This window comes from Ylistrum balloti, unplaced genomic scaffold (assembly GCF_031769215.1).
Source record: "Ylistrum balloti isolate Yb309-2 unplaced genomic scaffold, AGI_CSIRO_Ybal_v1 Utg371934, whole genome shotgun sequence".
In the NCBI taxonomy this organism is placed as follows: domain Eukaryota; kingdom Metazoa; phylum Mollusca; class Bivalvia; order Pectinida; family Pectinidae; genus Ylistrum; species Ylistrum balloti.
The window spans coordinates 37,564-109,652 of record NW_026782949.1 but is presented as its reverse complement, the minus strand read 5'-3'; the positions used below and the strand labels follow the sequence as shown (position 1 = coordinate 109,652).

At 37.5% G+C, this 72,089-nt stretch overlaps 5 protein-coding genes and 1 pseudogene across 5 annotated transcripts; 1 reads left to right on the top strand and 5 right to left on the bottom strand.

The window, feature by feature from the left end:
• Positions 1-5,761: 5,761 nt before the first annotated feature.
• On the bottom strand, positions 5,762-6,307 carry LOC132563951 (uncharacterized). The gene has a single exon (XM_060228707.1). It carries the CDS (start codon positions 6,305-6,307, stop codon positions 5,762-5,764), a length of 546 nt encoding a protein of 181 aa, XP_060084690.1.
• Positions 6,308-41,145: 34,838 nt separating this feature from the next.
• Positions 41,146-43,440, top strand: LOC132563953 (uncharacterized; annotated as a pseudogene).
• Positions 43,441-45,358: 1,918 nt separating this feature from the next.
• Positions 45,359-51,971, bottom strand: LOC132563950 (putative nuclease HARBI1). Its single transcript, XM_060228706.1, has 3 exons — positions 51,826-51,971; positions 50,433-51,415; positions 45,359-45,423 (listed from the first exon to the last, which is right to left on the bottom strand). Exons 1-3 carry the CDS (start codon positions 51,969-51,971, stop codon positions 45,359-45,361), a joined length of 1,194 nt encoding a protein of 397 aa, XP_060084689.1.
• LOC132563947 (zinc finger protein 862-like) lies at positions 45,614-47,138 on the bottom strand. Its single transcript, XM_060228704.1, has 5 exons — positions 46,982-47,138; positions 46,632-46,761; positions 46,373-46,507; positions 46,072-46,249; positions 45,614-45,883 (listed from the first exon to the last, which is right to left on the bottom strand). The coding sequence occupies exons 1-5, from the start codon at positions 47,136-47,138 to the stop codon at positions 45,614-45,616; spliced, it is 870 nt and encodes a 289-aa protein (XP_060084687.1).
• On the bottom strand, positions 47,442-48,938 carry LOC132563944 (zinc finger protein 862-like). The gene is made up of 4 exons (XM_060228701.1): positions 48,826-48,938; positions 48,518-48,607; positions 48,031-48,196; positions 47,442-47,696 (listed from the first exon to the last, which is right to left on the bottom strand). The coding sequence occupies exons 1-4, from the start codon at positions 48,936-48,938 to the stop codon at positions 47,442-47,444; spliced, it is 624 nt and encodes a 207-aa protein (XP_060084684.1).
• A 10,335-nt stretch (positions 51,972-62,306) lies between the features above and the next one.
• LOC132563948 (E3 SUMO-protein ligase ZBED1-like) lies at positions 62,307-66,938 on the bottom strand. The gene is made up of 4 exons (XM_060228705.1): positions 66,704-66,938; positions 64,358-64,488; positions 63,808-63,969; positions 62,307-63,725 (listed from the first exon to the last, which is right to left on the bottom strand). The coding sequence occupies exons 1-4, from the start codon at positions 66,936-66,938 to the stop codon at positions 62,307-62,309; spliced, it is 1,947 nt and encodes a 648-aa protein (XP_060084688.1).
• Positions 66,939-72,089: the final 5,151 nt, after the last annotated feature.

Genomic DNA, 72,089 nt, shown 5'->3' with positions numbered 1-72,089 from the left:
TAATTAATTGAGTCGACAATTTATTATGTTAATACATTTCACAAGCGAAATTAATTCATCATTAGCTACATTATTAAATAGAGTATTAAATTTAAATGTACTTGGTCTTTCGAAATAATATCTTGACAAAAAATTCTTTCTATTAATTAATATTTGTTGGTCACTACAATTAAATAGGTAATGGAACTCGTCTCCAATTTCGTTTAGATTACATAGGTTGCAAATTCTGTTTTCTCTGGGTATATTATTCCTGCCACATTCGACTGGTAATTTTACATTACACGTTCTAAATTTACAATAAATTTTAGCTAGTCGTGGAGGGAGATTGAGCAAATATTGTTCTAAAATCAGATCATGCTTATAGATTCTATAATTGGTCCCTTTCGGGGAATTAAAAACGTTTCTCCAATTAGATATAAACTTATTTTTGAGTGTGTTAAAGATACAACTTTTCAACCATTTTGTATTAATGAATTCTTGATTTTCAAAGATATGTACTAAATTACATTCCTCAAAGGTATTTTTTATACAATTAGACCATTTTGTATTATAGTTATTAGATATCTGAAACAGTTTGCAACTCAATTTATTATGTGATGATTCTATCATCATACATACTTTAATGTTAATATTTAACGGAAATCTTCCTCCTACTCCGTAGACCATGAAGTTGGGAGTCGATGTTTTCAACTTAATATGTTTACAAAAGTTTAAATGTAGACGTTCCAAAAGTTTGTCACAGAACCCTCATACCTCGCAAGCGTATAATATGATGAGTTTAATAGCTTTATCAAAAATGTCTAATTTACAGTCAATAGATAGGTTATGATTTCTACATTTAGCAATAGCACTATACATCGCCTTTAGACCCTTACTATATAATTGTTTGATATTGAACTGAGTAAAACCATTACGAGTGAAATAGACTCCCAAGATATTTGAATTGCTTCACTATTTCTATATTACAACCATTATAAGTGAATTGTGTATCCCGAGACACTGTCCCTCTGCCAAAAACCATTACTTTAGTCTTATCAATATTAATTTTTAGGCGCCATAGCTTTGAATAAGTATAAAAAACATTAAGTTGCTTTTGTATTTCGTCAGCAGAGTCTGCCAATAAAATGGTATCATCGGCATAAAGTAAAACATACAACTTGAGGTAAACTTGTAACTCTCTCGCCAAATTTCCTGCCAAATTAGACAAGCCTTTACAATCTCGGGATTTCAGAAACTCTTCCAAATCGCTTAAGAAGATGGAGAATAAAAATGGGGACAGATTTTCCCCTTGTCTGACTCCAGAATTACAGTTTAAAATATTAGAAATAGAGCTACCTTTAATTACTCTAGCTTTAATTCCATTATACATATTAATAAGTACGTTAAAACATTTTCCACCTATACCGTTTGTTATTAACTTGTCCTATTCTCCAAACACTATCGAACGCTTTTTCGAAGTCTCTAAAAGCACAGTACATATTATTTTTAAATTGTTTTGATAGTTCAATTAGGAAATATATGATCGACAGTAGAGTGTTGCCTTCGGAATCCCTCTTGATTTTCAAGTATAAGTTCAATATTTTCTGAATAATAATTTAAGCGTTCATTAATTATAGCAGTAAATAATTTACCTAGGCAACTAATGAGTGTGATCAGTCTATAATTTTTAGCATCATACCTATCTCCTTTGTTTTTGTATATAGGTATAAAGTTGCCTACAAGCCAAGAATCTGGTATAGTACCAGTATCAAATATATAATTTAAAACGTATACATATATAGGGATCATAATATTAACAGTAGATTTTATATATTCGCTACAAACTAAATCTTCGCCCACAGCCTTATTATATTTCAATTTGTTAACACATTTCAATATTTCGGACGATGATATCGGTGCATTCAAAAAGTTATTAGTATTCAGGTTCGATAACTCTTGAAGTTTGTTAATGGTTAATATCACCTTCAACGTCATTATTGAAATATGTGCTAAAAAAAATTGAATAGATCGTCGATGTTTGCCATACACAATTTATTATTACAACTTCCTTGATATAATATTTTCCAATATTCTTTGGGATTCTTAGATCTTAAATTATTCAATTTAGTTTTTATCTGCTTTAACTGTGTGTACACAGCAGATCTAAGTGTTTTACGGTAATTACGTTCCTTCTTGTATAAGTCTTCTTTAAAGACTATATCACCATATCTTTTCTATAATCTTTTGGCTCTTCTATGATTCTGTCTGGCAGACTTACATTCTTTAGTGAACCAGGGTTTTTGAAATTTTTGATGTTTTTTTCTGGGGAGGGTTGTACCAAAAGCATGTTTGGCAGCATCGAAGAAGATTTTGCACATTTTGCTCACAGTTTCATTAATAAAATGTGGATTTACAGTTATCACACATAGTATATTTTCTATAATTGGTAATCTTTCAGTTATGTATTCAACAAACGTTCCTTTATCATCATCATTCCATCTTCTGGGTTTCCACAAAAAGTAATTATCACCAAAAACCTCATTAGTACTAAAATCATTACATTTTTTAGATAAACATAGATGTATTGGGCAGTGCACATCTGACAATAAAGATGAGAAATCATTAATTGAAAACTCATTTACTAACTTAAACAATTCTGAATTACCTATACAATAATCCACTACACTGGTATTTCTACAAGTTAATTTACCGAGGTTTTATCTTCACCCATTCGGCCATTTAGGATAAAACTATTACAATGATTACACATATCTAGTAAATGTTAACCATAGTTATTACAAACTTTATCCTGTGAACCTCTTATCTTAGGTACCCCGATTTTTTCAAGTTTGTAGACATCTGAATTTTCAAAATTATCATCGTCTACCTCTATGAAGTCAGGTGAATCTGCTGTTCTACCATTAAAATATCCAAGTAGGCAAATATATTTAACATCACCACTGAGGGTCAGTAATTCATTCTCAACATCCTCAAAACAATCTGTCGAAGAGTAAATAGAATTAGCAGGGGGTATGTAAATTATACCAAACAATACGTTGCCTTCACAGTTCAGGAGAGGGCTGTTCATTTTAATCCATAATACATGTCTAGCATTTGTTTTTAAATGAGATATATATTTTGCATGTTCATTTTTAACATAGACAATTATACCACCAGACTTAGTCACAGACAATGTTTTTCTGTGTTTATTAAATACAGTGTAGCCCTCAATGTCAATTGAGTCTGCGCTATCAGTCTTAGACTCGATGATACAAATCATAACGTATTGTTCTACATATTCAATAAATTCTGGACATTTCAGTTTATTTACGAGACCGTTTACATTAATATTATTTTAAAAGTAATATCTTCAGAACATCTGTGCGATTCTCCCTCCGCATATCCCTAGACAGTTTTAACATATGTTTCTTCAAGGGATCGGGGTGTAGAGGTATTAATACCACGTCGAGGGTTATGTGACGTACTGAATCTAGAGTTCCCGGAAGTAAACCTCCTGCGTTTAGCTGGGGGAGTTACTCTCGATGTGTTAGAACCGGGTGTGGTTGATCGTGTTATCATATGGTTAGATGCCGTAATGTCACTAAACGTCAGACGCAAGGTCGTATTGCGTGATATGCCACTCGCATTCGGAACACTATCACTCTCGTCTGTTGTAGTATTGTCCGTATACAGATGTCCATCTACAATCAGCCTATCCCGGACTAGCTTAGCTCGATGACCTTTACGCCGCAGTTCTTTAAGTTTGGGGTATAGCGTCCTCCGCTTCTCTTCAATTTCGGGAGGGAATTGTTCGTTAATATAGTAAGATGTTCCTTTAAGTTTCCTGGCATTGCTCAAAACATCGGACCTCTCTTGGTTATACAGGAATCTCTCAACTATGTGTCTATGCTTCCCTCTCACGAACTTTCCAAACCTGTGAACGTTACCAAGTTCCGCTTGGGAAATTCCCAACTCCATATTCAGGAAGTCTCGTAGTACAGACTCCGTATCTTTATCATCATCTTCTCGCAGACCACTGAACACTAAATTGTTCTTCATAGAGCGCCATTTCAATTCTGTATCACTATTTTTAAGATCTTCCTTTTCGGCCTGTAATTTACTAAAAGATTCCTGTAATTCATTCACTTTAACATCCGCCTTGGACGGAATAGATAAGGTATGATGCATACATTGTAATTCCTTTGAGTGTTTATCTGTAGTAACTTTCATTTGATCAAACATATTGCTAATTGCTTGACAGCTCATTTCCATTTCAGCGTTCTTCCCTTTCAGGTCAGAAATCATTTAACTTTCAAACTAAGTGAGCTAAGCGAGTTCTGGACAGTCTCTCTCTCCAACCGTTGGAGTCGTGTATCGATATGCTGTATAAGTTCAATAATCTTATTCAATTGTGTCGTCGAATCATTACCAAACATAGTCTCTCTCGTCTCCTGGAGTACCGATGATATTGGAGTACTAGCCATGACTCGTGTGTACACGCTCACCGCGTGAAAGGAAACAAACAGGATTGATAGAGCGTGACGAAGTTACCGCGATAGGGTCAGTACAGACAATGGGCCTAGGTCATAGAGTTCGACTCCTCAGTGTATATAGCAATACAACACTCACGTTATAAAAAGCTTCAGGACACCTTACGAATTGCACCAAATTGAAAACCACAACGGTATTGTTTCTGCACTTACGTTATCAAACAGTCTGTTCATTCTTGGTACGGTACATGTCCTGGAAACAGAATATCTAAGAAAAATATCTGAGCGAACTCCGACGGTGCGCTTCAGATCGCCGCCATCTTGATATATACTGTTTCATATAAGCTGTCTTTTTCACCTGTATATTTACCTGAGATTTACCTGTGTTTTACACAGTATAGACATTGGCTGGATTTGGGTATAATTTATAAAAAATGGTTACATTTAAACAAAAATCACGAGATTATGAAAAATGGTTACATTAAAACAAAAACCATGAGATTATGAAAAATGGTTACATTTAAGCAAAAATCATGAAATAACTTATTTTTAACATACAAGCAAAACTGATAACTATACATTGTACAGCAAAAATATGAAAATGTTTAAAATTAGACAAAATTCATGAAGTAACTTTAAGCTTACTATTTTTAACATGCATGCAACACTAAAAAAGACATTCGTTAGAAATAGTAACTACATTGTACAGCATAGGAAGACATTCTCTGAAAAATAAGCAGTAACTAGATCAATATTAGACTAGACATATGTACAGAAGTCTGAAAGAAAAAATTAAAAATTAAAAAAAACACAATTCAAAGAAAATAACCATGAACAGCACTAATTCATCGAATGTCTGTAGTTGAAGCCCTAATAAATAATATTATCACCCTAGATTAATAAGGTCCGAAGCAGCATCTGCATACTCCATTATGTCGATGTTTCCAGCCAGGCGGGAGTCAATTCTTCTGTACTTCCTGGAACGAGGTCGTTGGCTTCCTCCTGCTCCTCTCTGGACATTGTTGATTTCATTTGCTGCATCAATTTCCTTGAAGGTCTGGATAAGTGTGTAGATGTTAGGATGCCCATGCTGGATCTTCTTCAGTTTGGCATGCCAAGACTCTTAAATGGTTAGTTGTGCGGGGTCCCTCTGTGGCATAGTGATTCCATGTGGTCTGGTCTCTCTCAAACCACTGGTTGACAACGTAGTCGGTAAACGGGGTTGCGTCGATAGGCAGGTCAGCATCCTCCAAATCATTCAGCGCGTTAAACCAGACATCCTCTACCTGCTGCTATGGAATGAGGGGAAGAATGGCTGCCCGACGGATCAGCTTCCGAATGTCTCCATTCTCCCTGTAGGCTGACTGCAGTCCTGTCATCTGTGCCTTGCGCCAAATACACTGGGTGTAATGGAAGAAGCATCCCTTCATGACAATTCCCGGAAAAACATGTCGCATGGCGTTGTGGAAGGCAACTTCATAGTCGGCAAACGCAGTAGTTGGAGTCATTGGTAGGTCGCAGTCATTCATTGCTGTCTTCAGTAGGCTCAGGAAACGGATGTAGATCTCTTGGCTCTTTCCGGGGAGTAGGGCGTAAACCAAAGGAGTCATGGTTCCATCAACCTCTGCGTGGATGGTGTAGATTTGATGAAACAACGTCGGGCAGGTGTAGAAAGTTCCATCACAGTATATCTTGTCCGAAGCAGCAAGGTCTGTCATATTCCCCGAGGTGGCGAAGGCAAGAATCCGGGCTTCATCTCCATCGTCAATCAGCAGAAAGTGCTCTCCGGTCAGGGTCTCAGTCCATCGTCCATCAAGATTGATGTCATTAGTGGTCATGGGGAGCTTGGTGTCATCTTACGTCTGGCTCTGTAGAGAGCTGATCTGGCTGAATTGAAAGTAGGGATCCGTCCCACAACGACCCTTGTCTCATCGTCCCATCGTCCCATTCCTCATCTCGCAGCTTGGTTATCTCCTCCTGGTATATAGATGGTATTGGTCTGACTTCTCGTTGGCTTCGGTTCCTAACATAGGACATGATCTCCTTGGCGACGATGTTGGCATGGTTGGCAGGGTGGTTGTGGGGATGGTGTCCAAATCCTACCAGTATCCTGTTCCGGGTGTTTAGGGTGGCTGGGCAAGTAGAGATGGTACACCGCCAGTAGGTCCTGTAACAGAAAAAATAAACATGATAAATATATAAAATAAATATATGAATGTAGTTTATTTCTAAAGTTGAATATGAATAATACTTTTAAAATATAACTTATTTACCTTTCACCACGATTGTTTTTAACCCTATAAAGGTGACCATCATGTGCTAAGTTCTGACCACCCAGTCTGTTTTCAACAAACGTCAGGTTAATCTGAGCATTAGCCATTCTGCAAGTGAAGATGTGTTGGGGAAAAATCAGATGCAATCAATAAAGAAAGTGAAATCTGAGTGAAAAATTATTTGAAACGGCCTGGCTTTATACTACCATGTACCAGCTTGGATACTCGCCTGAAAGTTTCATGTAGCAGTTGTATCACTCCTCTATTGATGGTGAATACATACTCAAGGAGACAGCTTCCATACATGAAAGTGATCACGGTTCATAACGGGATAGTGAATATGTGATCAGAGTAGGTAATTAAAACAATACTTAATCACTATTAAGATTACTTTCAACTGCTCAAAATAAATAAGTTTGGATCATGGTTACTCACATATAATATTCAAATAGAAACATAAATCTTTATACATCTCTGATCTGATGTAGACTTTATTATCATGCACATAAAATTAAACATTTTGTGTATTAAAGACAGATACAAAAGTACAAAAATAAAATAAAAGTGTAAATTTATCAAAGTATTGGACATTTTGTGTATTACTACATAAAATAAATGCATGTAATAAAAAGAAAAAAATATAGATAGATATAAAATTAAAGGTGGGTAAAGGCTATCAACTATACAATATATATCAGACTATCAACTGATCATTTTACAGGTAAATTTACCTGTTGGCACAGAGAACCCATTTAAGAAAAAGACTAGAATCACTATCAAAACAAAACTGCCCTGAGGGACTTTCAAAATGTGGGCATTCAGAGATACACCCGATCAAATGATAAACTAATGATAATTATTATTATTGTTGAACTAATTATCAACTACAATAGTAATTATTAATTTAAAAGAATCCTTAATATTCCATAGTTTTACTTATTACATTTTGACTTGCAAATCAAATTAAAAATATCATGTAAGAAATAAGTAATCATAAGATCCAAACATATTAGAAAGTTCTACCTCGATGAGGCCACATTACGATGTGACGAGCCTTTCTATGTTAATTTGGATTTAACATTTTTTCCTCTTCCCTAAAGGCTAATTTGTAACATTTATTTCAAAATTTTTCACATTTAAGAAAATAAGACCCAAACATAATAGAAAGTTCTACCTCTAATAGGCCACATGACGATGTGACGAGTCTTTCTATGTTTGGATTTATCCTAATTAACCTAACTTAAAAAAATAACATTTACATAATACTTCAGATAAAATATGGAATAGCCCAAGGAGTGTAAGTAAAACCCAAGGGCACGCAATAGCAGTCCCCACTGTAACAACAGTGCACTCTTGCGATCTAGACCATCTAAAATTGTACATTAAGGGCATGGTTTTTAATGCTTATCATTGTTTTTTCTCTATTTTCAGCTCAACTGAATTTGGCACGTTTGTAAGCGAAAGTTGTTGTTTTCGCATGCCTCATTATTTTGACTTGGCCAGGTTTTTTTGCAAGTCTTGAAGTTGATGGGAGGATTAAATGTCCATCTGTGGATTCTACAGTTTCTTTGCATTTGAGTTTTATAAATTTGTTGAAGCATTTTCTTCTTTGATCATCATTTAAATCAACCCATACATGATGGGGAACAGATAAATATTTGGCCCTTGTTGCCAGTTCCATATTTCCTCTACCATGCAAAGCTGAACGTATTTCCAATAGTTGGGTTTCGTGTATATCCCTTGATCTGTCAATAAGGTCTGGCACCTTTGAGGATTTCCAGTCACATGGTATGTTCTTATTTTCTTGACTGGGCAATGTTGGCAATAACTTTTCTTTCAAATACTTACCAAACAGATCTTCAAATTTTTCGATGATTTCCTGTTCTCTTTCGATGAATGAAATTCTAGACATGGAATAAAGTATGCCTGAATGACCAAAGATGCTTTCAACAATTTCATTTCTGATTTTCTCAGGTATATTTTGACTGGTCAAATTGCGTTGTGCATTTTCCTTTAAATGTCTAGAACACAAAATATGGGAAGATGAAGGGAAAGTGGTCTTGATTGCATTAATCAATGCAACTTCCTCATCAGTACCAAAGACAATTTGATCAACTGGAATATGGAAACCAAGTGCAGAGCGAATTTTGGACAGAAAATCACAGTATGTAACATAAGAACCATCCCAGTGCAAAAAACTTGGCCTAACAGGATTGGGGCTGTAGAAGTTCTTTTTCGTGTCAGGTTTGGATTTTGATACACAAGTAAAGTCGGAAAACAGGGTCCTAAATTAAATGTCCTATCAATGCCAATGATACTGCCGTTTAACATGCAGTTTTTCATATCTTCCAGCTGTTCATCTGTGTAACGAATTACATTAGGTGGACGATTATCATTGTTTGCCATAACAGATCTTATGAAAGAATTTTGCTGTAATGAATTCAGAATAGACTGAAAATCATCAGCCATATTATTTTTCGAGGTGTTACCTCTTTCACGCTTGTTGTCATTATATTTAGCGTTTTGGATCACTTTGAGGTCAAGCATATTTTCGGGATCAACTTTTTCCAGTTCTTTTGAAATTTGGACTGGTTTTTTCCCATGCTTTACACCTTGATTGATTGTTTCTTTTTGTTCTGAAGTCACTCTGACTAGGTATTTTAGCATTGCCGTGCAAGCTCTCACCTGGATAATCTCCGATATACTCGTATATCTCTATAGAAATTTTTGCCGATCCTTCAGGAATGTGATCGAACCAACTTACTCGTCTCTGGTAGTTGGGATCTTTGCGCAATTTTGAGTAATAATGCTGGAGAATTATCACTGCATTAGGATCAGGTTGGGGGTCCATAGGAATAATTTTCCTTTTCACTTCTCTACAGTACGTGCCCTTTTGGTTGAATAAAGTAACCAAATTCCCAGACTCTAATTTGTAATAATGTTAACGTGGGACGAGCGACGGTTGGTGATCCGGGAAAAGAAAGCTGGAAGAACCGATCACAGTATAACATTGATGTTTATTTACAATGAAACAAATAAACTATATATTTAAAGATGTCACACTCGCTAACTCACACACTCATAAACCAAATAATGATAAGTGTCCCTGTAGCTTCTAGCTCACGAAACAGAACAGTGTTCCTGTCAAACCCAATAGAGTTCCATACTCTGAATCACCGTGACTCAATCCAGAGTCACCGTCCTCAAGCAGTTCCACGCTTGTATCACCATAATAGGCAACGCACTTATGTCAATGACATGACAGCTGATTAAGTGCTGAATTCAAGTCGCCGACCCTGGCAGTGTAACTTCTAAGTATGCTCCCTCGCTGACCTTGACCCTGAATGAAAGTCGTTACTTCTGGTCGGTCCTGACGCTTGGGTCGCAATGTAAAGGAGAGGCCTGCCTGGTCCTGACTCAATAAATGTTCCAACCCGTCATGTGAAGCTATAATGATTAACACAAATAGTTATAATTTCCACTCACACTTCCATACTATACTAACAAAACACATGGTACAAAATACTTATCATTTACCATAATTATTCAACTTTAGAATGAACCATAATTAGAAAATACTGAAATACGTTCATACTAGCGTCGAAATAATGTGCGGCTCCAAATTACGAACAAAATAAAACAAAATTACGAAATACACCAACTGACACCTCAAGGCTTCCATACTTTTCCCACTCGTTCGCGTACGCACTACGCTCGGCACTAATAAATTGATCAGGGCTTCCATAGATTTTAAAATCGACCCGAAACATGACATAGACTATGCAGTTTCATGTACAACACTCCAATATGTTTATATCATGTGCATATTTAGGAAAACAAACATAATATATTCAATTATAGTACGAAAACAACAAAAATGAAAGTTATCAACATACAAACAATAAACAATGGTCACGGCTGACTGGAGCGCACAGATACTTAGATTGTTTGACCCGATATATGGACTGGTACAAAACAACAATACCAACTAATGTAGAAAAGAAAAAGAGATAAAGATTACTTACCACAGTGAGTCCCCTGTGCCTGTCTCACATGACGCTAAATGCCGATAAATCCATATCGGGTGCACGGTAACAATGACACAATACCTGTCATGAGAATCTCACCCCGTGCACACCTACCCGTGACGCAATTCCGCCTAGCGGTACCCTACCATTAAGGTGACTTACCCCAAGTGTATACAAAATATACATGCTTACGTGACAAATAATATGGTGTTTTTAAGGAATTTTTGTACCAAACACCACAATCATCTATGAAAGAACGCTTGGTGTTGTTATCATGGTGTTTCTTTTCAATAAGAAAATAAACATTTTCTTTTTGACCTTTAGGGACATCGCTTCTGACTTCCATTTGATTTTCACCCTCTATCAATTCAATAGATTGTGACGGACTCGTACATTTTCCTGGGAGTCCATTGATGTCAGGATTTCGATAAGGTTCTATGAAAACTGGCTCTTCATTAACATCACTGTCTGCTAATGATAAGTCAGTCTCTTTTTCACCTTGGTTTGTCATTGTTGATTTGTTTGGTGATACAGTATCTGGTGTTGGGGACAAGTTATGTTCAAAATCCAATGGATAAGTCATTGATTTATTAGTACTAGGTAGACTTGGAAATTCAGTCTCATCTGTCAAATCAATAACATTTTGAGTTGCAGATGGTAATACCAAAACAAAATGATTTGGAATCCATATACCACTGTCTGAATATGGTGACATGCTAGACCATAAAATCTTAATCTGATCTTTAACAACTTTTGTTGTCCTGGGTGTGAATGAGGTATTCCAATGACAAGTCCTCGTTACCTTGCAAAGCCAGAGATAAGGCATTAAAAAGACAACTGCCATTACCTGTGGTCTCCACAGCAACTTGATCAGTTTGCGATCCTAAAAATGTAGATGCAATTTTGTCCTTGTAAAATGTTGAATGGGCAGAATGTGATATTGCATATGCAGGTTTTTTTAGAATTGAATCTGCTTACGATTGATTCCAATCGAGCTGCTTCTGGGGAATTTTTTGCCAATTATAATCTTTGCAGTCCCCTTTCAAAATCATATTTGTCATTGTTCATACAACATTTTGAGCAAATGTATGAAAGAGTAGTTGTTTGCAGGAAATTGAAATCCGAATTGGTAATTTTCTCACATTTCTGGTGAAACCAAGTGTCACATTTATCACATGCAATACTTTTGTGTCCATCACATTCCAAAAAACAAAATCCACATGGATAATCTACAGCCATGGTGAAATAACAAATTTGTGGATAATTGTAAAATAAACAACAATTTTAAAATAGCTACTATTGTACAAAGTAAACACTGAAAATTTAGACAATTAGTATACAGGTATAAAATATAAGGTTAGCAACTACAGTCAAACTTCGATGAATCGATCTTCGATGATTCGATATTCTCGCTGTGTCGATATTTTTACTTGGTCCCGACTATTTTCCTTATATATTTCTACTTAACTCACTACTCATGAATCGATCATTTATGTTTCGATATTCTCGGTGTTTCGATAATTTTCTACAGTACAAGTCATATTAAATTCGTTCAAAATCACCATGAATAAATCGATCAAAATTTACCTGTGGTCACTGTGCTCGAAGGTCAGTCGACCGAAACAAATTCACACCTGTAGCGAGACCCTCCAGCGTTAATCTTTTGTTTACCGTTACGGTCGATCAGGACAATGGCATTTTACCACCTCTTGTATACAATTAGTCAATGACCAATAATTAGTTTGAACAGTAATATATGCTATGTTAGAAAGATTGATACATACACACGCCGAATTGAGGCAAGTGTTATTATTGTCAAATCACATGACGCCATTTTGAGATGTTATGGTTGTACTAATTACCGTACTGTAAAAACATGCGGAACGCACCTTACTCTCTAGAGAGATGGCTTGGTTGCATTGCTCATACTCAATGTTTGAGTTGATTTCCGTATAAATTATCATGTGTAACCGGTAAAACATTAATCATGGAATCTCCTACTGATCACAAAGTGTCTAGTGAAGGACCCGGTAACCAATCCGGGGGGATAGCTAGCCATTTTAACTCAGCTGAGCAATCTGGTGAAGGACCCGTTTTTAACGGGGGGATAACTAGATCGGCTGGATCAGGCAGGGGCCAAAAAAGAAAAATAATTGTTATCTTTTGTCTAAAACATAATGAAAAAAACTTTTGAATACGGACCCCTATTACGTGGACCAGCTATTTGACTGAACTATTTTTGTATCGAAGTCCCGATGTATCGATATTTTTATGACGGTCCCTTGAATATCGAATTATCGAAGTTTGACTGTATTACACTTATTTAATTTGTGACTATTGATAAAAAACTTGTTGCAAGTCTCTGCATACTACATTTATATTTTAGCGACTATTGCATATCAATGTGTATACTGTTAATTGCACATGTGCAGTGCTTAAACTGTTATAATCGGGGTTTCATTACATGTGATCATGAGTAGTATTGACACCTAATTATGATGTGTTGGGCATTCTGTTCTGGTTCAGTGACGCACGGCCACAGGTAAATGTCTGTGTGTTGTTTATACAGTACAGTGACGGAGTGTCACATTGTGAGTATGAATGTTGTGTTTCAAACTTAAATATATTCATAATTGACAGAAATAGTGCGAAGTGTATGCACTGAAGGACCGTAGTAAACATTGTTGACCTCTGACCTACAGCGTTGTTTATACGTGTAACACATGTGTCAATATGACCAACATGCGGTGGTTGAATATTTGGGATTTGGCTACACACATGTGATCAAATTTTACTGTAACTTAATTGAAAAGGTTTGTTCCCTTGTAACATCACATATCTTAAGCATGATATTACTAAACACTGCCCTAGGCATCCCTGGGCTTCTCTAGGCTTCAATTTTGACTCTAGGCTTAGATTAGTATGACCACCTCGCTATGGCCCTCACCCTCAGAATACTCAGAATCGACGGACTTCTCCAGTTCTGCCGACTCAACCCGTTGTCGGTACGGTTTCATCCTGTCGACGTGAATGACCTGAGGTTTTCCGCCATACCCGGACCTTGCGCGGTAATTAACATCACTCAGCCGTTTCACTACTGGGAATGGACCTTTCCAGAAGGACTGTAGTTTACTTGCTAGTCCAACCTTCCGCTGCGGCACATATACCCAGACGAGGTCTCCAAGCGAGAATTGTTCCCAGTGCGTTCTGCGGTCATAGTACTGTTTTTGACTTAACCTGTTGCCTTCAATATGGTCACGGGCGAAACGGTGTGCCCCTTCCATAGTATTTCTAAGGTCACACTCCCACTCGTTCTCTGTGAACATTTCTGGAGGTCTACCATACTGAATGTCTAAGGGAACAGTTGTTTCGTGACCTATCATTAACATATTCGGAGTGAAGCTAGTTGTTTCTTGCAAGGCCATTGTTAAATAAGGGAGGTGGTCATCCCAATCTGCTTGATTTTCATCGATAAAGGTGGAGAGCATCGTCGCTAAAGTTTTCTTCGACCGTTCAATCATGCCGTCACTTTGCGGGTGATAAGCAATAGTATGTGTTTTCTCGATACCCAATCAATGGCACATCTCCTTGAATAACTCTGACCCTAACTGCGAACTCTTGTCAGAGTGGAGTTGACATGGAACACCGAAACGGCACACAATCTCCTCTACTAGAATAGTGGCCATGGTCCTAGCCTTCTGATTAGGCATAGCAAACGCCTCTGTCCATTTGGTGAAATAATCGCTGATGACCAATATATATATATATCAATTTCCAAGATTAGTGCGCGGTAATGGTCCCAAAATATCCCAACGTGACTCTTTCCATCGGACTTCCAGATTTACATATCTGCATGGGCGCCCTGCATTTTCGCCCAAGGGACTTTTTCTTAGCACAAGCCTCGCAAGTACTACACAATGTCCGCACATCGCGTTGTAACCCGACCCAATAATATCCTTGTCAAATCTTGTCTGGCATACCACACTGAGCCATCGAGCCATTTGGCCCTCTACATTTTTATGCTAAGAGCATTTTCAATGCTCTTCAGCATGTTGCTGTCGCCCCTGAGTATCAGTACTTCGTTTTCATTGGTTCATAAATCGAACGTTGACTCCTACTCCATCTGCCGGACATTACTGTAATCATTGGATTATCGCCCCTACAAGTTGCTGATGCTAGTTATTAAATGAAACAACCTTATTGACATTTTCTTCGTTACTTGTACATCAAGAAAACGTTTTGTGTTGTGTATTAATGATAAGCAGACATCGAAATTTGTAAATACAATGCCAAAGACTCGCGTATATGGTGGTAAATTTTGCGAGGCGATGCCAATATGGCGGCTAAACTTTCTTTTCCACGCGATGCATTGTGGGTGTCGCATACATTTTTCTATCTCTCTTTTTCGAAAATTTACTTCCCGTTTAATACTATGGAAAACTATTAAAATACTGGAATATGTAGATGAAACTAAAATAAGAATGATTTAGAGTAACATAAAATTTTGACGGAAACGGCTGGGGTGCTCTGTGCTGCTGGACCCTGAAAGAAGATGGCGGGTAATTTATGTAGGTAAGTATCACTATATATATGTCAGCTGAATTTAAAGTTAATACTTATACTGAACTAGCAATTACATTTTTTGCAACAATTCGTTTGAAATGAGCCATCGCATGTATTGAATTTGGGCACTGCCGCCATGGCACTTTTTTTTCAAATATTTTCATGACTTTTCCTTTGAAGCTCATTTGAAAAATGTTATGTAAGCGGCGACGCACAAGCTGGGCACTGCCGCCATGGCACTTTTTTTTCAAATATTTTCATGACTTTTCCTTTGAAGCAGTATGCATTTGAAAAAATGTTATGTAAGCATCTAGCACATTTTTGTTGCATCCGTAAAGTATTTCAGTATTTTGAAATGGATTTATTTTTGAATGATCGTTTCATAATGGTCTCATCGCAGTCACTTCTGTCAGTGGCCGAACAGATCGGAAATTAAACAGAAAAAAACGTATCTGTAATACTGTACTGTACTACTTACACAGATAGATTCCTAGATCTATTCACGGTAGCGTAATATATCAATTTTACTTTAAAATATCGGTCACTGTCCGTGCTATTGTAGATCTAGTTCATTTTACAGAGGTATGACAGAGCGCTGAGGTCAGTTCTAATGATAAACTTCTTACCATAGAGATATGGCCGAAAATGTTTTACAAAATGTACGACAGCCAACAGCTCCTTAGAATCGTTGGACTTCTCCGGTTCTGCCAACTCAACCCGTTGTTGGTACGGTTTCATCCTGTCGACGTGAATGACCTGAGGTTTTCCGCGATACCCGGACCTTGCGCGGTAATTAACAGGAGACCACTCATTGCGCGGCAGTCCTTTGTCCTTAAAAAGTACAATAATTACTATAGCAACACAACATTCATGGAGACGCGGACGCGGAAAGTCGGTCGTGATGCAGCTTTGCCGATGAAGTGAAACCGAACGCGTTACATGTTAATGCTAAACATGCAATTTTCAAACCTGGAGTTTGTGAGCATTCCCGAAGTTGATTACACATTTGAAGAGAGAATACATACAAAGAGATTTCAGTATATTGCACCAAAGTGATCTGCCCCTCCTTAACCTCTGGATGGGTTTCAATGAAAATTGCTAGCTAGCAACAATCCTTGGCTTGTAGATCTATATGGGTAATCTATTTTCTCGGCCAGTCCAAAACGTTGGATTTTGACCACCTGTTGGACGAAATGCAGTGGCATGAGTTAGCCCATAGACAACAGTTCTGGGTTCATGTGGAATTACAGTAAAAAACATTTTATTCCTAGCTGGCCTTTGTGAAACTGCCAAAATGAAATGCATTGTGGTAAGTATGTTAAAGCAAATAATTTATTTTTGAATTTTGGGGCTACTTCTTGCTGCCATGCACTATAATGAAAACAGCAGGTGTTCCAGGGCAACAAACAAGAGCCGGCAAGGGATTTTCAACATAACCTTCCCAAAGCAAAAGAAAGGGGAGTACACTGTGAGGTAGGTTGAGGAAGCAGCGACATATGGTATGTAAAATATTTATAAAATTCTGCTTTCATGTGAAATAAAATGGCAACTACATGTAAGCTATTTAAATGACATTATTTGCCCAGAAGATTATTTTACACTTGATTTCCATTGCAAAAAAATAACAATCGGCTTGTGTATAAAATATAAACTAATAAGCTTTAATGACTATGTAGACTGCACATTCTCATTACACACAAACTTGTAATCAGCTGTCAATTGTACATGAAATAAAGTGATTGAGTAACATGCCCCATGAAACTCCATATTAAACTCATAACAAGTGTTGACTATAGCAATTTATAAAAACGTTTGGTCTATTTTTCAGGTTATTTACAGAGTTTGACAAGACAGTGTGATGAGCACGGTGGAGGAAACTTCCTTGAACGTGTCCAAACAAGACATTTTAACAGTAATACCTCCAGCGTTGTGCAATTCGTTTATTAGACCAATCAAAGAGGATGCAGTGCAGCTGTTGGTTTCCCGTTTCAATCTGAATGGAAGTTGAATCTCTTGTATTTTCCATTTGGTGATGGGAAGGTTTCCCTGATCTTGGAAACGGCACATTATGGCCGTTGGTGGTCACACCAGCTAGTCGGCTTAGTTGGATTCCCAGTTGGGGCACTCAATCGGAATATTCACTTTTCTGTTTCACATATATAGTGATACTTCAGCATCCTTCATGATGACATGATTTAATAATACCATACCCATGGATGGTAGGTATTTCTGTTGTTCAGCAATCACAACACATGGATTACAGGGTCAGCAGATTAACCACAAATCTAGAATGTTAAGAAATTTATCCAGCAAAGCAAGAGTGCTTCCTTAATCTGGAACCTGTGTACGTATGCCCCTATCAAACTACCTACATTTAGTACAAGTATAATGCTTTTAGTCAAATCAGTTGACGTCTTGTTAGTTCTCTTAAGTTTATTGTTTGCAGTATTGTTGAATTAAGTAAACGTTGGATAAAGATTGACCTGACCAAGAAAACTTTTCATCTCAGTATATTGATAAAGAGCCTTCACGACATTGTCCAACTTTCTTACCCCGCAAAATTATGAAACAATCAACTCCACGAATTTATGAGAACAAAAAACATGCATAGACCAGCATGTTTCTTACATGTACGTTGGTAAAAAGTTGTAATTGTATCGTATATAGCTGAACACGACGTGTTCATCGTGAAATGGAAACCAAAAACACCAGGCATGGCATTTACAGGATAGGAATCGTGAAATAAGTGCACAATATTTTGATGTACATGTGCAGAAGCAAATAATTCACTATATTAGATGACATCTATGAAACTCGTCAAACAAGCATATATCGACACAACGGCATAAAAAAATGATAACTCATGGTTATATATTAATTATTACCATTCCACCGAATGTAGTCTGTCGGCGTCCCTGTCGTCCATTTCATGATGATGACGGTCGTTCTCGTCCTGGTCAATCTCGGAGGCAGGTTCTGAATCCGTGTAAAATTCAGGTTCAAACTGATAAGGCTTGATTCCGTTGACTTCGTCCGGTTCGTAGTTCGATGTCTCAAACTGCATATCCAAATCGCAGTCGTCATCTTCGTTTGGAGAATATCCTTCCGAGCTGGTGTCTGTGCAATCGAAATACGCGGCAGCCGTTTTCTGTATTGTTTCACACTTATGACGTCAAGCTAATCCAGGCGAAATCTGGATGTTGATGCTAATGAGCTTGTGTGTGACAGGTGCAAACCGGGATATCGGGGCAACGCCGTAACGGATTTTGTTAGGGTTTTTAACATTTATTTAGCTTAACACGATTTAACATCTATATGTAAAAAAGTTGCCATTAAATGTACACTTGAAGTACAAGTGATATTGTGATGAAAGGAGTCCGTGTAATTTCAAATATTTCTGTAGGGTACATAAGTTGCCCTACAAGTCAGTGAACTGTTCAAGATGTTCACCAGAAAAACTAGCCAATGATAAATCCATGTCTTCTAAGTCACCACACTGACTTTTTCCGTTTGGAAAAAAAGTACTGTGTACCTTTTTGGATGATACCTTCCACGGTCTGGTCTTCGTCTGCTTTGTATTCTATCAGTCTTGTACCACCACCTTTTTTCTCAGTTACTACCCTATATTTTTCACTGGAAAAGTGCTGCCATCCTAGGTAGAGCTTGTACACACTGTTTTCCCCTCCACCACTACTACACTGGCGAATTTCGTCTTTCTGAAAAGAGGCAAAAGCAATTAATGTTTTCTTTATTGTTATTTTTTACCCAAAAATGTTGATTCTTCTTCAAATGGACATCACCAAACCTATCACTAATGACCCAAAGTTTGGGCAACACACAGTCAATAGTTTAAAAAAAAGTGCAGGATACATGATACTGATAACAGATGTTATAGATAAGTCAACAATTTTCCATAAGTTTCCATCCAAAGTTTGCTCTATTTCAATAACTTGTTAATCTAGAATTAAATCTTCAGCAAACTAGCATGGAGAGGTGTCACAAAATCATTCATCATACATACTTGTATTACTAGTTATTTGTTATTACTTATTAGTTATTTTATTATCATTGTGTTATTTTCGTTATTACTGATAGGTTAATTATTGCAAGGAAACCTCAATCTCAATGTACTTAGTGAATTAAGTGGTAAACCACCGTTCAGATTAGCCATAGGGCTACCAACTGTCATTCTATGGTCCGCCAATTGTTAATATAATATGATTGGATGGGGTGTGCTGCTGAGGGCTTTACAATCCTCTCTTGCAAGAGGTGGGGGTTTAACAATATCATACAATAGCCTCCAAATTACAAGCAACACAAACACTCACAATGCATGTATCGGGAGGCTTTTCCTACGCCACTATGGGAGAGGAATTAACATAAAACAGCGAACTACACAATCACAACGCATGACGTAGGTGTTTAATAATCAAAGGATCTGGAGTGCCGTCCGGAACGCTCGCAACATTACAGTACTAATAAACGGGTCTGGAATGCCATCCAGAACACTTGTACACATTATAATACTGGCGCTAAATGATTTTAGCTGTGGATAGGATGTCGAGCATTTTTTATAACATTTTTACATGTAACATTTGTACAAATAACAAATAGCTACATATATGTTAAAATCGAGTCTAAAGTAATCATTATCTTTTACTAATTAATATAAAAGAGTTCCTGCGGTCGGTAAAACACAATTCGAACAAATACATTATTATATAAGTATTTTGATAAGAAATTAAAAATGTGAAAAGTTTGATGGACGATGCATGACGATGATGATATACAATAGGGAATAGCAAAAGGTCACCTTCTAACGTTGTCACAATCGCAATTTGTTTATAGGTTATTTTCCTAAAGTAACTGAATCATGGCCTAAAGCCATTGATATTTTTTCTGCACCAATCAGAGGCAACGAAAAGGTCACCATGTTATTCGATTTCAAAATAGCCACACCACAGGTATACATATATACCAAATCTGAGCAAAATCGGACAACATCTTAATTTCTACCAAGCGGAGGCTGGTACCATGCAGCCATTTTAAAATGTTTGTGTCAATGATGTAATTAACACTTATACTAACAAAGTGTTGAAATTTCGCCCAGAATTTAGAATGTTCATGTTAGCTGTTTTGCTGTATTTAGGAAGTTTTAGTCAGTTACTACGTAAAAAACACTTTTCCTGAATCAGTGTTTAGAAAATGATAAGAAATGGAATTTAAATAAAGTCATTTTTAACAGGGCATTTAATCAAGAAATCAAAATGCATGCATGGTGCATGACAGCCTTTCGAACACTTGGTATGGGGCTTTTAGACTTTAAATTAATTTGCATAACATAAATGCAGTAAATTCATTCATCAGTTTATTGATTGTTTAACGTAAAATATCTGGTTTTCACTTGATATCAACGTATACATATTCTTGAAGTCAGCCCCCAACAGCTTTTCTGTACATTTAGGTACAATGCACATCTATGCACCAAGGGGGACCTTCCGCCCTACAAATGAAATTTGAGGAAGATCCATCCAGTAGTTCTTCAGAAATAGTAGTAACAAACTATAATTCTCAATATCCAAGATTGCCGCATGGCAGCCATGCTTTTTAATCGACCAGAAATAAGTGTAATGCATAACTACACATCGAGGTGAATCTACATCTGGTCGTTCTCGAGAAACAACAGTAACAAGAATTGTTTACGGACGGACAGAAGAACGGACGACCGGTGATTTGAATATCCCACCATCTCATGATGGTTGGCTAAAACCTCGGGCTTTATTGATTGATATTATATATAATCTAATATATAGGTGTATGTGTATATATATAACCTTCCAAAGCAATGTTGTCCAGCGATTTTCCTGCATATTTGTGAGCCTTTCCTGCATCAGAAGCTATTAGCAGTTTGCTAATTTTAGCAAGCTCCAGCGTTTGGTCTTGCAAACGATAGTACGGACGATGTACAGAGAGTGTATGTCCCATATGGTTTGCAAGCCATTCAAGTTCTGTATTTGAGTTCAGGTCTACAACCTGAAAGGAGAATTGCACAATTATTATTCATCCAATACTTCAGTAGAAACCAGAAGTTGATGATAAATGCAAATGATACTAGGGTCATCATAGTGAAGTCAGTAGAAAATTTGCCAGTCTGTAACAAAAGCAGGTTTCGAAGGATGATGCTCATGAGCTGTAATGGCATCACATCAGTTCATGGAGATATCCCATATAATAATATAGTTCCTTCAGAAACCATCACATTTCGTCTGGAAAGTTCTTGGAATGTAACAATCCAAATAATGAAAATTCATCTGGAAAGTTCCACCACATTTCCCGTCTTAAAATGTTCATAAGAATCACGAAATGTTCATAAGAATCCCATCTTCTGTTCTTCAACAGTTAGTATAACAGATACACAAGTATACATGTGTTGTAGTCAGTCTTGTTAAATTCGCGTGACTTTATCCGTAATTATCCTTATTGTCACGAAGGACATGCCAAAGGGACTAGTTCCCGTCCAGTTCCTTTCTTATATCAGGATAAAGATCCTGTATCACCGTCTTCCTGGTGGATACCAGAGGGTTATTTTTTACTGTTTTTACCTCCTCTGCTACTCCACCTGGTGATGAGGGGTTTGCACCGCCCTCAACGTTGTCGTCGTTGTCAGGTTCACCTGATATCACCTGTAAGTCTTCCCGGTTCCCATTTAAGTTGAGTTGAGGTGGGAAGATTGTCAATTCTTTTAAACACCATTCAGCAAGTCGTCTGTCGAAAGTCGAATCCGGTCTAGGGAAGTCTACTTCAGAAGTGCTGTAGCGATGTAAGCGTGGTACCATTGTAACCTTAGATTGCATTGGTAAATCTTGTGGTACATCAGGCTCTCGACGAGGCAAATAAGGCATTGGTAAAGAACTCAACTCCAAATCTCCCTTAACAACTGACCTTTTACTATACCTACTATTCCTATAATTTTGACATTTATCTTTTATTTTATGCCGAAAGCAATATCCTATCACTAAGAAAGCAATGACTACACTTCCAATTATGAGGTATGTTTGGATAGAATTATCTGATTCCATAGGAACCAATTTGTGCATATTATCTAGTTCCGAAATCAAATGATTAATAGGAATTTCTTTTATAGACTTCAACTTTGGAGGGATTTTGATTGAAGTTATATTTGGAAATTTCTGAGAAAATGGCTTCCATAGTTTAATTGATCCCATAAAGTAATTATGTATTAAGGCGTTAAAGTCATTAGACAAGTTAAAAGTACTTCCATAACGATGAAGGGATGGTAAGGTCATGAACTCATTTGAAGCAGAGCAGCCCTCATTTAAGCTTATAATATCAATGGGACTTTTCGTGCTAAGGCTGTCTAAAGAGGAAGTAACAGGACATTTTAGATGAAAGGTCAATGATTTTTCTGAAACAACTACCCAGTGTCCATCAGACAAATGTTGGGCTTGAGGAGTTGAAGTTCTAGCTTGCACCACTGTGGTACAGTACTTATCCATATCTTTAATCCATCCCATAAAAAGATATATTATACACATTTCGTTTGACACTAAAGTATATATTGGATTACGAAATCTGCAGTATTTCTTGACGCTACCTCCACATTCCTTAACTTCATCAAGAGATAAGATAACAAATTGTGTCTTGGCTTCATTCACCGCCAAGGCTTCTGCTTCTAATCTATAAGAGGCCAAGATTTGTTTGGTTTGTTTCCAAATAAGGTAATAAAAGACTGTGTGCTCTATACACAGTGGATTTATCTGATATATCAATCAAAGGAATGACAATGACTACCATTAAGTCGTCCTGTCCAATCAGGGTTGTACAAGTCACAGTCTTATAAAATGTCCAAAGGTCTACGTCAGGGTCAAAAGGAATTTGCATATTCATACTTAGCTTACTTTTAACATCAATTAGTAATTTCCTTAGGTCAGGGGGTGCAATAACAGTTGGCGAGAGATGTCCATGAGACATATTAATTTGAAGCTTCAAGTGGTTTAAGTAATCTCTAGCTAAACCAACTATTTCCTTAGCTTCACTTAAGGCTCTATCTATCTTTGTATACGTATGTAAGTATTTGTCAATATCTTGAACTGAATGACTAAGATTCATCTCTAACTTCGCTAGATCAGTTAAAGTATCTATTACTTCATTTATATTCTTTCTGTTATTTGCTATTTGGCCTTGGGCAGTATGAAGGATAGTTAAACTTTCCTTAACAACATGTTGAAGGTGTACCTGATTATTTCTTAAGGTCCTAACATTAGTTTTGATTGTATCAATATCATCTTCATCTAATATACCAAAAAGGAAGAACAGTGCCTTACCTACAATTGGAATCAACGCTCTTTTAGTTAGTCTGATGTAGTGTTTTTATATGTCTAAGTTCTTCTTGTAAAAATTCCTGAGTTTGTCTTAAATTTTTAACTTCATGATTAAGTACTAGTAAGTTTTTGGCCAGATTAAGGTCAATTTTCGGGTGTAACTGCCACACTTGAGATTTAACCTAAATCTCATTACTTATTTCAGAAAGACTGTTGTTTAATTTGGCTAAGATATTTTGGTACGGATTTAAGTCTAAGACAAATACGACTAACCATTTAGATCTAGTAGTTGTGACATCATTTATTTTCTCAAAGACTACGTTTTATCTGATAAGAGTTGCTTTAACACTACCTATTATTAATAAGACGAAAAGGGGTGAATTGTTCATTTTAGTAAGTCAGGCCTGGTTAATTCTATGGTATTTTAAGATAAATTCAGTGACATCTGGTACCCTAACGTGTAATTTTTGTATCTTTAGGCATAAGTTATCTAAGACCAATGCTTCTTGATCTACGTTGATCTTGATCTACAGAAGGATTTGTATCTACAATTCGCCATTTTGATGCTGAGTCTTCTTCCTTTCTTGACATAACTTCCTGCAAGAAAGATTAAGGACATTTTACTAGGAGGTTTTTAATACCTTATATCTCTAAGCATGTCTGAAGTAGTTTTATCGTCTTAGCTAATCTAACTTCTTTTGGGGCATTCTTTTCCTTATGGGACTTTCTTTCTACATTCTATTTTTGGGGTTCCTATTTTCTTAATGACATTAACTTCCATTTCCTCATTAGTACTACTGTCCTCAGATTCAGTTACGCCATCCTCTGTCAGGTCCTTGTCATCTGACTGATAGTCTGGGAGTTTATACTGTCTTTTGCATTGTCTTAACTGTGTCAATGGCATGTCTTCTCATCAGAGTCAATAACTTGAGTTCTGTTAGAGGAATATCATCCTCGTCATCAGAATTTGATCTTTCTTTTCGTGTTCTTTTAATGACCCGTTGAAGTGGCGGGTCCTCCTTCCTCAAAGGCCGACCTATATTATCCTTAGGCAACCTCCATTCATCAACATTTGCCAGACGCAAATGTCTTGCATGTGTCTTAGTGACTTCTCCTACCTTAAAACTCAAGGGTCCTGTTTGTTCAACAATCCTGAAGTATGATGTCCATTTGTTATCAAGTTTTGATGTTCTTTAATGATTTCTTACATATACAGGATCACCTGCTTTTAAGTCCTCATCCTTGCTATTTCTGTCAGCAAGTTTCCTTTGCTTTTTCTTAGCCTGTTTCAAGTATCGGTGCACTAATACAAAGGACTTGTGCTGCTGTTCTAGTGCGATTTTGTGTAAGTCTTCCCCAACATATCTTCGTCTCGGCTTGAGAATTGTGTCCAAAAGAAGGACAACGTCACGGTTATATAACAGGAAGAAAGGCGATGCCTTTGTCACTTCACTGGTGTGAAATCGCACAGCGGCAAGAGTTTGGTTCAAGAAGAGATCCCATGTATTTGTGCTTTCTTTGATCTTTTGAGCCATTATATCTACCATGGTTCGGTGAAATCTCTCCACTTTTCCGTTCGCTTGGGGGCAGTAATAAGACGTAGTGATGTGATGTATGTTTAGGGCTTCTAGTGTTTCTTTAACTGATTTTGCAATATTCTCAGAACCATTGTCTGATACGATGCTTAAGACACAGCCATATCTTGGGAAAATTTCTTCTAAAATGAGATGCACTATATTTGCTGCTGATTTATCAGGTACAGGAAAAGCCTCTGGCCATCCTGAGTACACATCTACAGTGGATATTATGTACTTATTCCCCGAAAGTGTTTCTGGATAGGGACCTGACAAATCCATGGCTATTTTTGCAAAAGGGTAAGGAGGAATGTCAGTGTCTTGTAGAGGGGGCTTGGGATTAGCACTACTTCTCGTCTGACATGTATCACACTTCTGTATGTACTGGTGTACTTTCTTGTACATCATTGGAAAATAGTACTTCCTACTATAAAACTGAAAACATCAACAGCTATATGGGAATTAGATCAGTTGTGCAACAAACAAATATACAACTACCTTAAACACTTAAACTCCCAAAAACCAATCTCCTACATCTATTGGGCTTCCCAATTTCCTGATGAAGAAGACTTAGACAAAAAAATGGCAAATGCCCTGAAATTCACTTCACTCACATTTATGATAATAAGCTGAGAATATATCGATGGAAATTGATTCATAAAATCTTAATAAACAATCAGTTATTATATAAATATAAAATAAGGATTAATCCACTATGCAACTTATGCAGTGTAGTTGAAGATTTTGATCACTTTTTTACAAAATGTGACTTTATAGTTCCTATAAACAATCAACTGAATACAATTTTTGAGTTGATAGGCTATAGAAAAGACATAACATTAAAAAACTTAGTGCTAGGTCATAAACTCCACAGTGACAACCATGTGAATATAAATATTTTACTAATACTCATTGGATTTACAATCTATAAGGGTTACTGTATGAGTGATAACAAACAAAAACAAGTTAACTTAATATACGTTCTAAAACAAGAATTAGAAATGTTTCTTGAAATTCAAAAACACGAAAATAAAAGTATTCCTAAAATTATAAGTAATTTCTTCAACCATTTAGAATAATCTAAGTATTAATTTTAATCTATAACTCTTGTGCGTCTTATCTTGGTCAATGCAACCGGATGGCCGCGAACAGCATGTAAAGATAACAACACGTGACCATTTCCAATGTAAAAATAGCTTCCTCAAACCGTTAAGCCTGCCTGAAACAAAGTCATTTCATATTAAATATTACTTTACCTAATACTAATAAATACACTGTAATTACTATAAATTACATAAGACAGTCATAACTTATTATCCAATTTGCAAGAAAGCGGGCTTCAACCAAACTTAGGCCTGCTACACTGTTTCTGTTAATGTATATAGATCTACCTGTAATTGAGCTTCAGAAATATCATGCCACGATAAACAAAAAACGAATTCAATAGACTAAAAATACCCTAACAAATAAACTGAGGTTTTGGAAACAAAATAAATGTCTAGACTTACCATGTCAAGCAGTAAATGTTCAGCGTCATGCAGCCATGTGCTCCGGTTAAAGTACTGTTGGCGCCTATACTAGTGCATGGAATAATCGTGGGCGCGTTCGACTCAAGCGACGCGCATACAACAAATAGTTATGAATACTTAATACGTCTTTTTATTGTCTTAATATTTTAATATGTTTATAAACAAATCGAAATTCTTTGTTGGTAAACAAATAGCTATAGGTCAGGCTACAGCTAGGATTGTATTTAGGATGAATGGTTATGTGAAAGGTGAGTGAAGAATGTGAGCCCTCCTGCGAGAGGATATTTCTGTATCTATTTGTTTATCACTGAATAAAAAGAATGTAAAAAAAAAAAAAAAAAAAAAAAGTACTTCTTACGCATGGTGTCATAAGTTTTATCTAGAGCCATATGACCTAAAGACTCATGATGCTGCTTAATCACAAGTTCCTCAAATTCCTTAGGTATGTAGAGCCTTAAGTTTGGGTCATCTGAGTCTGCGTTTGACAGATAGTATAAGACGTTGTCTACTACCAAGTATCGCTCCTCCTCATTCTTTGTTACATTACCATTACTAAGTCTTGTTCGCAAATTCTTTATGTCTGTGTCATTTTCTTGGGCATCTTTAATGTTAATGTCTTCTGGTAAATCCATATGAGGCTTAATGATGTCATCTGGCGGATCTACTTCACAACTGGCGTAGTCTTTAGGACGGAAGTAATTGGAGTTCAGGGCACCTACTTTTAAGGTTCTATCATCAACGTCTAAGATATCTTGTGCTTCTTCTGGAGCACCTTGAGCATCTTGAGCTTCTTCACTGGTATCAGAAGGTTTTCTAGACAGCAAGACTGCACAACAATTATACCTGCCCTCTATATATTCCACCTTGCAGTTATATGCTGCCACACTAAGAGCCCACATAGACAGTTTCTTATTTGTAGTCTTTTTATCTGAGAAGATGTAACAAAGTGGTCGATGGTCAGTCCGTATTACAAAATCTACTATTATGTAAGTAATTGTCAAGCTTTTGTAATGCGTACACTACAGCAAAGGCCTCCTTCTCGATTACAGACCACCTTCTTTGTGTTTGACTGAGCTTATGTGACAAGTAATATATTGGCATTTCTTCACCCTCTTTCTTCTGCGTAAGACATGAGCCTATGCAAGAATCTGAAGCATCCGTATAAAGGATATAGTCTTGGCTAGGATCTGTGTTATGCCGTACGAATTGAGAACAAACAACTCTGCATAAAGTGTCACCATGTATTAATCAAAATGCCTACAATCAAAACAGAACAAATACTTACAAATGGAATGACAATACAAATTCATATCACGTACAATTATAGAAACCGTATACGTATGACGTACCCAGAGATATGACGCTCAATACCAGTTTACCTTATTGTCACAAACCAGACTTCCAAATCGTTTTAACCGATGGAATATAACTAAATTAACACCAGAAAATCCACAAATGTTGTCAAACGATAAATCAAATTGGCGTCAAATCATCGGCCATGCCATACCACAAACCTACACAAAATAGTTAACCTGTCTATATTAATGCACCAACTCAAGAATATCAAGATGAAATATCAGTTAAATGTCTCACATTATTTTATAACTATCATCTATAATTGACTAGAATGCGTAATGAAAGGTATTTATATACACATAACGCCATGTAACCAAAGTTGTTGAAACCAAAAGTACACTGTATTCCGAGAAATTCAAAGTTTATCGATAGCATGTGTTTACAAATATTTTGACCATAATCAAACCTAATATGCATAGACTACACTATGACAGTCAATCATTAACATAGATAACATGTAATGCCATTTACTTACAGAGTGTGAGCCACTAGACTGCCAGAAATCTTTGTTAAATGCCATATACAAATGTATCCTGTGCGAGCACGCCGCAACTATGGGTGCCGCCATTGCCTAACCTGTTCATCCAAAAACACGAGGAGGCCCAACTAGTCGATAAGATAAACCAAAACAATCGCCAAACTAGGCGATAAGTGTCAATTAACTAAAAATGGTCAAATATCACAAATTATCCAAATTAACATAAGAACATTAATCTAAACACCAATTAATCTTATATTTTAACAGAACAATCTGGGTAAGCCAGTAATGGTATTACTGGTAGACTTTCCTTAAGAAAATCAAAAGCATTTTGGCACTTTTCTGACCAGTTGAATCTTGCATACTTCTTTGTTAAGTCTATGAGAGGTTCAGCTATCTTGGAAAAATTGGGTATAAATCTTCTATAGTAGCTACACATTCCAATAAATCCTCGTACTTCTCTGACACAAGTTGGAGATGGTAAAGTTCGAATAGGTCTTAGGTTTACTTTCCTCGTCTAACTGAACTTGCAAGTCTAAGGTAGTAAAGTGCTTTGATTGGCCAAAAAGGTTTAAGATGTCATCTATCAAAGGAAGTGGTACTGACATGGGTGTCACAATCTTATTTAGACTTCTAAAATCGACACACGTCCTTTTGCTGTCATCTTTCTTGTCTACAACAAGACCAAAGGACCAAGGACTTCTTGACCTTTCAATTACTTAAGCCTCTAACATCTCATCTATGGCTTCATTTATGACATCGCGTTTGTTGAGTGGGGTGCGGTATGCACAATTTCTTATAGGTTTGTTGTTTCCTGTGTCAATATGCATCTTCACTGTGTCAGTATGACCTAAATCTGAGTCTTTCTTCGCAAATAGGTCTCTATTTTTTTAAGAAGTTTAATAGTGTCTTCTCTATATTTTTCCGGTACACTTACATCTTTAAAATCCTCCTTACTGTTGCCATTTTTGTCAGCTGTTGCCTTCCCTACTACACTACCACGTCTTAAGGTCATTGTTCTATTGGTATTGTTAACTAATAAGACTGGTATCTTAAAGGGATTTTTTACCTGAGCTATGCTTTCCTGTAATACTACCCCGGGTTCATTATTTATACAAGGTGTCTCTTCACTTGATATTTCAAGAGAAATATTCAGTAATCTTGACTTGGGCACTTCAAAGCTTCTAACAAGTTTAATATTGCATATGGTAGCTGTTTGTGGTCTTGCTTTAATAACTTCTTTAAATCCTCCCAACTAAGGATTCCGTCTCCTTCCATAGAATCAATGTACCTTTTAATAAAGTCACCTACTGACCCCGTACTTGTCTGGTAAGCTATATTTGGTATGGACCCATTGTCCAACCCTACCAATTTAGCATATTTTTCTATTTCTTTGATCCAATCCTTAAACTTTGAAGGGTCACCTTCAAACACCTTTACTACTTGAAACACACCCTGTGCTGTCATAGCCGCCGAAAGACTTTTGAACTGTTGCGCCATGCTTCTTATGAGTACCTCCCCATCATCTTGAGGAGTCCCTCTCCCAGGGGCACTTGAGGATGGATTTTCCTGAGGGGGGAGTCTTTCATTTAACTGGGGGGTACCTAGGTTAGCCATTCTCTCAGCAATACTACTTATTTCTTCCTCTGATAACAAGCTAACCATGACGTCATAAGATATCCTACTTCCTTACAATCAATAACCTAACTGTAAACAATTGAAGATGCCGCCAAAGGTCAGTGATAAGGTACAAAATGGGAAAAGAGTTCCACCTACCTTATAACAGCCAATCCAGTTTAGATGTTGTTACTGGATCCTGGTCACGGCACCAAATCACCTCTTGTAACCCCACTGTGCCCCCGCTCGCGTTGTGTTCCCGAAGAAAAAGCCAAGTCCAAATTCCTTTCTACTTGTTTATATATAGCACAGTGAAGTCCACAAGAAGGCCCGCTCCCTATCACGCTTCCGTAGAGTCAGTCCCACAACCGGAAGTTGTCCCTTTGGCATCCTTAGATCCAAGTGCAATGAGCAGCGAAAACTACCCAGTATTTATAGGGAAAGCCAAAAGTCGGACAACTCCGCAGGTGGAAATTCCTCAAGAACAATGGTTGATCCTGGCGACACAACCATATCAAGATTCTGTCAAAATGATACCGATTTGGACACAAAATGCAGAATCTTGGCGCCATTTGTTATTGTGTATGGGATAAGTGCTGATGGATTGGGGATGCACATTTAGTGCAACGACCGTTGATTGGTCCATTCCCCAATCCCAAGAAGCTATTGTCTGAAATGACAATTGGTACTACCAGTCTTCAGACCCACCGCATATTGGTCACTATTTACATATATAATAATCAAATACTTAACAATTACGCAGAACCTAACATCTGCTAAATCGGTCATGTTTACCTTACATACTCATAATGCTGTACTAAGCAACTATATACAATTCACTATCTAAACTATTATTTTCTCATGACCTTGAACTATTTTACGTTACAATTATACAATCATCGTTACTCTAACTGTTCTGCACTGTTTATATATACACATCACATTTGTTTATATGAATTCTGGCTACCATTGCTTACATAAGTCCCTACTTGCCTATGCAGTGCTGGACATGTAAAGGTCATATTTGGTGCAATATACTATGTACATATTTAACACTCAATCCCTGTTATAAGCTAAATTAAACAACTATAAATTCATGAAAATTATTATTTTCATATTTTAAATTTCCAACCAACATTATATACAATAAAATACTGCTTCCTGTTCATATAACCATTTCCGGTTTAACAACAGAGTGATCTACTTGATAGTGTCACAGTTCCTGCATTGCCTGCAGTCCGTTGCTACTGCATGTACAAACATGTATGAGTCTAGTTAACCTGTGCAACGTAATATACTAAAGTGTGTGTTCAGGCATCGTTTGTGGATTTTGTTCCATGTATTTGGTGGAATTTTGTGATCATTCCAACGTACAGACAAAAATATCAGAAGAGCACAATTAAATAGGTACATAATACATATTAGTGAGGCATGGCTTATCTTTACTTACTTAAATCCATGTTATTGATGGATTTTTTAATGTTCTTCATGTTTTTTGTCTTGCATTAATACAGAAGAGTAATTTTGTATTGATTTATTGGTAATCTTTATAAATGTTCTGTTTATAGTATGGCATTGTCAAGATACATGAGCTTAAGACTTGTTATTTCTGAACCTTAGGACGCTTGACCCATCGTTAGGGTTAACGGTAGGTAGTTGAAATGAACTGTTGATGTTAAATAGCAATTAAATGCAGTGCCATGTTATACATAATGAATTAGTATTGTGTATCGCTGATGTTGTATAGTGTCCAGGTACAAGGTATAACCGGGTGTGTGATGATGTTTACTGTTACTAATAGGTAGATTTTATTGTATGTTCAATATGTACAATATTGTATTGTATTGTTTATTGTATATATGAGATATTAAATGCATAACTGTGGTCAAATATATACATGGCTGTAAGAATAGGTACTTTTTACAGTGGTGTTTATTCTTTGTGCTGTTGAACAGTAGAAAGCAGAATGTGTCTGCCCTATCTTTATATTTCTGCACCAAAGAAATGTAAAACTATCATTTTTTTCCAGATTTTAACTACTGCCATTGTAGTTTAATATTACTTGTTACTAAAAAAGTTTTTTTTTTCTTTTTTTAAATATTTTAACACACTCCATGTCAATCACTTGAACACATTTCAGAGCCCAACATCAAGGCATGCTATAGAACCAATAGCAAGCAATACACTGAACACATTTTGGTTATTTAGAAAAGGAATGTGCATTTTTTAAGATATTTGACCCCTGTGACCTTGGAAGTAGGTGAAGGTCATTAATTTTGACAACTTCAAAGCCCCTTCAATGCCAACATGATGCAGGCCGTATATCAGCACCTTGATGTATTGGGCAATATATTGAGGAATTACTATATATCCTCAAGGATGAGGGGAGCAGCAAGATTGCTGCAACATCTAAGGGACTTGTCAAAGGAGCAAACAATCATGTCACTATGGCAATATGGAGAACGACGGTTATGAAGACTTAAAAAGTCCATCAGCGGCCCTGAAATTTGGTTTTGATGCCTCGAGAATGGCAAGCGTCAAAATGGGTTTGGCATTTGGTGATGGAAATACACAAGAAAAGCAAGAAGCAGAAGAGGTAATCACTCTAATGAAAATGGAGTGGTCTGTGCGGGTTTGCAGGTTGGCACGTTTTCAACCAAGGAAAGACCAGCTTGCAAAGAGCACTTGCGCAACACTGCCAATACCCGAGGACTTGTCAGTACGGGCAGGTCAGGTTATTGCTGAACTGAAAAGCATGGACTTCAAAAAAGACCTGGAACGCTACAGAAGGGCTGTTATGTTATGCTAGTAATCTGTATTACCATTTTAATTTGAGCGTATTTATTGAGTCGCCCGAGGACACTTAGGGATCAGTTGGTCTGTTGTAACCGGGTAAAACACAATAATGAACATTTACCAGAGGACTGAAATAACATGCCCATCAGCTGCCAGCCATCTTGGATTTTGACAATAACATTTTATTACCGCTATATATCTGGAAATACTGAATGAATCTTTTTCAAATTCCATATATGTAGGTTCCCTTGTCATTTACCATACAAGTATCTTGTGTACTTTTGACAAAATTATAAAGGAATTAAAAGAAGAGAAACAATCAAACCTTTATAGAACAAATAAATGATGGTGAAATTCAATGTAGGCTGTATTTTTCATGTGCAATATGCAAGATTTACTATATTTGCTGTTGGGGAAATGATACTGCAATTGTATCGTTTAATTTAACAGGAGTTTTGCAACCACAACCAGACACAGAATCAAGTATAGAGAATGCTGCTTATTATGAAACTCAGTTGGCATAATCACCATGATATGTAGTTGTGTTTTCCTGAACGGAGAATTGATTCGGTGATTTGAACAAGAGTTATGGCCCTTTGTTTATTTCACTATAGAAATCTTGTCCGGAGATCTCCTACATTTTTCATCCGATCTTTATGAAACTCTGTATGCTTAATCACAATGGTATGAAATATAAAAATCTTGTCTGAATATTTCCTCTAACCGATGTTTATGAACTTTTGTAGTTTAATCTCTTTAACATGATTTTATTTTTCTGAATGGAAGTTAATTAGATGATATATACAGAACCATTCCAAAAGTATTCAATCACTCAATATTTTTTATGATAAATTCGAGTGAATATTTGATCATGTAATGAAACGGATCATATATTCGTTTCCATTTGATGTGAGGTTTATGAAACTCTCGTCAATTTTTTTTGTCATTTTACCTCGCCAAAGGCACACCAGGTGGAGGACTGTAATTCTTGAATTATCTTCTTTGTTTTGGATATCCACGGGCGTGTTTTGTTCCGCTTTGCGGAACTCTTGTTTATTTTTATGCTAATGGTGGTGATGATTGAAATGAATCAAAAATTAGTGAAAACCAAATTAAACAATCATCAATGACGATTTTGAAAAGACAATTAAGATATTTTCTGGATTTCATTGACTGCTCTGTTCAGTGTTTTAATAAATTTCAAGTTTCCAAATATCCTTTCTGAAACGGATTCTCAACAGTAGCATGTGCACAATCACTGAATGATGTATATTCGTGTGCACTGATTAGTTTTTTGTCAGCAAGGAAACTTTTACTAATTCTTGAAATACCCATTAGTCCTTTCTTATTAGGTCAGATCCGGGATTAGACAAAACTTAAAGTCCTCAGAGTCATACAAACATGTCGGTGTTATTATCTCTACAGATCTTAAATGTACGTTAGCTGTAGAAAATGACTGTAATAAAGGAAGAAACTGTTGCAAGCTTGTAACCAAATTTGGACAAGACTGAGCTGACGAATCCATTAAAACCATCCGAGTTGTATAAGAAAGCTATAATTCCAAGTGTACTTTACGGGTCTGAATTTTGGTCTAAAATGTCTCAGAAGGACCTGCAATATATAAGTGTATATATATGTATTGGGCTACACGGTACCCATATCCTTTGATAACTTGCTACATTTTTTTTTCAATTATATACCAACACCGATTATATGGCTTTCCTAATTTGCTCTTTTTAAGTTTTGCACTTTTACAGGATAAGTAAATCTAATCAAAGCAAATAATGTATGAATTTTGAACAGGGCTTCTCTTCTCCTAAAACACTTTAAGATGAAAGAAAAGTCTGTCTAATGTATGTTAGAAGTAACAAAACTCTACATGCATTAAATGATATTGTGTCTTTTTTGAAAAACAAACAGGTCCTAAGTGGAATATCACTTTATGTCAAATTGGACTGCAAGAAAATATAATACTAAAGTGGCATATATTTTTTAAACAAAATTGACCTTAAGAAAAGTACAACATAAGGTTTGAATACGTGTCCGTCCGTTTGACACATTTTGTCCGGACAACTCCTAAACCAGTAAACCGATTTCAATGAAACTTCACAGTACTGTTTGCGACAGTGTGTAGATGAGCATGCACTTTTTTCTCCCGAAATTGTGGTTAAAATGCTATCCAGGTCACTATACACCTGGGATGGGGGATGCCGGGGGTGTTAGTTATCCTTTGGATGACAGTTCTACTTTGTATATGGCAAATATTCTCATCAGCAGATAAGATTACGCTGTGTGTTATCTTGAATATGACAATGGACTTTCACTTTGCTTGTTCTTGCTTAAATGCAGTTACAAGTACCAGGTTTAAGTGTTTCAAAGAAAATCATTCCTGTCCCCTCTAATTATATCCCTCTCTGAATCTAAGGAATTGCTCTTTAATATTAATTCCGTTGTTGTTACAGAAGCACAACCTAGAAAAAACAAGAAAGGGACAAAGAAATATATTAGTATTAGAAAACTGATGGTAAGAAAAAACAGAAGGTCTTGGAATCAAGAGGAAAAAGAAATGTTAAAGAAATACTTTCATTATAATTTTGTGAACACCTCCAAGCAAAAATGACATTCTGGTTCAAGCAAGAAAATGCAGCAAGATAAACACATTTTTAGAAGACAGAGGCTTGAGGTCGATTAAATACTCCGTATGGAATTTAGTGCAAGCGCACCAAAAAAGAAAAAAAAATCAGGGCTGTGAACAACAGTAATTAATTGTAACACAGGAAGCTTTGATGAGTTACATAAATTAAGTTGGTATCTATGACAGGTTCATCTTATGTTTACATTTTAAGAGGGGGAAGAAGAATAAAAAAAAAGAGTAGTTGAATGTTCTATCATAAAAGAATGTTGGTGCCACATTATTGAATTATCAAATATGTAAATCATTGTATACTAGTGAATCAAATGATAAGTCATTTTGAAGAAAAGTTAGCAGCACTGTTTTTTATGAAAGGTAAATATACAGCAATTTTGTGGACATCATTTAGAGCATTCATCGATGGGTATCTTCTATCTTGATTGTTGTATAAAGACAGTGTTTTAAGTGAAGTTCTGTTCTTTATAGAGGGTTGCCAATTAATGTAGTTTAACCATACTGCAAATGTACAATTACTATCAATCAGTTTTATGATCATTTGAGATATGGTTGTTAAAATGTGACTCATAACTCTTTGCATTTGAGATGGATAAGTTTCTCAGTGTTAGAATATCGGGTTTTAAGACTAAGGATGAGAAAATACAAGGAAAAGGATCACTCTTGTTTGATTATTTGTTTTAAGGGAATTTAAATTGAACAATTATTTTAATTATGTTCCTGGATATTGAGACAAAACAAATGAGGTGATGAATTTACGGTGTCATTTTTTTTAGCTCACCTGGCCCGGATGGCCAAGGTAAGCTTACGCCGTACCGTGGCGTCCGGCGTCAACAATTGACTTCTCCTTCTTAACCACTGATCAGGATCATCCAATTGTACAGTCAATAAAATGTCTATTATTCGTCATGTGTCCAGGAACTGTGTGTTTTCAAGTCGTCCAGATGCGTCTGTGTCAAGGTCAGCTTCGAAGGGGTTGGGAGTCTGATGTTCCTCGTCGTGACTACAGTCAGAAGTATGAAGGTTGTCATCTACGTTGACGTGTTTCTAATTGTTATGGACGTCGACATGCGTTTCACAGTCGCCACAGTCATTAGCCTGATTGTTGACATGGACGTCGACATGTGTTTCACAGTCACCACAGTCAGCAGTCTGATTGTTGACATGGACGTCGACATGTGTTTCACCGTCACCAGAGTAGAGATCCAACAGTTTGCAGGAACTACACAGGACGGAATCCGTTTTACAATCCTGATTGCATTTTTTGCAAGGATATTTTTTAGATTGAAATTTGCGTGCACGACCCATGGTAAAGCATAAATTGTGTGACCAGAATTTGCGAAAACTGCAGATTTCATTGGCACTGTCCGCGGGACTTCAAAAAATCTTTGGCCTTTATTGTTTTATGAAATTTGAGTAACTCGTGAAAATGCGTGTTCAAACATATGATAACGGTGTTATTTTTACAAATTTGTCCCGAGTGGCAATTCCTTTCACCTGGGCAATTAAACATAACACTTGCGGTGATTGTGAAACAAAAGGTTTTTAACGAGCTTTTCAACTGTCTTGATAGCTTGGGGGATCTTATGAAAACAAAAGAATTGATTAGAGAAATATCGCAGTAATTCTTTAATTAAACACGCCCATTTGTTGAACAATAATTCTTAGTGGAAGGAGAGCTTTCCACGGGACCGCCCAATTAATCGCACAAATTCTAAACAATTGAAGTGCAAATAAAACCTTACCTTCTTCAAGGAAAAAAACTGACAAAAGTTGCATTGTTCGGAAGCAGTTACATCGCACGTCTTGGTGCATTTTGTAATTATGGCATGAAGGTTCCTGGAGTTGTAAGATTTTGCGCAGAAGGTGGGATGAGGGCTGATAGAATATTCACCACTCCGAGGTTTAAAAGATGCCTGGAAGTACTGATGCTCTTCAGACCTGACATAGTGTATGTGTGTATTGGTGCAAATGACATAGAAACAACTACTTCTCCAGCCGGTGTGTTTTCATCAATCCTTATGTTGATAGACCTACTCCACTCGAGCAGCGTACAACAAATTCTGATCCTAGATATTTCCAGACGCGGCAAATTCAGTAATGGCCTGACGTTTGAAAATTTCGACAAAGACGTGTCATCAACAAGAAAGACAAGTTAAAGATGGACTAGTCATCTAACCCGGGAGATTATTCTGAAGATTTAGTTCACTACAAAGAGAAGGGGATGCAGAAGTATTTCCATAGCGCCAGAAGACACCTATTATCAGCCGTGATAAATTGATATTTCAATATCATTTATTGCAAACAACTCTTTTCAGAGCTACAAAAATATCACGAAAAGAACCACTTTTGTTCATGAATTACGCAATTCCCTTTTAAATGTTATTCACTTATTACTTTCCCGATATCATAAAAGTTTCAATTAATTCCCCAAAATAAAGTAGGCCCGTGAATCCATGTCTAAAACAGATCTGTTGTCAACATATAGTACTTATTTCAAAATAGATATTAAGTTTAAGTACATAAGTAAAATACATTTTTACCATTTTATTGCAATACACACTTTCAACAAACTGTACATTATCCGAAAAACAAGAGTTGTATAAAAATGAGTAAGACACTTCTTAAGTGTCGTATGATACTAATAGAGTCTACCATATGTAGGTAGTGATATGGATATTCTACCCGAGGGTGTAGAATCCAAAATTCTACACCCCTGGGTAGAATATCCCTATCACACATACTTACATATGATGGATTTTTTTCCTCCCACCTCTCATCCAATTACTTAGACAACACGAGAAACATTGTGAAAATAAGATTTTTTTTTTCTTTTAACACCTATCAAAATATATATATATGTAAATTTGGTTGTTTTATAAAAAATAATGAGGGCGAACACCAGGTCCGGTTCCAGATGTTTATTAGGTTAAACCCTAAAGACCCTACAACATAACATACATAAAACACATAAATACGATCCCTTACAATACATTAAATATCACACGTAATATACATTACAGATAATATCATAGTTGTAATTATCTCAAAAGAGAGTTTAATTGTTCCACAATGTACATGGATACCTACTTATATTATATAAATACAAATATTTAGTACAACATAAAAAAGGAATATAGCGACACACTATAGCCACAGTACGTTACACGTTATTTAATCATTTAATAGAACATTATTTAATAAACAATATTTAATGTGAAAACCTACCCCAACAATGGGTCAAGGGTCCTAAAGTAACATAGGGCTCATTATGATCGTAGACAAATGACTGATATCATTGTGATCGTAGATGATTACTGTAATTAAAACAACGCATATATACATAGTTACACAGTATACGGGTCATTGTATATTTACTACAAATATATAAAGCTACCCATTTCAAACCGACGGTAAGATCGGCAGTATTATTAGTGTATACAATACATGGATTTTGATAAATTAATAACATCATTACAAATGATGTTAAACAAGATATGTAATACAATAATCGATGTTTCAAAGCAATATATAAAATATGACTTACAATTTAGGGACAAGGTGTTCATAATCTGGACGGAGGTTTCAATCGTCCGTAATGGTCAATGTCCCCTTTGTCCACTGAAAACCCGCCAAATACAGACAAAGACCAAAGAACGAAAACGAGACAATAACTGGACATACGTAGACACACTACGTCACACGGGCAAACTAAACATATAGACGCAACATATATACATACATTTATAACGATCACAGACGACGCGGAAATCCAAACGGCGCGACGCTAGACAACGGCGGCCAAAATTACCTAAAACTTAACCCTATTACATCTATATATATATATTTGAAAAGCTGAGAAAAAGTCCAGGTGTACCTTTGGTATACTACAGAAAAAGAGTACACAGCCGACGCTCAATACTGAAAAGAATAACTATTGAAAGATTATTTGAAGTGTACACCTATGTCGATGTCTAGCCTACCGTCGTCAATAACGTTATATTCTTCCGCGAGAGCAAACGCAATATGAATAACCATTAGAAATATTTAATTTTTGGAAATTAAATAGTTTAATTAGCGATAGATACATGGAAATACCTGTATTGAACAACATTTAACTCCGTATTATTTATTAAGGAAGGGTAGGCTTGCCGCAATGTCATGGACAAAAAGGGCATTTCCCAGTTTATAATGACGTCAATTGTTTATGCGCGCGAAAAAATGCAATGGTGTGAGTGTCACGCGTGTGTTCATTCAGAATCAGAGTCATAGATGATCCTCCGACGTTTATTTGTGTTCACTGGACAAGGATTGTTTTAGTTAATGTTAACTGTGATTTTACAGTCGCGCATTACGGAACCTGCAAGCAAAGCATCCACTCATCGGTTTGAGTCAGTTGTGATAGAAACGTGACCTAGATTTTCAACAGAGACGTGTGTTTCTAGTTCCATGGTTTGTTGTAGGCTCATACCTTCCGCTGGATCTTTTTGTTGTATGTCCTTTCATTGACACTTTATTGAATTGCTAGAATCCCAAGTGGACAGCTTCAATCGAGGGGATAGTGCCATTAGTGGTGGCCTTGAAATTGTCGCTGGAATGTTTCGATTTTGTCCATGATATTAAATGGATCTCGATGCTGTGACTGGTGCTCGTGGATTATCAGTAAGGAGATTCGAAATGGCCTGTTTGTGAACAGCATTTAAAGTTCTGTAATTATTTAAGCTCTGTGTGTTTTTGTGTCCAGTTACATACACTTGGAGATGGTCCGGAATGTTGTGATCGGTCATTGTCTGCACGAGTGTTTTTCTTACACTGGTGTTTGTATATTTCTTATATGTAGGTAAGTCGGCAGAAGTCGCCATTTGTTTCATTATACTCAAGTTTGTTTTTACCTATCGGACCCCTCAGAAACCATCGCCCGTTGGGTTTGGGGTTTTGGTTGTTGGTCACCGCTGCAATATATAAAGGGTCATGGGGAATGCAGAAGTCTGACGGACGTTTCGCTTCATACAATTTGTACATATATACTGGACACCGCTCTAGCTTTGAAGGATTTGCATACATTCGGGGTGGACAGCGAATTCCTCTCTTTACACCAGTTAATGTTTATTTGAGGCATTGTGGAGGTATTTTACCAGTTTTAATAATGAATATTAAATCCAAGTATCCGGTTTTAATTAACCCATTAGTTAAGTGCAGGCAATGAACTAGGGAATAATGATTACAAACCCATCATCAACATAACTGACTTCTGGTAAGCTGGATATGTGAACAACTCATACATTTTGTCTACTTATATTACAAAGTATATATTAAAATCCGTATCCGGTAAAACATAGGCTGCGCTCGATTCGCTGTCCAGAACGTTCCGCACAGTCAGAACAGCAATAAAGTACACTGAAACAGTGTCCGGAACTTGTCCGGGCTGTGCCCGCGAAATAGGTGGTGCAGCTGGAACAGTGACGTCACAAACATGGCTTCCTCGAACTTTTACAGATGTAATTGCGGCGTTTTCTTCTGCACATTAGCAGCAGCAATGCAACACAGATGTACTGAAGCTGGTAGGTGAATCATATCCTCCAAATATGAGACTTTCAAAGTAAAAGCATGACTTAAATAACTCTGAATATTGGCTATTAAATGGAAGATACATTTGCATGAGTTGGCCATACAATGTACATTACTTCATGTGCTGTAAAATTAGTTATATTACTCCATTCAAAAAAATATTGCATTATCATTAGTACACAGAAGCATGGATCGTTTTATTTTAATCACAAACAAATCGGTTGTAGGGAAGTATAACTGACTGCAGAGGAATGTTTGAAAGATGCCTAGGTAGGCATCTTCTGACCCCCCATTCGTCTGCAAAGTCAGTTATGCATCGTACAGTGCCGATTTTTTTTTGTGATTAGCCCCCGTTGTCGGGACTTTACTTCACAATAAAGGGATTGAATTTACATTTTAACATCATATGATATGTGTATATATATATATTTCCATGGAATCCGGGTTAAAACGGCCTCACTGTAAAAACGGCCCCACTACAGAAACGGCCCTACTAATAATATATAATATAACAAATGTTTATTATTATAACCGTAGTATTCCGTGGCTGATATCAAGAAGATATTGCATGTTAACATTTTCCAAACATTAGCATTTGAATTATTTAGTAGGAATAAAGAACAAAATGACGTCGGAGTTTTGTAATGTTGCACATATTCATCTATTTCAGAAAAGGTAAGCAACGAAAAATTATATAAATATTATCAGAGAAATGAGTAATTCATCATCTACATCTATGTGAAATTTAAATAATTTCCATTGAAAAACGAAGTCTTAAAAATCATCGAAAATTACATACAACTAATACATGTCTTAAAGTGTTAAAACGTACAAAATACGCTAGGGAAAAAAAGCTTTATACATGTATATAGATTAAATGAAGACAAACACAAAACATCATTTAACTCTCTTGTTAATTCTTTTTATTAATCATCATTTCATTGCAATATATTGTTTTAAATTATCAAAATTAGTTTTAATGATTAACAACTTAATGCGATACTAACTATCTCTGTACAAGCCCTACTTTGACTATATACAGGTAGGGCCGTTTCAACTGGGGCCGTCACTACAGTGAGGCCGTTTTAACCGTATACCATTTCCATGCATCAATACAAAGTGAAACTGACAAGTTGTTTTGATGTACAGGTGTAGATATTAAAATGTAAATCAAACAATATTATTGTGAAGTAAGGTCCTGACCCCAAGTACCTGTGTGTCAAACTGCAGTCAGTCTCAAAAACAAAGATAGCACCACTTGAATGTTACAGAGCCATTGAAACCACCTTCATACTTTCCCCCCAGAAACAGATGTAGATCTATGCTTACATGACAATGACATTCATATTATTTTACACTCACCTGTCTACCTGTTCATTAACAGTTGCTGGTGATACTGCTACATGCTCGAGTGCCAGCACCACAAGTTCGAGAAACATTGAAGATGTTGGAGACAGTGAGGACAGGACAATGTTTGAATGCGATGTCTGGAAAGGATGGTTTTTGGACATGAAGATTTTTGACCGCCATGACTGTATCATGAATAACGGTGATGCTTCTAACGAAAATCCGCTTGCAGCAGCATCATCATCAGAGAAAGGTAATCCTATAAGCAAATGTACATGGAACAGAAAAGCAACCCTGATGCTTATTGATTTATACAAGAAACTGGAAGAAAGTGTTTCATCTGGTAAGAAAGTACTTTGGGAAAAAAATAGCAAAAGAACTGCAATCAGAGGGTTACAGTTTCTGTTGTGATCAAGTTTCTGGAAGGTGGAAGTCTCTAATGAGAGCTTACAAAAACGTTAAAGACCACAATAAGAAAAGTGGCAACAACCCAAAAACCTATGAGTATGAGGAAGAACTGGATGAAATTTTAGGCAGAATCCGTGTATAGTACCAAAATTTACACTATCTACCAACTCATCAAAGAGACCCTTAGGTGATGATAGTGATGATAATAATGATGATGATGATGATGATGAAAGTGTTTCAAGTAATGAACCAGGAAAGATAACCCTCCAAAACAGCAAAGAAAGTCAAGCGCGAATGAAATTGTTGAAGTTTTCAAGAGCTATATTGCTGATCAGGAAAAGAAACAGAAGGAAGAAAGGGGTATGAGGGAAAGAATGCACAAAGAATGAGTGTAATGACCAGTCTAATACAAGTACTAAAAGGAAAAAATGAAGATGATAAATAAGAAAGTAAGGATAGAATATATGCTTATTACATTATATCTATAGGAACAATTCATCCACCTTCATCAGTTCATAGAATTTCAAAATGACTAACTTGTAATGGCTAGGCATGCACAATTACAATATAAAATTTTATCAAAAAAAATTGTATTGAATTAATTCTGATATTGTTGTTAAATATGTATATTTTATTTGTTTGTTACCTAACTGTTCGTTGTAAACTCTTTTTGATCAGATTTGAATCAGATTCAGTCATCACAATTTGAATGATAAAGATAAGCTTGTATCGCTTGACTGCTGTTTTTAGTATCAGTTAACACTTAATTACTTTTTTTTCTCTCATCAGAATGTGTTGTATGCATGGAAGATGGAAAGCATCCAAATTGTGTTTTCGTGGACTGCGGTCACTTGGTTGTGTGTATGGACTGTGGATCAATATGCAACACGTGCCCAGTTTGTCGGGAGGAAATAAAGCATAGAATCAAAGTGTTTCCATGAGTTTGTAAAACAACAGCAAATATGAAACAGAACTTTTGATTATTCACCTGAAAATTGTGGAAAGATTGGGTGTGGTAAAATGGTTGTTACGTTTCATTCATTATTCTCTTGTTTACTCAGACAGGAAGTTTTTTAATGTGGTACAAGTTAATTGTTTTTATTAATAATTAAACTCATTTGAACAATTTTCTTACATAGTTGATATATATGGCCAGATGCTGCTTCATAAAGGATGACTTTACTTATGGATGTCTTTTATGCTGCAGGCAATCCGGGCCTCTTGTGAAATGTAATTATTTTGATTTGCCAATAAATGTACCCACTATGTGTCAGATGATTCAGGCCCATTTTGACTCCTTTTCACTGTATTCAATCAAACATTCCATTTTTTGTTGGGTTTTTTTATATTTATTTTACTATTGTGCCAAATTTATATGAATAATATATTTTAATATTGTGAATGTCACCAGCTGTAATGCATCTCTGTTATGCTTACTCGGGTGTTATATCTACATGTGATATTCATTACATTGTTTTTAAAGGAAACAGATAGTTTCTTAATCTCATTCTCAGTTTAAACATTTTGTTTTTTTCAAATTGTACAAGACAGAGGATTTAGTTTGCAAATATATAAACATTTATATATATGCAGTATGTTCTGATAAAATGTACTTACATTTCATGTCTTGGAATTAAAGATTTGAAACTCTTAATATTTTTTTGATCATTTACTGTTCACATTTGGACCAGGTTTCACAAACATTTGTAATCCTTTTGTCTTATAAAAATGTAACTTAAATCAAGATTTTAAGTTAACAGGTCAAGAAAGGAATACCTGTCATGTCTATGTTTGGTTTATTGAGCTTATTTACATCCTATCAACAGTTTGTGAAGCTTTGGTTGTAAACATTAAGGATTTTGCCCCATTAATACTAATGCAACAGATGCTGGAATGACAGAATACTAAGTTTCTTCAAATGAATGACCTTGACCCATTTTCAAGTTCACAGGGACAGATGAGGTAAATCTTCAAATACATGTATCTTCTTCTCTATAGCTAAATGACCTAGAATGATGATATTTGGCCTGTTGCCTGCCAGGATGAAGTGTTCCAGGTTCATTAAAGTGAATGACAGCTTTTCAGGGTGACTTTGGTTAAAATTTCAAAATTTTGTAGTCTTTGTCAGCTGACCATTGGGACTTACATTCCAAGAGGTTTTACATGTTGACATATAAATTAAAGGATGAAAAAAAATTACACCCAGACATAGTGTTTATTTATCAACTATCATTAAAAACAAGTCAACAATCTGATCTGTACTAAGTAAGGCACACTTAATAATGTTTCTATATTGTGACTTTTTTAATTGCAAGTCACATGAAACAGTTTTTAGCTGGAGCTGAAAACTCCAATTCTTTATTTTACTTCTTCCAGTTACCACAGATATGAGACATTCTTCTTGCTATAATGTCTCGTTTGATGACACCTTTATCAGGGGTTGACACTAACTTTTTTACCATGGTAGCCCACCGGGCTACCAAAATATTTTTTCAGGTAGCCCTGCCTCAAACTTGGTAGCCCGATAATCAATCCACCATTTTTACTTGTTTTCTTGTTATGAAATTCAAAATAAAAAACAAACAAGTTCTAAGCAGAGATGATTTTTTTATGTAGTTTCAGAAAACACTTGACTGTTGTTTCATAACATCTATAAACATCTTGTAGGATTTTTGCTGTAGTTCAATCAAATCCCTGTGTGACATTTCATCACTTTCCTCATCACTGCTGGAGTTGTCAAGAACTGTAGATCCTACATCATCAACGTTCTCCAAAGGCTGTTCATCAAGATAAATGTGATGATCATCATAGCTGATGTCTTCCTCCACAGAAATTTGTTCCTGTGTTTGTGGATCCAACACTACCATCTGCTTTGGAATGTTACACCGCTGAATTATAATAAAATGGACATAAAGATTAAGGCATCAGTTTCAACAGAAGTTTCAGCCTATCCCAACACTAATGGGGAATGTTTATTTTCAAAAGTGATAACTGTTTATTTGACTTCATGATTAGCAACTAGGAATCATTTTGTTATCATTTTCAATTATGTAAAAATTCTTTAAAATTCTTCTACCTTTAACTCATCCTTGTAGAAGGGACGTCTGGCTCTCTGGCCCTGTCCATACCAGAGGTTAATGGCTGGAAGGGGATCAAAGGCTTCAACTTCTGCTGTCTCCAGTGTGACAAGCATCAGGTCACACAGATTGTCCTCTCCTAACCGTGACCTCCAGTCATTTTTTACAATTTTCATACTACAAGAGTACATGGATACCATTAGTCACCGTCCAACAAAACCAAAATGTTGGAATTACTTCAATCCAAACAATTAATTTTAAACAACAGTATATCTGAAAAAGAGAAAAGAAAAAACCCACCAGGAAAACCCTCTTTCTGCCTCAACAGAAGACCCGGGCAGTGTCAGGAGGTAGTTGAAGAGCAGAAAAAGATTGGGAAAATCTTCCCCAAAGGCTTCCTCAAGTTCTGTCAGTGAAGATGGTTTACCCCGCTTTCTGAAAATACATAATCCAATGAAATGAAATATTCCAAATGTCATTAATATTTATTACATTACACTTAGTAAAGATAAGATTGTCACTGAAAACATGTTGGTATTTTGAAGGCAAGCCTGCTTACCTAGATACCAATGTTGTTTTAAGTCTTGTCCACTCGTGTTCAATATTCTCTAGATGTATGTCAGGGCAGGTTCCTTTTAGAGCTGGGCCACAGCTTTGCAGTAATGAATGCATGTGTTCATCCCCAAAATCTTTAAAGGACAATACATATCATTTCATCAATCAGCTCTTTGAAGTTTTATAACTAATTCAACATACATACACGTGTCTGTAGAGAGAAAGTAATCATCATTCATACTTTAAACCCTTGTCCTTGTCAGAGCAATTACAATACATTAGTAGTATAATAATGAACAATAATATTAGCGCCATATTCAGGATATTACATTGTTTTGTACAGCAGCTCTTTACCTATATCCAAGTTCAGATCTCTAGGCCATGTTTTTAAGGAGAGGATGGAAGAAGCTTTAAATAGGTTTGAATCTCCTCCAAATCTTGCCTCAATATTTACAATCAAGTTGTCAAGAAGTTTGTCTTTTCTGGAGATGAGGGAGTCCGAGAAAGACATGTTACCAAGGGATGACATCACTTCTCTCAGGAATGGACCATTGCTATGATTATTAGTAAGATTTAGTAGGGAAAAGCAGACATGCAGAAATAATAGGTAAGCTAGACATTGGTGCATTCAGAAATATAAGTTTCAGATATTTCATATCTACACTACAGAATACTGTGAAATGTTAGACAGAAAGCTATCAATGACAGACTAGCAGCTATAAGTTAGTGCAGTAATTGATAAAACACTCAATATTGTATTGACCATACCACCATGAGCAAGCACTAAGCAAAGTAGGCGTGCAATTAGACATAATCATTTGAATAGCAAGACACTGTCAAGGATCAAGTACCTTGTTTTGTACTTTTTCAGTGTTAAAAGGACACATTCTATTTCCATGGTTATATCCGCGGTTGTGCTCTCCCTTTCCTGTATGGCCTGTGAAAGGTAGCTGAGGGTGTTTACTACATCCATCATGAGATGCATCCAGTAGTCTGTTTGCTTTTCCTTTATCACTTTCAGGAAGTTGCGGGCTTTGGCACTAGCTTCCTTGGATGGATTTTGTTGCATCTGTGATTTCAATTGACACATTATCATTAGTTTAATTTATGGGACTTTAGTCTTATCATTCAACAGCTAAGGTCATTTTACAAAGTCAAGACAACATGAATATAATTATTTCATTATAGGAATATGACTAAAAGAATGAACAACAGTTGTAGATAGTTTTCAATCTTTCCATCTTAGACATAATTATAATATACCACATGTAATTACATATTCAACTACTAATCTAACTTAAAATCTTACCCTACATAATGAACTGTTCCTGGAACATAATACAAGAAATAGCAGACTTTGATGACAGACAACACCTTTGTAAGATAGGTGTGATCATAATTACCTGCTCAAGATGAAGGACAATGCTTTCTGATCCAGCTTTAAAATTCTGCAAAGCACGTTTAGTGTGCGGTAACCACCTGGTCCCTCCTGTGCGTGATGGTACATAGGCTTTTTTCCCAATTGACTCGGCAGCCAGTTTCAAATTGCTCCTGTTTAAAGGGCTGTATCTGGAAAAAAACAGTCAGAAGAGGAGAACGTTATGAAATCATTTATACAAAATCAAAATACTAGACTGTACATGCAGCATTGCTAGCTTATAAAATTAAGGGACATGTGGCCAAGTGGTTATGATTTAGCAGGTGTAACACTTTTAATCACACCTTTGGGTAGCATGTTTTTGAAATGAAAATCAGATTCAATCATCATGTGGTACTGCAGTACTTACTATGAATGTACCTATGGTAACTGTTACAATTGGTATAATTACTTTATTCTACACTCAAAAAGTAATGTCTATTATTTTAAGCCAGTTATAATTAACTACTCACTTGTAAAATAAATACAAGTTGGTCAGGAGAAGCTCACACTTTTGATGTATTGGGATGTCTTTGATGGAGTCCTTATATGCCAACTCTAACCTAAGGTCAAAAAAGAAAGGAAACTATATTTTGTATAAACAAACTTTCAAAGTTGCAAAAGTAGTTCAGATCTGTAAAAAAATCTATTCCTTTTTTTTATATTCCATAAAAATAACATTGATCACAAAGACTGCAGATTACTTGAAGCTACCTTATGTATACTGAGAGACTTACTATACAATTCTTTTAAAATTCAATGATCAATTATTTGCACTTGCCTATGAGCAGAACAATGTATGGCTTTCAAATATGGTCGTTCTGTTTCCTCCGCCATCCTGACCACTACACCACTTTTCTTCCCCAACATAACTGACGCACCATCCGTACCCATTGCCACAATTTTTTTTCTCCATGAGTCCCCAAACCTCCTATCTAATAAGGAAGAAATTGCCCTCGTGATGTTAGGTGCATCGGCTTTTCCTACATGTTTCAGACCAGCAAAGAAGGTAGATACCTATATTAAGAGACAAAAGAAGTGATTCTTTTTTTTTTTTAGAATTATCAAGATAATAATTGGTCATAAGTAAGACAAGAAATTAAAGTTACTAAATCATTAAACTTTGGTCATTTTCTTTAACTAACTGTTTTGTGGTAAACATTGAAGTACTTAATGGACTATTTTCATAATTACAACATCTGATATATGCAAAAATGTCAAAGATTAGCATTATGTTCAAACTTTACATTCTCAGCTTGGAAACAAGCATGTATTGTTTTGATAGGAGACAGTCAAAATTTGCAAGTACATCACGTGATCATCTGGAATTTCAAACTGGGCGAAAGACATCGTGAAAATATAAATGAATACCTTGCACATGAACGATGACCGTAGGTAGACTATTTCTGTTTCCTTTGATGCACAGTCTGTGGCTCCATCAGAAATAATACTAAGGAAAGGGGCTTTCTCCACCAGTTCCTTCTGCTCATGTCTGCGAGTGTCAGCAATGGCAGCTATGAAATGTTGGCAGTATTTATCTGTCCTGTATGCGTTTCCTATCTGAGTACCCTTGGCCTGATCCAAGTCACACAACTTAACAAAGTCTGTGAAAGGCCTTCTTGACTTTGCTACAAAATGAGCGTTTCTAAACAATGTACATAATTTCCCCACTGCAGCCTTGTTCATCATCACAAGTGTTTTTTCAGCTTTTGATGTTCCTGGCATTGATGTAACTGCCTTTTCCTTCAAAACTGACCTACGGTGACTGTCTGACTGGTCGTGTTTTTTTATTGGATCAAGCCTGAAATTATTTGTCCCTTTCACGAAATTATTACTATTGCTACTGTCGTACTTTTGACATACCCGACAGTACATTTTCCCGTCATGAAAAATTAACCAATTATAGTTAATTTTCCAGTTCGACTGGAAAGTCCTCTGTCTGACCGCTTCATATTGCAATGCCTTTTTTGTGACGCTTTCCTCTGGTGACGTCTTCGTCTTCTTTAGCTTCTTAGGAGGAGGGGTGCCGTCCAGCCACCGCCACATGGAAGCCATGATTGGAAATGTCAGAAGTTCTCGCTGTCAATCTAGCGCTTTCCGTGCTCAGCGGAAGATAGCTAGAAATTCAAACGCCCGAATGACGCTGTGAGATACTCCAAAACACGCTTGAAATGACGCAAGACGTAAATAATGTGAACGGGATGGTTCTACATTTAGATTTAGTTTTGACGACCAAACACGGACGAATTCGTTAAATAAATGTGGGTATACTGAATTGGTATATTTTAAAAGATTTGGTAGCCCGCCGGGCTACTGGGTATGGGATCTTTGGTAGCCCGTCAGTTATTTTGGTAGCCCCGGGCTACCGGGCTACCGCTAGTGTCGAACCCTGTTTATTGTCATTTTCATGCATATGCATGGCTTGTTGTTGGGGACAGTCTAGTGCTGGATCTATTTCCAAGTAATCATCATATTCATCGTTGTGGATTAAACAAATGTTATGCAAAACACATGATACCATTATTATTTTCACCGCAGTTTTAATACTTTGAGTATCCAGATAATTTAGTCGCCTAAATCTGCCTTTCAGTAAGCCGAATGCTCTTTCTATCACAACTCTGTTTGCAGACAGCATGTAATTGAAATTCTTTTGTTGATATGCGAGATGTCCATTATCTCTAAATGGTGTCAAGAGCCATCTACGAAGGGGATAAGCGCCATCAGCAATTATATGATTGCCGTTACACAATAATAAACCATTCTCCCACAGGTCAGAATTGCGCAACACCCTTGCATCGTGGCAGCTACCAGGGTATCCTGCAAAACAATCTGTGAAGATCATTTCTGAATTACACTCAGCCTGAAGGTGAAGAGAATGGAACCTTTTCCTGTTGACATATGTCTGAGCATTCTCTTTTGGTGCACGTATTGGAATATGAGTTCCATCCAGGGAGCCTTCAATGCCTGGAAATCCATTACGTTGTTCAAATTTGTCCACAGTTTCCTGCATAGATTGATTTTTCGGCCAAGAAATAAATTTGCGTTTTAAATTTTTCAATATTGCATCAATAATCCGTCTTCTACATAAAACCACTGATGACTCGGATATCCCAAATCTGTCAGCTATTTTAATTATGCTATCTGAACCACCAAGGTACCACAATGTCACATATAACTGTTTTTCAACTGCAATAGGCTCTTGTGCACCAGTTCCACCAACTACTAGCTCCGGGCAATCTTTAAGATAGCTACTCATTTTCTGAAAGGTTTCTCGAGACAAACGAAACATTCGTCGAAACTCTGTCTCGTTGTACTCTGGTATTACAGTATCAGCATAATTCAAAATCCTTGACCTTGGCTCTCTCACAACACTGAAATTGAAATAAAAAAAAATCAACTTAACTTTACAATAAACACAACGCCCTGAATCTGTATCAAAATTTTTATGAAGTGTGTAGTGATATAATATATGGAGACTGATGAATATCAATCAAGAATCTATTGATTATTATTTATGTATGGTAGCCCTGCGTTTTGGGATAAATAAATAAATTTTATTAGAATATCATGTAAATGCCACATGTGAAAATTGTAAATTATCTCTTTTTGTAGTCCGAACACTGCGTGTCGTTTAATTGTCTGTCAGAAAAATCATGTTGCTGGTGGTTCTAGCGTGATAGAAATGTTGTGTGTCGACAACGGGAAGATGCAACGTACTATCTTAGATAGGACGAAAAACAATCTAGTTTGATTCACTTACGACACAGTGAATGAAACTTACCAGCAAGCACAATATGCAGCCATTGCCACACCTACTAATTCATCTACTTTGAAATTATCATCGTCTTCATCCATTTCTAAAGCTGACAACACAGAAGTTACGGCGTTGGTCGCCATATTGGAAATACACTTCCCGTTCCAGCGCATTCGATTCGCACCAGTTCCAGTGAATCGAGCACGACCATAGTACAATGCATATTTTGGGTTGACGAATACTATATAATGATTGGACTGAAACCGTGATTTGACAACAATCCTAATCAGTATTCTCAGCTATTTGTTATCCGTTCGTATCAGGGCAATATACATATATTTACTCACACATACAACCGACGCAGACGTGACACAATGAGTAGCAACGGCACATCACCCGTACAACATAACAAATCAAAGCAAGGGATACTCTCAACGTACACATGACCACGCAGTATACCTGACTATCATATAGTACACATCACTGAAAGTAAAAACGATGAGGTATTAATAATATTTAACAGGGTGCCACATATAATATAGGTATCATTACTAATATATATATGCACTGGGCTACATATTCCCCCATCTGTGCAGTACAGGAAAACATTCAAAACCAAAGCTTCTCAAACTTCAATATTTTTTCAAACTTCCTTATGACCAAAAAATACATAATATAAGAAACTAAAAATCCAGAAAAAGTAAATTATAATTAAATGAAAAAGGATACGAAATGAAATATCCGGAATTAAATGGTAAGGGAAATAACTCTTCAGGTACAATTTAACTATTAAAAGTATTCAATATATATTTAGCAACTTGACCATCTCATATAGTTTGTATATATAACATCCCGCCCCCTCAAATGACTGCATAGGGATAGAAAATCCTTTGGGTTTCCCCACATCTTTTTCTGTTGAAAAGGATTAATTGTGCTTGTACAACGTCTGCCAAGTCATCTAGGCCTTTGGAGTCAACACTCTCTTTAAGTCGTCAGCTCTTTTCTTCAGATAAATTGTTAGCCTTTTCTCATCTTCAGCCAGTAGGACATACTGGGGTTTGTTGAACTTAGAATTAAGCAATGTGGTTAAGGCATGTGATGAAATATTTTCTGCCCATTCCGATTCATACAGCTCAAGGAATCCTTCTGCAGTTGCTAAAACTGTGTCCTAGTTTGAATGGGGAGAAGCAATGTCATAAACATGAGTTTCTTCGTTATAGCCTGCAACTTGCTTCAATCCCTTCAGAAGCTTATCCCAGTTGCCAGGCAGAAGGCAAGAATAGAGCAGGAGTGATTCTGACGGAAACATCTTTCTCATCTGAATTAGGAATCGTCTAAGTTCCCTCATGCGTTGTGAAATATATTGATGTTGATGGAAATTATGTCCGTTTTTGTTATATAGTCTCTCACCGAAAAGTAAAATCAGGTCATTATTCTCCGCAGCCCTTGTGATGGCATCATTCTTCATTTTTGTAAGAATGTTGTCAAACAGCTGGTGATTTATAACAGTTTTCCACTATTCACCATTTCTCTGTACCATGCTTTTGCTTTCTGGGGATCATCTCTGCTTTTGCAGCTTCTAGTATGTTTCCAATGATAGGTTGGAACAAGCATGCCTAAACAATACTTGCAGGGAACATATTTAGTCATGCAATTCTGGTTTGTCCTTGGTCGATATTTAGGTATTACCATTCCTTGTTGGTTTTTCATGATACCGATATTGTGATTGAAGCACCTCCGTTGACGATTTCAGCCCACAGGCTTTTCCTTGCTTTCGACTTTTCAAACAGGGCTAATACCTTGGCAACATTTGAATGTACTCGGGTATAATGTCGTGATATACGGGCATACATTCGGCAGCAATACATGCAGGAATGGAGTTTGTCACTTTTTCTGTTGTTTGTAAGGGTTGCTTGCTGGGTGATGACGTTGTTATTGCTTTTGTCAGCAACCAATAATATCTCGCGTAAGGGAAGAAAGTTGTCAATATAACATAGTACAGAACTCACTTGTAGCTTCATAGTTTCAACATGACACATATCTTGACATTAATCAGAAACAATATCAACTTTTTAAAATAAATTTTCTATGCTAAAAGGACCAAGTTCTGGTGAGCTAGAAAGCATGTTTAAGAAGTTTTGCTTTGACTAATATGCCTATAATAACTAAGGTTTATACTATTACTGACAGTGTGTATTATATTTAAGCTTGATTCCGAATATTTGATATTGATCTATCTTTCATTCAGCTACAGATTGTCACATCCTGACAAATTGTAAACAATATTTTTTTTGAGAAAACAGAACATGATGATTACTCTACACTTGAGTCTGGTTAGATGAAAAATAGTTCACTTACACTGGCTTTAAAGATGACTGCATCATCCTCTTCTGATACAGAAGGAGGAATTACTGACTCGAAATTTTCAACTTCTAAACTGTTATCCTAAAGTTATTCTAAATAAATAATTAAAATGATGTTTTGGTAAGAGGACTGAAGCATTTTGAAAATGTGATGATTCAGTGGATAATTTTCATGAATTTCTGTGATTGTCTTTTGGAAGCATGGATCCATCATTTGAAAAAAATCTGAAAATACTTCCCTTTCTAATTTGTTTCCAAATCTGAAATCAACGCAAAAACGAAATTGTGAAAGACTTGAATCCTTAGTGATTGGTTTCGTAGGTTTACTGCCTTTACCTCGCTTTGAAACAAGAACCACAGGGCTTGTTATAATAATTTCCTCTGCCTCATTAACTGGTGCTATGATTTCTTGGTGCAAGAGTTCATCCAGCTGGTGCCGTAAAACTTCTCTTTTGTCAGGGGAAAGTCTGTATGGTGATTGATGTTTTGGTTTGGCATCCGGCTTTAAGATTACAACCTGTACAAATTCCCTGGGATTCATACAGTACGTTTGGCATCCGGCTTTAAGATTATCCTGTGAGTGACAACATCGGTGTAACCTAAATCAGGTGAATCAGCAGTAACAAACAGTTATGTTTCCATAAGAGAGCTTTGAGCTGTGACTGGTCTTGTGGAGACAAATGATCAGGCATATCAAAGTGGGAAAAGTAACTCTCTGATTTGTTGTCCTTAGTGGAGGTTAACCGGATATTTTGAACAAAATTATCTGATAACCGAGAACTCTCATCATCTATTGATGTGTAAGTAAAGTGAGCTAGAGTCTTTCCCTCAAGAAAAGTTCATAATTTTGATTGGAACAGAGTTTTCACGAGAAACTGTCACTAACGTCATCGCAATCAAAAGATGCTGGTGGGAACTATATGTACAACCTGTACAAATTCCCTGGGATTAATACAGTACGTGGTTAGGAACTTTTCCCCAAATTACCATTTCTGAATTTTCAGGTATAGTGGTTCTATGTAGGCATCTGACAGAATATTGTCCAAATGAATAGGAATGCTGAGAAAAGTCTAGGATAACACCTTTTTCTTGTAAATAGTCAGTTCCTAAAATCAAAGGATGAGATGTTGATGCCAAGATGTGAACTGGTATATTGTGGGTGTTGCCCAACACATTCACACGAATAGTTGCTGTACCAATGAGAGTTATAGCCTGATTGTTTGCAAGAGTTACTTCACTATTTTCAGAGATTTCAAATGCAAATTTAAATGTTTCAGGTATATGTGAAAAGAAATCCTCACTGATAATATTTAAGGAGCTGCCCGTGTCCAAAAGCTCTGAAATTTTAATGTTATTGATAGTTACAGGAAGGAAAAGAAATTGTGGTCTGGTTGTGGAAGACGCAGCATGATGCTCTACATCGTTAGAGGTTGACCCCATATTGGCTGTATTTACTTTCGGGGTCCTGAGGAGCTGAGTCGATCTCTCCTCAGGTTGTTGTAGTTTCCCCGGTGATGGTCACTGTGAGAAAAGGGCCGTTGCTGAGGTGGCAGGAATTGGCGGCACTGGAACGCTGGGTGCCCAAACTGAAAGCAGATCTGACACTGAATGCCAGAGGCGGACTCACCAACTCCAGTCCAGTTGCATTGTCTACGTAGGTGGCCAATACCATAGCAGGTAAAACATTCCCTCTGATCATCCTGATTTGAACTATGAGTTCTAGCTGCATGAGGTAGACGTGGCTGGGAATGTGTCCGCTTCTCCATGGTTAACACTGACACCATTTCTGTTAAGGATTTAACTTGAATTTTAAGTTCTTCTATTTCAGATGGACGTGGTTTTGGTGATGTAACAGCACAAACTGGGTTGTCCGCCCTTGCTCCACAACTCTCCGCCATTTTTGCTTTGGATAATGCCTGGTCTAAAGTTGTTGGAGAACCAGTGCCAACATACACTGCTAACTCCGTTGGCAAGCCAGTTATAAATTTAGCCATTAGTTCATTTTCTGACTTGTTCATCATTTTGCCCTTTTCAAGAACAAGGCCATAGAAATCCTCTATTGGTTGTCCTGGAAGGAGTCTCAAAGCTTGGAAATTGGCACTTTCAGAGAGCATGTGGGGATTCTGCCAGTCTAGTGTGAGGAATCTGTTCTTAAATGCTTCCAACACTGTATCCCAGGTTGCTTTCTGTTTTGATAAGATTATTACACCAAGTAAGGGCCGGGCCTTGTTAATGAAGATGAAACGCGGCTATCTTCCATGGAGAGGAATCAACATTTATCAATGTAGCGAAGGAATCAAATTCATTTAGAAACTTTTCTCCATTTTCATGGGGATACCCAGTGAATTTTTAACAAGGTATTGACTTTGCCATACTGAAACTCAAAGAATTTAAAGAAGTATGTTCATTTAGGTCAGGACAGGAAGTGTCATAAAAATTGTCTGCTGAGAAATGTAACCCATGTAGGTCTGACAGTGAAACATCTGAGAAATTGTCACTTGTAAAGACACTTGAAAATGATTGAGGATTGCAAAATACAGATGTAATGTCAGAATTGGTATGGGGGTCAATAGAAAGTTGATGTTGGTCTAAAAAATCATCATCAAGAATACCACATGTGTCTATATCATTTGTGTCTGTATCATTATCAACATCTGAGTCAATAATAGGTTCTGGAGATATTCAGCTCATGACAAATGTTGACGTTACATTTGTTGCATTATATTGTTGGTCTGTTAAATCTTAAAACATAATAACAACTGCAGTGCCTGTACATAGAGCTATGTCGGCCGGTGGGCTTTCAACATTTAACTGCTCTGTGTAAACAATTCAAACACATACTCAAGAACAATTACTGATGGGTGGTGGGCTTGCAACCTATGTCGGCCTGTGGGCTTTCAACACTTTAAATGTTCAACAATCTGTGATAAACCTCCAACACTTTCACCTCCCAAAGTCTTGGTAGACAGTGTCGTGGATGAATACCATCATACAGGTTATAATAGGAAAAATGGGACGTTCTACCACGTGACCGATGAATGTGCAGCTGTGTATGGAGGGGTAAATGAACTCCTGTATGGGCACAATTAAATTCACCAATAAATGCATTAAGTCTTGATACAAAATCCTCAAATGACTGTTGATGGTTTGTTGTTACAGTAGATTGTAGATTGTAAATTTTTGGGGGGGATTGTGCCAAATAAGATGAGAGCTGTTGGATTTTGGCAGAGAATTTCACTTTCAATGTCCGAAATGGTTTTAGTTATAGAACTAAAGCATGTGTTTCGCCCACAGATGGAATAGTTGCCGATATCATCTGGTATGTCATTAATACCTACACAGATTATGTATAGTTTGTGGCTTCTATCCAACTCCAGCGAATCTGGAATCGCTTAGTAAAATACACCTGCTGTTCATTAAGACAGCGATAAAGAACAAAAGTCAGAAAATTGGCAGTCGGATGTATGTTCACACTATACTCAGTGATCTGGTGATACTGGGACGAAACAATTGGCAACATTCAAAGGGGCAAACACCGTCCGATATGAACATTTACCTCAATAAATCAGGTAGTCTAACATAAACACATAAATGGGGAAATATACTGACTCAGTTTGGATTCTCCACCATGTTGTGTCGACTTCACATAAATAAAAAAAAATCATCATTTGTTCTCAACACCACGTGTATTCTCCTTTTTCTTTTTCCCTCTTCACACTCTGAAGAGTTCAGCAAGTGACTCACAGAGTTATCGCCCTTCCCCCAAATTCCCAGACCAGTACAATCATAAACATAACAGACTTACTAGAGCAAATTATGGTGTTATCGACCATTTCCCACATAAAAGCTTCATTAAAATTCACATGGTCATTGCAATGCCTGTCAAACACCCAACATAGCCGAGAAACACTTTTTCGGAATATCTTTCGTCTTTATATTAGTTTGTCTTGAGCTTTGAATTGCACAGAAATAACCTAGATCGAAGTTGAGTAGCGGCGAAAGTCTGGATCAACGTCGGCGTTACGGAGGGGGTTAACGGGTAACTATTACCGTGTGGGCCCTTTTACAATTATTTAAAAGATAGTTTGTTCATGTTTGCATAAACCACTATAGTACAAATATTGTTTTTAAGTTACAAATGAAAATTAGTTGGTTTGAAAACGTCTGACCTTGAAAGGAGGTGGGTCGATAATACCCACACAAAATCCTTTATTCTTGGTATTATCAACCCTCCGTGAATCAAACATCAAAGCTTGAATGTGTCGCCAAGGTTACCAAACAAAGTTACATTAAATAGTGCGTATAACACATTGTGAAGTATATCACCTATTCTCAGATAAACCGTTGTGTTTTAGAAAATACACAAAAAAGAAAAGCCTTAAAATGTGTTTCAAAGTGATTTATTTTTAAACCTCAAGCTCAAAAGATGTTAAATACGAAGATTCAGAACTCGAGCTCCCAAGATAATATAATGGCTGACAGTTGGATATAACAGACTAAATTGCATTTGTAATCTACGAGATGTTGGAACAATCTACAACTTTGAACTGATGTGACAGACAAGTACAAGATTCAACATCACCAATGTTTCTGATTAGAGCTTTGATATGTTTACCACAAAATACAATAATTAACATTGTGAATAACTATATCTGGTCTAACAGGACCGACAGAATACAGATAACACTAACACGTGTAGCCGCCATGATCTACTGTATTCGACTGAAGCACATGGTACCACATAGGTAGACACAAAATTGGGATTGGTATCCTAGCGAGGCTGTCACAATTATGCGGAACGAATGCATATATATATATCTTGGAATTAATATGGAACGAAATGTCATCAACATCCCCTTTTCTTTAAGAATGGAAATAGACATCAAATTTGGCACTTATTGTTAGCACAGTTCTTGAGGCTTTAATAAATTGTATAAAACTTATCACCAGTATATTACTAGCAGTAGTCTTTGGATGCAGCAGTATAAAGACAGTTCTATAACCTTTAACAACTAAAATGTTCAGAATTACACCATTACTTTATGAGATTAATTCTTTGAACATTAACACAAAATTAAACACTTGAACTTGAACACAGTTCCGGAACACCTAAAAAGTAAAAACTGGATCGAATTGCATCAGTCACACATCACTAGCGCACATAGTCCTTCAAATAGGCTGGCTCGCGAATTGTCCTTGCTGGTCGTGATGATTGCATAATGCCAGGCTTGGCCTTGGGTGCACTCGGAGTGTCTGATTGTCCAACACTGGTCGCGATCGGAGTATTGTTTCCAGGCGCGGTTTGCTTGGTACCGATATCGACATCACGCGAGTCGTTGCGGCCCACATCCTCGTTGTTGACGACCACACCATCGTATTGAGATAATTTGATAGGCTCACTTTTCACTGGACGTGTTGGCGTGTGATCACGAATGTTCACGTTCACTGTAGTTGTGCGTAGATGAACACGATTTCTACGATAAATCGCACCATTGGGAGTTTGAAGCGTGTACGACCTATCAGCCACTTCATCTATTATCTTTCCTTGTCTCCAGATATCAGACGGGAATTTCTTGTAGTACACATTCTGTCCTTTCCTCAGTTTCGGGAGTACTCGAGACTTCTTGTCGTAGTTACGTTTGACAATATCTCTACGGGACTGTCTACGGGTCATAGCTTCGACGTCACGCGGTTTTTGATGTATTGACGGCAACATAGTGCGCGTACAATGTCCGAACATCATTTCGGCAGGACTCTTGCCAGTGTCCTGCCTTGGAGTATTTCTCAGTTCCAAAAGAGCTTCATATTGGTCAGATCCATCGCGCAAGCACTTAATCATCATATGTTTGATGATCTTTACGGCTGATTCTGCCTTGCCATTACTCTTGGCGTAGTTTGGTGATGAGACCTTGTGATGGATTCCCCAGGATTTAACAAATTTGGCAAAGTCGTGGGAGAAGTACTGAGGTCCCCCGTCCGATACAATTTCCGACGGTACACCAAATCGGGCAAATTGCTTCTTCAGCACATTTATTACTTTGTTCGAGGTAGTTGACGTCAGGTGCTCGACTTCAATGTCGTTGGAGTAGTAATCAACACTGACGATGTAATTACGCCCCTGAATTTCGAACAAATCGGTCCCGATCTTTTCCCATGGAGTACCCTCTGTATGTTGTTTCAAGCTTTCCTGCGGGTTACTAGGTTTGAGTTCTTGACATGCCTTGCAGGCATCTGCCATTTGCTTGATATCTTTGGCCATGCCGGGCCAAAATATGGTGCCTCGTGTCATAGGCAAGATGAGCACTATGTAGTCTGGCTTTCATGTCCGCGCGTAACGATTGCAGGATCACTACGGATTCACCTTTCATCACAATACCATCATGATATCCTAACATGTCGCAGAAATCAAAGTAGGGTCTCCCAGCAGCGGGAACGCTAGCCTTGTCACTAGGCCACCCACACAGAATCAATGATACGAGTTCCTGCATCCCAGGATCCTTTTCAGTAGCCTCACGAACTTCCTCGAGTCTTGCATCGGGAATGTTACTGAAAGCATTTACAGACATGATTCTCGGTCGCGGTTCAGTTTCAGAAACCAGTTCAGCTCTGCTCAACGCATCAGCAATGGTCAGGTTCATTCCTTTCACAAATTGGAATTCGAAATCATATTGGTTCAAACGCACTAGAATGTTCTGTAGTCGTTTTGGCGCATCACTCAGTGGCTTTTTCAGTATCGATGCTAACGGTTTGTGATCATTTTGGATTGTAACGGCTCGTCCATACGTGTACTGATCAAAACGCTCGAGACCAAAAAGTATTGCCAGGGCCTCCTTCTCTATCTGTGCCCAGTTTCGCTCAGATGTCGTTAGGGATCGTGATGCAAATTCTATGGGTTGTCCACATTGCATCAGTACGGCGCCAATTCCATGTTGACTACTGTCGACCTGAACAACGACTTCCTTGTTGGCGTCGAAATAAGCCAATACGGGTGCTTTCGTGAGTTTGCGCTTTACTTCGTCGAACGCGGTTTGACAGTCTTTAGACCAGTTCCACTCCACATCTTTGCGCGTCAATGCACGAATGGGTTCCAAAGTGATCGCGAGGTCTGGTAGAAACTTGGCCATGTATTGCACAACTCCGCAAAATCGTTTCACACCAGAGACATCCTCGGGAGCTGGCATCTCCATAATTGCCTTGATCTTCTTGTCATCGGGCTTCACACCATCACTGGTTATCGAGTGACCATGGAATGAAATCTCACGTAGGCCAATAGCCTTTTTATCCTCATTTAGAGTGATGTTCTGCTCCTTACACCGCTTATAGAGAGAGCGTAGTTTCCGGTCGTTGTCGCGATTAGCTGCTGAGTCGTCGCTTCCGCAACCGGCTACAATGATGTCGTCCGCTATCGTGAAGACTCCATCTAAGTCACCTAACGCTTCAGTTATTTTCCTGTGGAAAATTTCGCTGGACACCTTGAGTCCGAAAGGTAGTCTCGCCCAACGAAAACGACCGAAAGGGGTTATCATGGTTGTGAGCTTGCTAGACTCCTCGTCAAGTCTCACGTGCCAATATGCATCCTTGACATCTAGCTTGCTAAAACATCTAGCCTTGCTTAACTTTGGCAATACATCATCCAACTAGAGCTGTCCGGTTATGGGAATTGACCTTCGGTTTCGGTTTCGATTCGGTTACTTGATTAAAAGTTGATTCTCGGTTTCGGTTTTCAGTTTTATTCAACAATAGATCTATAACTGGTTCACAACTTGTGAGACAATAAAATAAATAACAAAATATGATATTCCAACTCAAACATGAAAGAGAAACAAAAAATATACCACCTGGTATATCAACAAGAATGCACAAACCTATCAACAGTAACAAGACAGAAAAAAATAATAGAAAATATAACAGGTTTGGTTTCAGCTATAATGAATATGTTATAACACAGTCTGGAGTTTCAAAATTCGAAACTTGTTATGGAGCTGCAAGTGTGCAATATGGTTCAAAGAAAACAGTAACAATAATAACATAGGCAAGACTACACTGACTAACACTTCTTGTGCCATGAATGAGTATTGAACAAAACTGATTTTTTGAACACATCAGGGTGTTAATTTTCCTTCTCAACCAAGTCAGTACCACAGTTCACTGTCGCAGGTTATGTCCGAGAAAGGTAAGTTGCTCAGCAAAAAATGGCTCAAGACAGGATCTTCGATTGGAGATGATGAGACCAGATTTGCTGAACATGCGCTCGCTAGGAACAGAGGTGGCTGGTATCGAAAGAAAAACCTGTGCCAACTTTGCAAGGTTTGAGTACCTAGTCTTGTTTGTTTTCCACCAGTCGAATGGAGATTTCTCAGGTTCCAAAAGTTCCTCACTACAAAACAACTGAAGTTCATGTTCCATCTTTTCCCGTAGATTATCAGTTGAGTGCTCAGAAGCAGTCTGCTTCTTCTTATCTACCATTTTCTTGAATATTTCCCACACAGTCTTCTTTGACGTCGTAGCAGTCTCTGATGACTCAGTCGCACTAGCAGACTGCTTTTTGATGTCAGATTCACATGCACTCGGAGTTTCGATAACTTGAGGATTCTTAGCATTGTCTAACATCAGCTGCACTATTTCTTTTGCTGTCCGGTCTCTGGCTGTGTCATCATTGAACCCATAATTCTTGAACCTGGGATCGAGGTATGTGGGTATTGCAAACTCAAGCTTCATCTCATATTCAGGCCATCTGGCATTGATGTTGGCATGTATCTGCTTTCCAAAGTCATTCATTTCAACGTCTTTCATCTGCTCATTCAAAACGTGCAGGACTGGGATTATCATTGAGCTTGTAGCATATCTAGACGCAGACATCATGTTTGTTGCATCCTCAAATGGTTTCAGGGCACTTACATAACTTGCAGCGATCTTCCACTCAGATTTTTTAAGATCATTTATCTTATCGTTCGTAGCTAATACAGCGGTTACTGATTCTCTTTGCTCGACTAGTCTCTCCAGTAAATAATACAATGAATTCCACCTTGTTGGGCATTCACTCTTCAGACGATGCACAGGCACACCCAATGATTTCTGCTTCTCAGCAAGGCTGTGTGTATCCTTTGCGCTTGCATGAAAATGTTTAGTGATAACTTTAGCCTTCGCAATTACTTTTTCAAGCCCAAAGAATTTCTTGACTGCATCGTTCACAGCAAGTTGTAATGTATGAGCAAAGCAATTGAGAGGAACGAACTTAGAAGATGGAAGTTGTCTCATAGCTGCTTGCACATTTGATGCATTATCTGTCACAACATAGATCTTCAATGTCCTTTCGTTATAATCTGGGATCCATACGTCGAGGCAGGAAAGTAGAGCTTCAGATATGTTCACTGCTGTGTGTGATTCAGGCATATGTGCAACATTTAAGCAGTAGTCACTGATGGTGAAGTTATCTGATAAGAAGTGAGCGGTCACTGCCATGTAGGCATCTTGTGCTACTGAGGTCCAATGATCTAGAGTAATGCCCAAGGACACACAATCCTTCAGTTTTGATTTTATCACTGACGATTGCTCCATATATGCCTTTGGAATTAATGAGTCTCTTATGTATATTGTAAGCTGGCTGAAGGCAATGAATGAATTCACGAAAACCCTGGTCATTTACGATGCTGACAGGCTGAAGGTCAATGCATATCATTTCAGTTAATTTTTTATTACAATCTCTCTGTCTCTTGTCCTGAGAGCCCCACTTTTTGTCCTGTAGGAAAGGCACCATTTTTGTTTGTTTACTTGATGTTCCTGGGGATTCGCTGGGGACTGCTTCATCCTGGAAGGAGCAGAATATTCCCAATTATAGGTAGGGCCTATAATATATTTGAAATATGAATTCAAACTTAAATTCAAACAATCCATCTATTTAATTCATTCATTCAAATCTTTTAATTTAATTCATTTTCCATATTTTTATCTATTTACATATATTATTATTCCCATATATTATTCATGTCTGGGTACGTCTCTTTAAAAGTGTGGCCATTTCGAAACGATCTCTCAAAAGAAAGCTTTTATTTCCGCATGCATTTGATCGTTCATATAATCCATTTTATGAAAACGGCCCCGTGTACTTTAGACTGCAAGAAACATTGCCCGAAAGTCTGTATTATTAGGTAACTTGAGTTGAACACACGACTGTTTTTTTTTTCTTAGAAACTTACCTTCAATTTACGCTTCAGCGATGCCTTCTCTTCGAGAGCTTTTTTCAGCTGTACTGCTTCGGTTTTATGCGAAGTTTCGATATGTCCCGTGAGATTGCTGGTATTACCATAACGTGCTGCAACCTTTTTACCTCCCGGGCATAATTTACATTTAGCGAATGTTTCATTTTTTCCTAGTTACTCGAAATATAGCCACACAGGACTGCTTTGCTTGACGCTGCCCGCCATAACCACGTTGTTACTGTTGATACCGAAAGTACGGTTATTTGTGCGCATGCTCGGTTCGTATTTCCGGTTTTTTGAGACTACCGATATCGAGTTGCCTTTTCGGTTAACCGGACAGCTCTATTAAAGAAACTACAAATATTTCCTCTAGATACATATATTTACAGTAGATTCTGCACTAGTAGCTGGACTTTAAAATAAAGTTCTTTGATGATGATCAGACACATCAATTGTGTGGTCTTTTTTAGCTGTTTAAAACCCACAAGTTTCCATTATCTATTGCAGTCGCTAGAGGTGGAGATACTTTATCAATGGTGATCAGAAATAATCTTCCTTTGTGATTGTTTACAGCTGGCATGAACCACAGACTTGTCTCCTCATCAAATTGACAGTCCACACTTTGCACGATGCTTGCAATCCGGGACATTGAACCACTTATTTTATCATTGTGGAATAGGAAATTTTCAGTTTGACCTAAAAATAAATATTTCCCAGGAGAAAGATTTAGGCATCCTTCTCCTCTGTCAAGTTCAAAGTAAACAAAGCTGGAATCTGTCTTGGTTTTAAATTCTCACACTCAAAAACAGTTTGTATGCATTTTGGTCAAATTCGGAAACATCACGACAATCCAAATCTATCTCTCTGTGGTGTACCCATTCTGGTTGATGAGCGAACAAAATCCTTTTATTTTGTTTATTTGTAATTTGATCAATATGTTATATCTGGTAGACCAGGCATGAAAACTATATTTACGGTGGACTTTCTTTTGAAATGCCTTTGGAAATGCCCGCCGTGCCAACGATTAAAACCCTAAAACATGAGATTCTCAGGTTAACATGTATTAGGAAAGCTAATGAACTGAAGTCCACCCTGATATGAAACTCAGCCAATGGGGCATTAGATTGTGGCATTTCCATGACAAAATCTGATAGAATATGGATAAAAAGGATGGGAGATTTTGGGTGGGGAAGAGAGCTCACTAGCCTCATGGACAGACACAGAGAGCTCACTAGCCTATGGACAGACAGAGAGCTCACACACCATATGGACAGACAGGTTACACCATGATGAACAGTATCATAGGAGTGGGTATTTTAGTGTATACCTAAGAAGTACAAGGACAGTTCTGATACGAGACACAAAGCGAAGTACTAGTATGAGTATATGAACTCTATATGTTGGTGAGATGTTGCTTTTGTACATGTAACATTATTATTATTCAACTTGCCAACAAGTACTTGTGTTTATGCTTACTGTGTTACAGAGGGAATGAAGCATATCTTCAGCAAGACCATGTGTAACATGAGGGAATCGTCATTGTCATGTGAACATCTATACTCCACGAGTGCAGGAAACTCAACACCACCTGTAACAGTTTGGTAAAAACCAAAGGGGCAATGGTTAGGCCGAAGTGAGAATCTACATGCTTATTGAAAGTACTCAGATTGATGATTGGGTGCCAAACACCAGACTTCTTCCGTACCAAAAACATTCTAGAGTAGAAGCAGGGTGTACATCCCAACACTGGAATCTCCTCGACCTCACCATTGGGAATCCCCAAATCCTCCGACACCACTGATAAGGCCCAGCTGTCTTGAGTTATTTCCCTCCACTATGTGAGAAATGAGGCCAGACGACTGCTTACCGGATGTTCCGGTAACCGTACATCTAAACCAGATCTGTGTACCCTCATTTTATGTCATCAGTAAGATGAGGACTTGCAGTCAGTATTTTCACATGCTTGTCAATTAGATTATTTATGTGTGATCATTTCAAATACACCCACCACATAATTGTTAAATACCCTTCAGAAATGTAGTAGTTGTTGGTTTTATTTAATGTGTTTATTGCTAGTCAAATAATGACATAAGATGGCCTTTCAAACAGCAATACAATTACAATCATAATACTACTCCAACTACATATGCATTCTAAAAACATTTTATTTCAAATTCACAATTTAAAAACATTTTGAAAATTGCAATTTGAATTCAAAAACTTTTATAATATGAATGTAAGTTAACTGTAGAAAAAACACAATAAAACAATGAACTTGACCTGAGGGGATTACCTCTTTTTGTCTCTTTATTTTAGTTTATTAAGTTTATAAACAGGTTCAACTTTTGTTGTGACTAGATTTAGACACATAATAAGCAGATTTCAGTCTTTTGAGTGTTTCCCTATTAAAGCCTTTTTTTAGTTTGGCCTCTAAATCAACAGGTCTTGCCTTCAGAACTTGAAGTGATTCTAGTGTAGAATCTGACAGTGCACTTCTCTGGTCTATTCTGTTTTTCCGCGCCGTGCTGAACACACTCTCACAGTGAGCACTGCTGTCGGGAATAGTCACAATTGCCATCATTACTTTAGGAAAACACTTGAACAACTTTTTTTACCATTGTCACCTTTTAAGTTTTCAATTTCTCCGCAGGTTTAATCCAATCAATCTCTGATGCATGAGTGGATATCTTGGGATTGATACAATGCAAACTCTTCCATGAGTTTGTCCTTATCTATGTCCATTGATGTTAACAAACAAGGAAATTTATCCAGTAATATTTCAAGATGTCCAGACTTGGCTGTCAACTGCCAAGCTACATCTGACACTTCAGCATACCGAAGAACTGGTTCGTTGATTGGAAGTTTTTCCTTGATGTAGTCACATTCTGTTTGGAAGAAGCAAACAAGCATCACTATAAAATTCTTTAATCATGGAGTCCCTCAGCTTGTGATATTTTTGTTTCTGATAAACTCCTTTGCTTCCTCTCCAATGACTAGGTCAGTTCTTTCTTTGATGTTGTACTGAGAATGGAAACTTCATCAACAGGTTTGCCATAATTCATGGCTGCAGGTTTTACAAACCTTAATAACAGTGTCCTCATAAGATGATGTAGAGCATGTTTGAGTGTGTGGACTTTTCAATCCTCTGCCTGTAGTTTCTTAAGAATTTCATCAAACACCTTTATAGTGTAGTAAAAACATCACATACAGTTTGTTTGTAGGAGACCTTACAAAATTGAAAATATTTTCTTTTGTGCATAGGAGACCTCAGTTTGTGAAGGAGTAATGCTTGACTTATCCCCCTTTCCTTTCTGCTTCATAGCCTGTTTTTGTAGTTTTGTGTCCAGGATTTCTTTCTGCTGCTTAAAGTAGATCTTCAGATGAAGGAGGCGGTCAACGCATCTGAAAAACACAAGGACAAAAATGACTATCAATAGCAACTTGACAGGGTACAAAGTGGAATAAACATACATAATTATTAATATCAGTAATCAGTAATTGACAATTCTTATAAGTTAACACATTGATAATATCATGTAGTGATATATTACGTACCACCCAATACTCGGCCACCTGGTAGAAACATGGTTTATCATCCCTTTCTGTTCCATTTCAAGAAAAACCTGTGCTTCTCTGAGCTCTGAATGCCTTTTATCACTCTTGTTAAAATAAAAAAAAAGATATTCACCACAGCCTCGTCAACAGCTGGAAGACACTTGACAAATTTCTGAGCAGTTATATGCACTAAATGATGAGGGCATCCTGACAGGTATATTTGCAGTTGTTTCTCTTTCACAAATGAAAATACTCCTTTCTTGTGCCGAGTCATTACACTGGCATTATCACAACCTAAAGCCAGACAATTTGACCATGGAATGTTTCTGGACTGAAGTTCTTCATCCATCAGCTAGAAAATATTATCACCTATTCAAGTTAATTAAAATGCATTTAAAAAGATGAATCAATACAATCAGTCCTGCCGTTTTAAACTGATTTTTTCATATTATGAACTTAATTTTGAATAAAAACAAAAAACCAAACAAACAAAACCAATAAAATAAATTACCTCGAACAAGATATTAACTACATATACAAGGCATGTAAAACAAATATCAATCATGATTTATATATATTTGCTACTTTGATGTTATTAGTCCATGCACTTCACTTACCTGTTGCTGCTCCCTTACATATGGGAATGGATAGAAGCTCTGAATCCACTGTCATAGTTTCTGTTTTTAAAGTCCTCACTACCAAAGGATACTGCTTGCTTTTAATGTCATTGCTTCCATCTGTGGATATGGTAAATATTCCTTTCTGTGGCCTTTTGTCGGAGAGTCTTTTGTTATATCAGCCAAATCCTTTATCATGGCAGTTGCCTTTGTTCGACCACATTGTAATGCTACAATGAGAATTGACATACAACTGAATGAAAATACTTTTGAGCGTTAGACAGAGAGCGTCTGCTGAACTTAATGACAAGTTGAATTCAGCTATCAGTTCACTCACACCAGATTCTGCATTCGTCACTTGTAAATTGTGTTCAAACTGCTCAGTTGTTTGTGATTGCTAGCAAAAGGAAGTGAGCTTGCAGTTTGATTTTTGCAACGATGGCCAGTCAACATGGACTTTTGATGTCACATGTCGTTTGCAGTCATTCCTCCCTGCATGGGCACAGCTAAAGTCCACTCTACAAACTTCACAATGTATGAAGTGTTCACCTTTGATAGAGGGCCCCAGTTCATGCCTCAATTCATGGTAAGACTTCTTGTACTCCAACAATGACGTCGAATCCAAGTCATCACTGTCATCCACCATGATCAAACAAAATCAATCCGGACTTAGTCGTATTTTACAGATTGTTTTTTAAAAATTCAAAAAAATTAAAAAATTGCTGTGAAGAGGTCTCGGCCAAGCATGCTGCTTGGGATTAGGCCTAGACCTCTTCGCAGCAGGCCCAGCACCCTGTGAAAAACTAGGACCCCTGGGCCCAAGGTTCTTGAAAAGAATGCCAGAGGCTACCTGGTAATTCTTCAGGTCCTTCTGAGCAAAAGGTAAAACACCACTGAACAGAGTGGGACCATTGACGAGGACCATCAAAAGGCTGGAGCGGAAAGGTTCGCTCACTAAGATGGAACACAGACGAGTGAGCATCATGTGGGCAAGCAGCGAATATTGCAACGCCACAACCGAATGTAATGCAGAATTCAGGGCAGATCTAAGTCTGTCCTGCATATCCTGCCTCTCCTCCACAGAGAGCCAATCCTCGGGCAGATCAGACAGTCTGTACAAGAATACGGTAAAACAATTGATGTATGACAGGATATGAAGGGAGAGGTGCAACATCCTCATGACCTTGTGATGCTCCTTAGATTGGAACACCACACGGTCTACCGCCTTCCTGGGCAAGGAAGAAAGGTCCCTTGACTCCAGCTTGGCTGGATGAGGAGACAGCTTTTCGTCGTGGATAGCATAATCGGAGGGTCTAACCTCTGATAAGTCTGTCACCCCAAGTTGCAGCCCAGGAAACCCAGAAGCCCATCTAGAGTAGGAATTTTTCTCCATGACACGCCCCTGAGCAGTAGCCAGAGCTGAGGACACAATTGTCCCTTCTGGTAGGGTCCTGTCACTGCAAGGAGCAGGTTTAGGAGGTACCACAAAACTTAGGGATGTGGTGGCCTCTGGGACCAATGACGTAAAAGCAGATGGGAAATATCAGCTACCACCTCTGCCTCGTCTGATGACTGGGACTTCTGATAGGTCATCGACCTCTGAGCACCCAGGTGACAGATTAAGAACGTCACACTCTGCAATGCCAGATCCCTCACAATCCATGGGCTCCAAGGCATCAACATCTTGAGGAAGCCATCAGAGCCTGAATTGTGTGGACTCCAGGTGGGAACGTTTAGGAGAGTATTTACCCACCTTGGCCTTAGGGCGTGCAGCAAACCTGGATGCCTCAAGCCCCTTGGAATGAGCAGAGGGGACCGCCCAAGAAATCAAAGCACTAACAGCCTGGTGTCTCCTAGTGCCGAAATGGCCCCCAAACAGGAGGATTGTTGGGGAGTGGGGGACCAACAAACTACCGTATCTCTGCTGGTTTGGTGAAACCAAACCCCAAGGATTCCAGTGAGGGTAGGAAGAAGGACTCCAAGGATGGGAGTGACCCCAGGGTTGGCCAAATTGGCCTGCTTGGGTGTGGGGCTGGAAAGTCAGGCACCACATGTAAACCTAAAGGATTACAGGAGCGGGCCTCAAAACCTGGGGGCAGGGCCAACCCAGGAACCAGACAAGGACCCTCCCCAGAACCAGAAGCTACCGGTACACCAGGGCCACCAAACAAGTTGGTGAATGATGATTGGGACACGCCCCTAACCGAAGGCAAGCTCTGGAAAAACTGGGTCCCAATCAGTTCAGCATCAGCACAATCCCACTCTGAGCTGAACTGCTCCTCCCAAGAGTCTGCGAGGGATGGGCCACTCCTGGCACCAACTAATGCCACTGAAATGGAGGCGGTGGGTCCAGACACAAGTACACTGTGGGCAACATCCTTAGACAACCTAGTGACAATCTTGCACTTGTCCTTACCCCGGTCGGAAGATTTACCCTTTCAGTCTGAGTAAGAGCACTTAACAGTAGCCACCACACTGCCAGAGGGAGAACCAATCAAACAGAAATCACAGGGTTTCTCCTCTGAGCAGTTGCGGCACTGGGGACAAGGGGAATGGGGGTCGGCTTCACTATAAAAGTGACCGCCGCACCCATTGACGGTACTGCAGCGAAGGCCATTACTAGCCATAACCTCTGCTACACAGAACGAAAAGCTCATAACAATAGAAATGAAAAATACAAACAAGAGGCCCATGGGCCTAAATGGTCATCTGACATAAAATACAAGATTTCAAATTTTGAACTTATTTCACCTGGATTTAAGAATTAAGGACACTCAACCACCACCTTGAAAGTGGGTTAAGGTTATTAATTTCAAGAAACTTCATAAACCTTCATCCCAGCATGCTACAGGCCAAATATCATCACCCTGGGTGTTCTGGTTATTCAGAGGATGTTTGAAGTAACAAACTTTGGTCAGTGCCATGTCACGATCATTTCATGCCAGTTTTGACGCAATTGCACTGGTGGAACTTGAGAAGAAGTTGAAAATGTGTTTTCAAGATGGTGGCCATCTTGGATTTCTGACCAACCCGAAATTAACAAACTTTAGGCAGGGCCATGTCACAATCATTTCAGGTAAGTTTCAGCTCAATGTAACAGGTAGAACTTGAGAAGAAGTTGAAAAAGTGTTTTCAATGTATTTTCAAAATGGCGCCCATGTTGGATATTGGACTGACCCGAAATTAACAAACTTTGGTCAAGTCACGATCATTTCAGATCGCAAATTAATTCAATCGCTGTAAAACAAAAAGAGGGTAAACACTACTTGAATGAATTGAATACAATTCAACAGAAAAAAACATGTAACAAACAGCAACCCAGCATGAAAAAACAATGAACAAAAAATACTAAGATTCACTGACACATGTCTGAACACGAGTGGGGAAAAAACAGGCTGAAATAAACAGGCAAACTTAATACAAACAATGAGAATGGAAAGCGGTAAAACCTGCTATGAAATGAACCAAAATGCAAAACAAACTGGGGAGTATCGCCCTGCACACGTAGAGAACCGCCACCACTGGTGAGAACACGTCTGGTCAGCCCAACGCCATGG

What these genes read in the sequence shown, in the direction of transcription:
- LOC132563951 (XM_060228707.1), bottom strand. Translation starts at nt 6,307, where the DNA reads ATGACCACTAATGACATCAATCTTGATGGACGATGGACTGAGACCCTG.
- LOC132563947 (XM_060228704.1), bottom strand. Translation starts at nt 47,138, where the DNA reads ATGTCTTTCTCGGACTCCCTCATCTCCAGAAAAGACAAACTTCTTGAC. An exon ending in AGATCTGAACTTGGATATAG is followed by an intron (nt 46,762 to 46,981) that starts GTAAAGAGCTGC and finishes TGTCCTTTAAAG; the next exon opens with ATTTTGGGGATGAACACATG. An exon ending in TCTACAAGGATGAGTTAAAG is followed by an intron (nt 45,884 to 46,071) that starts GTAGAAGAATTT and finishes ATTATAATTCAG; the next exon opens with CGGTGTAACATTCCAAAGCA.
- LOC132563948 (XM_060228705.1), bottom strand. Translation starts at nt 66,938, where the DNA reads ATGGCAATTGTGACTATTCCCGACAGCAGTGCTCACTGTGAGAGTGTG. An exon ending in TAAATCTAGTCACAACAAAA is followed by an intron (nt 64,489 to 66,703) that starts GTTGAACCTGTT and finishes TATGCCCGGGAG; the next exon opens with GTAAAAAGGTTGCAGCACGT. An exon ending in CGCTGAAGCGTAAATTGAAG is followed by an intron (nt 63,970 to 64,357) that starts GTAAGTTTCTAA and finishes TGCTCCTTCCAG; the next exon opens with GATGAAGCAGTCCCCAGCGA.
- LOC132563944 (XM_060228701.1), bottom strand. Translation starts at nt 48,938, where the DNA reads ATGGGTACGGATGGTGCGTCAGTTATGTTGGGGAAGAAAAGTGGTGTA. An exon ending in ATACATTGTTCTGCTCATAG is followed by an intron (nt 48,608 to 48,825) that starts GCAAGTGCAAAT and finishes TTTTGACCTTAG; the next exon opens with GTTAGAGTTGGCATATAAGG. An exon ending in TTGTCCTTCATCTTGAGCAG is followed by an intron (nt 47,697 to 48,030) that starts GTAATTATGATC and finishes TTGAAATCACAG; the next exon opens with ATGCAACAAAATCCATCCAA.
- LOC132563950 (XM_060228706.1), bottom strand. Translation starts at nt 51,971, where the DNA reads ATGCGCTGGAACGGGAAGTGTATTTCCAATATGGCGACCAACGCCGTA. An exon ending in GCTGCATATTGTGCTTGCTG is followed by an intron (nt 51,416 to 51,825) that starts GTAAGTTTCATT and finishes TTTCAATTTCAG; the next exon opens with TGTTGTGAGAGAGCCAAGGT. An exon ending in TGAAAATGACAATAAACAGG is followed by an intron (nt 45,424 to 50,432) that starts GTTCGACACTAG and finishes CCCCTGATAAAG; the next exon opens with GTGTCATCAAACGAGACATT.